The sequence below is a fragment of the Brienomyrus brachyistius genome, unplaced genomic scaffold (genome assembly GCF_023856365.1).
Source record: "Brienomyrus brachyistius isolate T26 unplaced genomic scaffold, BBRACH_0.4 scaffold445, whole genome shotgun sequence".
Classification (NCBI taxonomy): domain Eukaryota; kingdom Metazoa; phylum Chordata; class Actinopteri; order Osteoglossiformes; family Mormyridae; genus Brienomyrus; species Brienomyrus brachyistius.
In genome coordinates, this window is record NW_026042720.1 from 1 (window position 1) to 67,407 (window position 67,407).

At 51.4% G+C, this 67,407-nt stretch overlaps 1 pseudogene; it reads left to right on the top strand.

Moving 5' to 3' along the window:
- The first annotated feature begins 2,305 nt into the window (after positions 1–2,305).
- Positions 2,306–29,651, top strand: LOC125729056 (intersectin-2-like; annotated as a pseudogene).
- Positions 29,652–67,407: the final 37,756 nt, after the last annotated feature.

A 67,407-nucleotide genomic window follows, 5' to 3' on the forward strand; every position in this document is an offset into this window, starting at 1 on the left:
TCTCTCCGCCCCATATCAAACCAAAACGTCAGATCCATTTCAGAAATCTGAAGACCATCAATGCAGATGCCCTGGCCCCTGGACCTTAAATTTCTCTCCTCTGAACCTGTCAGCAGTGCAACAGCAGAGGTGCAACATGCACATCAATTTCTTCAGACAAAATGTTGATAATATCCGTTCATACCTCTCCATCACGAATATCTTGCCTCCTCCAACTGTCGACCTACTACCTGAGAAGGTCCAGCCACTTTGCTCCTTCTCTGCTACCACACGGGGAAGAGGTGGAGAACGTCATCAGGAAAATGAAACCATCTACCAGTTCCCTGGACCCTTTCCCTTCAGCCCTGCTAAAGGTCAACATCTCTGCCGTCTCTCCACTCATCACCAGGATCATAAACCAATCCCTCCTGACTGGCCATATTCCTTCTACTTTAAAAACTGCTGTCATCAGACCTCTATTGAAAAAACCCACCATGGACTCTGAAGTTCTCTCTAACTATGGGCCCATCTCCAATCTTCCATGCCTCTCTAAAGTTCTGGAAAAAAAAACAGTTGCAGCACAACTTCATGATCACCTCAAACTGAATAACCTGTTTGAAAAATTTCAGTCGGTTTCCGCCCTGGCCATAGCACAGAAACAGCCCTGGTCAAGGTCACCAATGATCTTCTGATGACTGCAGATACTGGTTCCCCTTCTATACTCATCCTCCTTGACCTGACAGCTGCTTTTGACACAATAGACCATAACATCCTCTTTCACCGCCTGCAATGCACCATGGGACTCTCAGGAACTGTTCATAACTGGTTCACGTCATACCTAACTGGCAGAACCGAACATGTCACCCTTAGCAGCGCAAAATCTCACATCCACAACGTCACCTGTGGTGTCCCACAGGGCTCTGTGCTTGGCCTCACTTGACACCAAGTCAAGTGTGTGACCCCTGGAATGTGTGGGGGACATCACATGTTGTTGTTGTAGGTTGAGGGAATCTAGCAGCTCCAGGAAATCAGCAGTGAGATAACCGGAAGTGGTCTTTACTCTACTCATCAACTCTGATCTGAGGAACTTTGTTTCTAGTGTCGACGACATTCCTAGGGTGAGTTACGCCCACTTCCGGTTTTGTTGCTAATATGCTAACATGATTGTAGTTTTTTTTTCGGTACATTGCCTATTTTGACGCTAATTTCTTCACTCGATTCTACTCATCAAGCCGGATCTGAGTAACTTTGTTTCTAATCTCTAGGGTATTCCTAGGCTGTGAGATGCCGACTTCTGGTTTTGATGCTAATATGCTAGCATGATTGTAGTTTTTTGTACATTGCCTGTTTTGATGCTAGGTTTTATGTCTTTACTCTACTTATTAAGATGGATCTGAGGATCTTTGTTTCTAATCTCTAGGGCATTCCTAGGCTGGTGAGATGCCGACTTCTGGTTGTGATGCTAATATGTTAACATGATTGTAGTTTTTTGTACATTTTGATGCTAGTTTTATGTCTTTTCTCATCATGTCTAATCTGAGGAACTTTGTTTCTAGTCTCTACGAGATTCCTAGGCGGAGATACGCCCACACATCTGGTTTTGATGCTAATATGCTAACATGCTAAGTTTTGAGATTACTCCATATTCTGAATCTGGGTGTTGCTATACGCCTAGATCAAACCTTTCAGCCTGATCTGAGCATGCCAAGGCATGCTAACTTTTGAAATAATTAAAATGCTTGTAGCTTTTTTATACAGTGCCTATTTTGACGCTAGTTTCATCACCTGATTCTACTCAACTCTGATCTGAGGAACTTTGTTTCTAGTGTCGACGACATTAAACAGCCATAAACGCTTTTCCTTTAATGATCTGAATGTGGGTGTTGCAGTCATAACAGTAAGTAATTCACAGAGATGTGTAAGGAGTAGATTATTCAGATGCCACCTCTGCACTTGACAGGTTCCCCAGCGAACCCAGTTAGCACCTTTTAATGACAATTAAACACAGCATGTTATTTGTAATAAGCTTGTTCAGGGATTCGTCAGGCATGTTCGTAATAATAGGAAAGCAGTTCACATTAATTACAGACTTTTGCATCACTGGTAAAAGGCTCAGGGCTCCGGCTGTTGATTTAATTACTCCAGTAATTAAATGAGTCACAGCTCACAAGTGACATTGCAGGCTGTGTTCGACGGGAGCTAGATTATGAAACATTTTGTACGTTAATGGTGGTTTCTTGGTGGGAACCCCCCCTCCCCCCCCCCACAGTTTTCAGGTCGTTCAGCTTGAAGCTCATATTCCCCTCGCCATTTTTCTACCTTGCAGGTGTGCAGGTCAGGAACGTTCTGGCCTCATCCCAGCTCACTCAGACTCAGCTAGCCACTGTTTGGTGAGTGTCCACTGAATTCTTCACGGCCGCAGTGGTGCGCTTGGTTTATTTGCCCCTCTTAAATTACGTAGCTCAATCCTTTCAGCATCCACTCTATGCGGGCAGTGTGTGGCTCCACAGGTGAGGACCATATGTCTGTAACCGCAAGGTCGACAGTTCAAGTCCCCGGATTGGCAGTGATTTCTCTGCTGGTCCCCTGAACAACCTCTAATTGCTCCAATTGACCCTGCGCTGATTTCAGAAGCCATCATGATATTTCCAGGGCTGGTTGCTTTTCTTAAGTGGTCTGTTCCTGTTAGCACGCGTCAGGCAGCTGGTGCGACGGCTCGAGGCAGGAGGTCTGTACTTCTGAGTTGTGACTCATGGGATCCTACTGATAATCAACTAATAGGAAGCGTGTCGCAGGTTTTTAATGTGCTGCAATAATCACTGCTTTAAAAAAAAATAAAAAAATTTAAAGGCATTTTGTTTTTTATATGTCTGTCTCTCAAAATACTGCTAAAAAATATATTGTTAGGTGAGAATACATTTTATTATTACAGCTCACCTAACAAACTTCATAGCCTAGCCTAGCATACCTTAAACATGCTTGGAACACTTGCATTAGCCTACAGTTGGACAAAACTCAGGGTAAGTTGTCATTTTTTTGTAGGTTAGTTTGGTTTTTAAATTGGACCCCTCATGGTCTGGGTGAAGTTATGCTGGTCTTCGCCATCTGTGCACCCGGTTCGATTACTGACCTTCCCACATGTTCTCCCAAGGAACCTGGCAGATGTGGACAAGGACGGCCAGCTGACAGGGGAGGAGTTCATCCTGGCTATGCACCTGGTGGACATGGCGAAGGCCGGACAGCCGCTGCCCCTCACGCTTCCCGGGGACCTGGTGCCCCCCTCCGTCAGGTAGACAGCCGCCGCCGGTGGCCAATCGGTGAACCCGGCAGAGCAGTAAATAGAGCTCTGGAAAAAAATTGAGACCACTCTATACTGGAAAAAAAATCTGCTTGTTTAAAGCTGGTTTTGCTGGCAGAAAGGTACGCTGAGCGTCAGGTTGCTTCCAGGTTCTAAGTACGCAAGTGTACAAGAATATGGTGAAACGGGAGGACACTGAGAAAGGCCAGAAAGCAGCCAGGTAAAGGGTGGAAACGACTTCCCAATGCTTGAGATGCCCGTTCACTTATCCGACAGTGCCTCATGAATCATGACCTCAAGTGACCTGTACTTGGTGGAAACGTTAAGTGCAGGTGTGAGGTGCACTGCTAGGACAGTTCATAACAGGCTCATAGAAGCAGGGCTGAAGTCCCATAAAGCAAGGAAGAAGCCCTTCATTAATGAGAAGCAGGAAAGAACCAGGCTGCAGTTTGCAAAAGAAAAAAAAACATTATTCACAGATCCATACCCATAAAGGAGAACTGAGTGAAACAAAAATTGGTGCTATGGTCTCTAACTTTTTTCCATAGTTATATGTAATGAATGGGGAAAGGCGGGGGGGTTGAATATGCTGTGTCAGGCTGGACATTGACCCATCTGGAATCACAGGCTAGGAGGCTTTGTTACAGAAAGGGAGAGTGTCCCCATACACTGAGATACTTCGACTGAGCCCAGCTAAGGGACTCCTGATGAGTGAGCACGGGAAGCTGTATGGTGGTTGTTCCTGTGTAGCCTGACTCAGAGTCTCAGGTTCTAGCACCTTCTACCTACACGGAGGCATGTTGTATTTTGCAGAACGGGGAAGCAGGGGGAATTGCTTCCTTTGAATCGCACCATCGTCCCTGAAGAAATTCAAGTTGAACCACCCCAGAAGACAAAGAGTAATGGTAGCATTAGTAGAACGGACAGACGGATTTACACACACACACACACACACACACACAAAGACAGGCACCTTCAGCTAGTGAATGTTTTTGGTGACACAAGTGTGTATTAGTGATGTGCCGTTCTTAGTATCTTTACAAAGAATCACCTGATTCACATTGAATTGCAGGAGGTCAAAGGTCACTGCCCCTATTGCCATGGTTACCACGTGTGCGTGTGCATGGCCCTCCTTGCAGTTTCGTTCGAGGACAAGCTAAAGGAGAACTTCCAGCGGGGGAAACGCTGAGCTGGAGAGGCGGCGGCAGGTCTTACAGGAGCAGGAGCGGCGCGAGCAAGAGAGGCGGGCCCAGAAGGCCCGGGAGGAGCAGGAGCGGCGTGAGCAGGAGGCGCGGGAGCAGGAGAGGAGGCGGCAACAGGAGCAGGAGCGGCGGCTGGAGAGGCAACGCGAGCTGGAATGGCAGAAGGAGGAAGAGCGCTTAAAGGAGCTGGAACGCAAGGAGGTCAGTCTTTCTAGTATGGAATGCTAGCATTGTACTTGGGGTTAGGCAGTCGCTCTTTGGTCATTGGTCCAGTCCCAGCCAATCACATTTGGGTTTAGCAAATTAATGTTGTTGGCGATTCACCAGCACTGTTGCCTCATACCTTTCAGAGCTGGGGGTTGGAATCCCACCTCCACTCTTTGAGAGTTTCCATGTTCTCCCAGTGTTGTGTGGCCTTCCTCCAAAAACATGCCCTTAGGTGGTCTGGTGCCTTTAAATTCTCTGCAGTGCGAGGTTCTAGTGTAAGTGCATGTTTTGTGCCCTGCGATGGGCTGACATCCCGTCCAGGGTGTACCCCCCCAGCCTGGTGCCCTGTGCTGTCCTGGATAGACTCCAGGCCCCCCTGTGATAATTGGCTGGAAGTTAATAAAACTTCATTATTGTAACCCTGTGTTGGGCAAATACAGCATTATAACTAATTAAACTAGTTTACTGGTGAAACTCCGTTTATGTACATCTCTGAATGGCTGGGAAGGTTTGACAGCATGTATTTGGTTATTGGTTTAGCTTGTGTGTGAACGTGTGCGACCTGTGATTAGCGCGTGTGTGTGTGTGTGTGTGTGTGTGTGTGTTTGGTCGTGATCATGTGTGTGTCCCTGCAGGCTGCTAAGCAGGAGCTGGAGCGTCAGAGGAAGATGGAGTGGGAGTGGAGGAGGCGACAGGAGCTGCTGAATCAGAGGAACCAAGAACAAGAGGACATCATCAAGCTTAAGGCCAAGAAGAGGAGCTTGGAGCTGGAGCTGGAGGCTGTGGTGAGGACCAGGCCGTCCTGCACCTGTTTGCCCCGACCGACTGCATTCCCCTTCAGGAACGAGGAACAGCCAGCTGTTGAAATCGCACTATCAGAGACGCACGTTTTCCTTTCAGATGTCAATGGTACACATGCTTGTGTCCACAGCGACAATATTCCCGCCCTCAGGACTCATAAGACCACTGTTTAATTTCAGAGAGACAAGCACAAGCAGATCTCTGACCGACTCAGGGACGTCCAGAGCAAGAGGAGCATCCAGAAGGGAGAGCTGGAACTGATCAGTCAGAAGCAGGACAGCTGCCTGCTGGAGGTCAACGCCCTGCAGCGGCAGCTTGAGGTCTGCGGCCTTCCTCCGCTGCCGTCCAAGATCCCAGCAGCTATGGGACGAGCACCAGCTGCAACACTGATAAATAGATTCAACACGGTTCTTTTTCCATGTGATCTGGCGTTATGTCTGCTGTGCGTTATACAACAGCTGTGCCACTCCTGTCTGATTAGCAGTCTTCAGATTTTGGCAACCAAGGGAGAGACTGTTCTTCACACCTTTCCTGGAGAATGTGCAGTTTTTTTGGGGGGGAATTTACTATAAAAGCAATAGATAGATAGGGTGAAGTTTCCAGGGAGGGTTTATTTCAGGATTCTCCAGCTTTCTGAGGGAGTTTGGCCTGTTTTTGTGCAGGAGGGGCAGAGGAAACATTCTCAGCTGATTGTGGAGCAGCAGAGATGCAAGGAGATCCTATGCAACATGGGGCTGAACAGTAGGTCTGGTGAGTCTGATCTCCCTGCTTCTCCCTGCGTTACCTGGCGCCCCCCCCCCCTGCAGTCATTCTTGAAGTACTTAAATGTCATGGTGGCACATGGGTGGTACATGCTTCTTGTGCTTCTAAAATGTAGGTGTACACTACCAGACAAAAGTTTGGATGCACCCACTTGTAATACATCTTTATATTTTAGCTACATTATTCACCTTAGAGTAAAAGGCTTGGAGGCAGTCGACAGTTTTGCTTCGATGACAGCAATGCAGAATCTTGGCGTTCTTTCAGCCAGCTTTCAGATGTAACCCCCCCTGGAAGGCTTTTCCAGCAGTACAGGAGTTTCCAGAAGTTCTGGGCACAAGTCGGCTACCAACTCATCTCGGCTCTGTAGGGTTTGGGTGGAGTGGGGGATTGTGGGGGCCAGGTTATCTGTCACAGCCCTCCCTCTCACATGTCAACAAGAAAATACTTACCATATAACCTCGAGGTGCACTTAGGGTTGTTAATGTAAGGGCCCCCTGCTGATACAGCGCGTTGCTGCACCCTCCACACGAACCACCTCAGGGATGAGAACCTGAGTGTAGTCGTGCAGCGGGTGACACCTCAGCATCACACTAGTCCGAATGGAATGGAACAGTGTACATTTTTTTCCGGTGGCTGGAGTGCCAACCCTGCCACCAACCCCCTTGCAGTTTTCCCTGCAAGTTGGAGGACTTCCTTGCAGGGCTTAGATGTAGATTGTCAGTCCCAGGATGAAGCAATTGCAGGTGAAGGGTCTTGCTTAGAGGTAGTGTTTCTGTATACAGGTCCGACACTTTCCTCCGTAAAGAGGGGCGTGACTGAGAAGGACATCGTCTGTCGGAAACTCAAGGAGCAGCTGGATGTGCTGGAGAAGGATACCGTGGCAAAACTGTCGGAGATGGACCAGTACAACGTGGACATCAAGGTGAGGAGGCATTACTGGTGGTAGAAAGGCATCAATGTGTGCTGTACAGGGGCCAGTAGCATTTGTAAATAGAATAAAGTGGAGAAGTGAAGCCTCAAAACATCCATAATCTATGGCCCAGAATCCCGTGTGTTCTGAATTGGATCTGGTGTCTGTACCTTGTATAGCGAGTGGTGGTTGGCGGTGTGGCTTGGTGCTCTGCGCTAATGGTGGTGCGGGCCCGGTCCCTTCCCACAGGAGCTCCGGGAAAGCCAGACCAAGCAGCAGCAGGTCCTGGACAGACTGCGGCAGGTCAAGGCCGACAAGCTATGTGACCTGCAGCGGAGGCGAGAACTGGAGTTGGAGAGGAGGAAGAGAGAGGAGGAGGAGGCGGTCAGGTGAGCTAGGCCTCCTGCAAGGCCTGCATGCTCTGTTGTCGTTTTTGCATTTCTGTTGGCTGTCATGGTGCCAGGTTTGGTTTCCCTGCAATGGTGACTGACCTGTCCTAAATCGCTTTTTAATATCACTTTAACACTGTGCTTCCCAAGCTGGTCCTTGGGGATCCAGAGCTCCCTTTTACTTATTTTTTGTTTGTTTTTCTATTTTTAAGTGGGTCAACACATCACCTACATAATGTCAGAACATGTCAGATGGCTAAGAGCAATTTTAATGTCAATTACAGACCCAGTGTGACAAAGTTCAGTTAAAGCATTAAATTTGAATGGATGACGTGACCTTGATGGTTTGTTTAAAGAAAATATAGCTGCATCACGTGATTGAAGGGCCATGATGTGGTGCTGGGCCAAATTCAGCTTCAATGTGATGCATCATGTCATTCACAGGCAAGCCAAGCTGGAGAAAGAGCGGCAGTGGCGTGTGAAGTTGGAGCGGGAGGAGGAGGAGCGGCGGAGGAGGATCCAGGAGGAGCGGGAGGCCAAGCTGAAGGAGGAGGAAGAACGTGAGCGTGAACTCCGGGCCAAACTGCGCGCCGCTCAGGAGCAGGCTGAGCGGAACCGCCGGGCCGCTGGAGAGGAGGAGGCAGGAGGAAGCCCAGAAGAGGGAGGAGGAGAAGAGGATAGAGGAGGAGAGGCGGCGAGAGGAACATAAAAGGGCGGAGGAGGAGAGGAGGCAGAAGGAAGAGGAGAGGAGGCGGCAAGAGGAGGAGCGGAGAAAGGTGGAGGCAGAGAGAAGGAAGCTAGAGCTGGAGAGGAAAAGACTGGAAGAAGAGAAAAAGAGATTTGAGGAAGAGAGGAGGAGGCAGGAGGAAGAGAGAAGGAGGCAAGAGGAAGAGAACAGAAGGAAGAAGGAGGAGGAGCAGGAGCTGGAGAGGGAGGAGGAGGAGAGAAGACGTCAGCGGGCTCAGATAGCTGCTGTCAGGGATGCAGAGGAGCGGAGGAGACAGGAAGAGGAGCGGAGGAGACAGGAAGAGGAGCGGAGGAGACAGGAGGAGGAGCGGAGGAGGCTGGAAGAGGAGAAGAAGAGACAGGAAGAGGAGAGACGGCGAGAGGAGGACAGGAGGAGAAAGCAACAGGAGGAGGAGGCCGTGGCCAGACAGCGGGAGGAAGAGGCCCGGCAGCAAAAGCAGCAGCAGCAGCACAATTTAGGCAAGACAGACATTCATGAGAAGCTGTCGGCCCTGATCAGGGGCCTAGAGGAGCGAAAAGGTAAGGATTATGGCCTCGATGCAGCCCCCTTCGGGAGGTGTGGAAACGCAGTGACAAATCACAATCTCAGACACGTAAAGCTACCATTAGCGGTGGGGTTTGTACAGTTTCTTCATCAGCCTCCAAATGCAAGTGTCCCATCAGCAGACCCGAGGTGTCGTGTGCTGGTTCAATAGCTGCAGTGCGTCATTAGTGACACAGCGTTCTGAAGAACAGTCACACAAGGAGGTGACTGACTCACTGTCGTTGCAGGGAATTTGAGACCCGTCAAGTCAACGCACAGGAAATCGGCCTCCCTGACAACCTACAGAGCCCTGTACCCCTTCACAGCACGGAACGCGGACGAGCTCACCTTTGACACGGACAGCTTGATTGAGGTATACAGAGTGCACCCCCATATGTTAATCTGTTTGTACCATAAATTAAATGTGCTGAATCATTGCCCTGGTGCCTGATTAGCTCTTTTTTTCTGAATCCTTTTCGGGTGTTTTACAGTTAGATCTAGAATCCTTTTGTTCACCATAAAGTGCAACAAGGAGCAGTTTTTTGGGGGGGGGAGGACAGAGGGGTACAAGTGCCCCTGTGACAAAATAAATAAACATGTAGACATATTTAATTTATTAATGGCACATTTCTCCTTTCATATGTTTTAGGGTGTTTTCTGGCCAGTCGTGACCTGGTTTTGGATAGTACGCCCATGTGTGTCATGTGGTAGCCCTTAACCAATCGCCTTGAGTCCGCAGGTGGACGAGAAGACGGAAGGCGAGCAGGGCTGGCTGTATGGCAGCTACCAGGGCAAGATGGGCTGGTTCCCTGAGAGCTACGTCGAGAAGCACAGCCAACCGGAATCTGCGGCCAGCACCAAGCAGGCTCTGATGCCCACAACTGCATCTACCTCAGTCTCTGCAAGGTAATGTTGCCCCTTGGTGTCCAGCATCTAAACTGGTCCTGTGTCATATCTGAATGCTTATGTGGGTCTCACTGACCGTTTTCTCCTGGTCTGTCCCTACTTCAGCAAGGCGGAGGCTAATTCCAGTACCTTCCCAGCAGGACAGAGCACTCCTGGGGGGGCAGGGCAGAACTCTGCCTTCACTCCCACCCACCCTCCAGGCTCTGCCTCTATGGAGTATGGACAGGTAGTTATCCTGGGAGCGCCCCCTACCTGAAGAATACCGTAACTGTCTCGAGTGAGAATTCAGAACTGGCCCCACCCGATCGGTCGTGTTCTTTTTCTGTATTTCCACTGCATGCCTATGCGTATTTATGTGCCAGTGAGTCTGTGGCCTGTTTGCATGGCTGCATCTGAACCATGTCTGTTCAGAAGCCTTCAACTGCTTCTGCGACTGTCTTGCACGTTACTGCAGTATTTTGTTCTGTACTATGCTTTTTCTTTATTTATATATAACAATCAGAAGCAGGTTTGCTGTTTCTGGGGACCCATTTAAAAAGCCACTTTGGGGCCCCTCCACAAGGTGGTGACTTTGTGGCCAGCAAGGGGCCCCCAACACAAATGCATGATTTTATCGCCATAAACAAGTCAACTATGTTTGCTAATAGTGTAGTTTGTATATATGTTGTTTTTTTGGTCATATTTGTGCATGTGTTTGCACATATATAACAATACACTGAGATGTACCATGTATGCACGAGAGTGTTAACTTTCTAGGTATATTCATAAGTTGGTAAACTTTCATGTTAACATTTATCAAAATGTCCATTTTTGGGGGGATTTTTAAGGTAGTTTCAAGTACGTCTAGATCAGATCTTGTTTCCTGAGTGGTGTCCCGGCTGACAGACATGTTTTCTGCGTTGTCAGGTGGCAAGTGGCCTCCAGGTGCAAGCGCTGTGCTCCTGGACGGCCAAGACGGACAACCACCTGAACTTCTCCAAGGATGACATCATCACGGTGCTGGAGCAGCAGGAAAACTGGTGGCTGGGGGAGCTGAATGGGGTGCAGGGCTGAGCCGGAATGAGTAAGTGACACTCTTGGCGGTTCCTCGGGAGGTTCCAGAAGGGTTCTGGTTCTGCTCAGACCAAAGCCTGTCAGCTACCTGGAGACTGGTGGTCATTTACTGAGCCATTTCCTTATTCTAATTCCATATTTCTACGTATTTATTACTGAAGTGGTATTTGATTTGCATTTTTCGGGGCAGGCATCTAGGAGTGATTTTAAATAATCCCTGCCTTTTCTTTGTGACATGTTTGAGAAAATGTGCTAGATTTAGTATGGTAAATTTGGTTTGACTGATTGACTCAACACTTATGAATGCTATTGTGATGTTTTTGTGCTTATATTATTGGTTGAGATAAGCGAGATCAATTTGTAAGGGATTTTTTTCTTTTTCTATTGAAAAATGCGTATGAGCAGAATCGCCGATCCATTTTTTTTCACTTTATTTTGCCAGACCCCTATATTCTTCTGTGGATGAGTTCAATAACCCTGACAATACTCTACAAGAAGGTAAGTTTCTTTTCCAGGGAAGAATTTGAATGAAAAGAAGTTAAATTAAGCTAAGCAGAAGCGCATTTTGCATACATTGTGTCTTTCTTTGATACCCAACATTCCATTTTAGCCAGTCACTACTCTTCACTTTGTTTGGCCATCTGTAATCTAGCATATTGTCATCTTGACTTCTCTTGCGTACCTTTTAATCATCTTGATATTAATGGTATTGCTGCTAGCATGTCAGAAGTAACCTTGAAACAGGGTCTGGTGTGAGAGGCCATTGTCGAAAAGGAGAAAGCCGGATTTTGTCACTGGCTGTTGACCGTTGATTTTCTGTCTAATCAGAAGGCAGGTTTTGTGGCAGTTAAAAATCATTTGGCCATTCTGTCTCTCATCCAATCAGAGTATGTAGCCTTATATACCTATGAAAGCCCAGAGTCAGGAGACCTCACTTTCAACGAAGGAGACACCGTCGTTGTGACGGAAAGAGAAGGGGACTGGTGGAAAGGGTACATCGGAGACAGGAGTGGAGTCTTCCCCTCCAACTACGTAACGCCAAAGGAATCTGAAGTAAATTGTCATGAACGACTTTTCTCAGAGATACTTAAACTGCAGAGTTTATTGTCTATAAATAATAAATCATGACAGGCTAACTTTTGCTACTCTGACCTCTACCAATATGTGTGTCTGTCTACAGACATATAGCACCACTGGAAAGTCAGGTGGAGTCGGCAAAAAGCCAGGTAAGGATGCGGGATCCCACAGTCACCACTCAGTAAAGAGCCAAGAAATTCACTGGCAGCCACCACACACCTTTATCTTTGCCTTTCCGTTGATGCTGGTGCATCTGCAGCTAGGCTGTGTCCTGTATACAGATGAAACACAGCTGTGTTCAATAGTCTTTGCGAGTGCCGACTGTTGCGAAGCTCTATCTACCTTGAACACGTGTGCTTGTTTGCGTTCGCATTCATTTGTGAATGTGTATGACAGAGGTTGCCCAAGTGACGACTGCGTACACGGCCACCGGAGCGGAGCAGCTGAGCCTGGCCCCGGGACAGCTTATCCTCATCCAGGGCAAGAACCCATCTGGGTGGTGGCAAGGGGTTCTGCAGGTCTGTGGACCCGTGTTGTCATGATAGTGACGTTAATCAAATGTGGAGGCCGCCCATAATGAGGTCTAATCCTGGGCTGTTTTTGGGAGGAGGCATTGAAGTTGAGTTGCGGGTCTCTCTCAGGTCAGATGCATTTGTCCTAAATTAGGTTGGCATGTATGTCCTGATGAGGAACCTCTTGTCTTGTATCTGTCCAGGCTAGGGGTAAAAAACGCCAGAACGGATGGTTCCCCGCCTCCCACGTCAAGCTCTTGGGCCCCACCAGTGGGAAGTCCACACCAGCTCCAGTTCCAAGTAAGATCAACAGCATCACATGCCAAGATCTGCGATGATCTCCGTCTGCATCTTCCGTAACAGCCTTTCCTACATGTTGGCTGTTCCTTCAGTTTGCCAGGTCATCACCATGTACGACTACAAGGCGGGCAACGAGGATGAGATGAGCTTCTCCAAAAGTCAACTGATCAATGTGCTGAACAAGGACGATGCTGATTGGTGGAAAGGGGAGCTGAATGGCGTCGTCGGCTTGTTCCCCACCAATTACGTCAAGATGACCACGGAGTCCGATCCCAGTCAACAATGTAAGTTTAATTTTTTTCCCCCCCCAAGTAATATTTGTTTGTCTTGTTGATAGTTGCAAATGTCTTAAGATACAAAGTTTGCAGCCTAGTGTTTCATGCTGTTGGCAATAAATGAGAGAGCGGTAGTTCCAAAATCTAAGGTGGAAAGTGACCTTCGGGTAAAAGTTGACCCACGTTACAGTGCCCACCTGCATTGTATGGGTCTCTCAAAGGGCTGTTCTCCTGCTGACTGCAGCTCTACCAAGGCTACGGTTTGGCTTCCTGCTTGGGTCTGACTTTCTGAACAGAAATGGTTTGTGTCCAAAGATGAATCGAGAGAGTTTGCAGTAGCTGTGTGCTGCAGGGGAAACCTAAACACAGATAAGAAATGATTCATTGGTGACCTCATGGGAGGCCTGGTGATGTGAAGTAGGGCAGTTTGAAAGATACTACCTGGTATTGGCAAATGTCTTCATAAAAAACCATGATGAGAGGGTCGATGAGTTTCCACATCATGGCGTGCATACTCTCTCTTCTGCCATCCGCCTATTAGGACTGGGTTTCTTCTCAGAGTTGTGCTTCAGAGAAGCACTCCTCTCCTTCCATCCATCCGTCCACCCTCCTTACACTCTTCTCCTGCCATCTTTCCCTTCTTTCCCCCCCACCTTTCCCTCCATCTTTCCCTCTATCTGTGTTGTTCTTGTAGGACGGCATCGTTGCCTCTTCCTCCACAGCTTCTCAGAGCTGTTCAGATACCCTTTAGGTGCTCCATATCAGTCAATGCTTCCTCGCTGGATAGGGCCTGCCTTCTCATCAAATTCACTTTCTTTTACTTCTGCTTTAATATTATTATTATTATTATTATTTAAATTTTTTTCCTCATGTGTTGAAGCAGGTCCCACACACCTACCAGTCCAACAGCAAGTGCCCCCCTCTGTAATTTTTATATTCATGTTTTTAGTCTTTAAAATTGTTCTTGCTTATGATGCAAAGCAATTACAATGCCAGTGATAGATGCTGATGCCATATTTAAAGTATAAAGCATATCATTTAAACAGCTTTTTGGGAGAGCGTGAAGGTATGTAGAGTCATAGTCATTAACTATTTAAAACATATTTTTCTTTCAAAAATGGCTTTTTACCCTAAGTGCAATTGAGTATCCTAACTTTTTTTTGTTTGTTTGTTAAAACGTCTCTCACTGACAGTTATATCTGAATGTTACTGCGCAGATGGAAAATCTGGGATAATCTGTGCAGGCAACGGTGCGTTTACGCTTAGCTTGTAGTTCAGTTATGGGCTACGTACCGTTGGGTAATTGCATAAGTGTGTGTGCGTGTGTTCACAGTATGAATTCACATGTACACAGACACATGCTTTCCATTGGTAGGTTTTTTTTGCCAACCCCATGAGTGCAAACCTAACCCTAACCCTAACCCTAACCCTAACCCTAACCCTGCTAACCCTAACCCTAACCCTAACCCTAATCCTCTCCCTCTACGAAATCCCATGGCTTTAGCTATAGTACTGTGCTCAGTGCTGGTCAACCCATTAGGTGACATAGGCAGCCACCTGGGGTGCCATCTTTTGGTGAGGCGCTGCCTTAGCCAGCCAATATCACTTTGTCGCAGACAGGGGGCCCTGGTGGTGTAGCTTGCCTACGGCGACACATGAGCTTCAACGATTACTGGCTGTTTACGTACTTCTTTAAGTACTGTGTTTTGCCTATGGGTATAGTGTGTAGAATATTCGTCATACATACCTAGACTAAGGGGAAACCTTTGTTGCCTTACATGTAGTTGTGTATTTTGAGGGTGTTATTTGTTATAATGTATGGAGTGGAAGGGTATTCAAGCAGGCAGTCATACACTGGTTGCAGCCTTCATCTTTTCCCTATGTGGGGGTCGGTGAGCCATTCGAGGGTCAAAGTTCTGGGTCCTTGCTTCACTGTTTGCTGTTTTTTCCGAACACTCGCGGCGGGCTTTGGTGGACTTTGGTTTGCCCTGTTAGTGCCCCGGTGCAGTGTCTGCCGCTTTCCCGCCTGAGGGGGTTTGGACCAGGATGCTGTGAGTTTTCAGCTGATCTGCCATAATACTGGAAATGTTTTAGAATATATTTTTTTTTGCTTTAAGTGACCTTAGGGAGGTAACGTCAATGTAAATGCCCCCCCCCCCCACCAAGATGGAGTGGTTAATTCAGGTAATTATATGCATAACCTTTAACGAAACAAGGCCTGCTGGTGTTTAACAGTACATGTTTTGCGGTTTCTGGGTTCTAACAAGTTTAAAAACTAGTTATAACTAAGATACATGTCTTTATTTAATAATAATTGATACTTTATTGAGCCCTATGGGGAAATTCTCTTTACGCCACCCCCAGTTTGCTTTCTGTAAGTGACAGCAAGCTGGCCGCAAAGGGTAGCCACCCATAGCAGCATCCAGGGAGCTGGGGGTTAAGGGCCTTGCTGAAGGACCCGCAGATGTACTGAGGCTGGGCGAAAAACGAGGCTTTAGCCCACTGAGCCTCACACTTTGCTTTTTCATGCAACTTAAAATGAAAATCTGCCTTGCAGTTAGATACCATTGATTATTTGGTTATTGATAAAATTCAGATGTTAGATGGGCTAATTCTTTTTTTGGTCACTAAGGTTTAGACTCTGAAGATTATCCTTCTGCATGGTGCCTGCTGACTATTTGGTCCATGCCAGTGTAACTATTAGCCAGAGGTAAATTCATGTGTTGACAATGTCCTTGGAACAAATGCTAAAGAATCGTATTACTCGGTTAAGGATAAAAATGGCAGATTTGGTGGTTTATAAAGTGTGGTCTTTTGCTCTCACATCAGGGTGAAACTCTCTGTGCCTCAGTGTTCAAGAAATCATCACTGCTGCGGCACTTTGTAGTAAAACTACAAGCATTTTGAATGTAACCTGGTTTGCCCAGATTTTACTCTTAGTTGTATTGACTTATTTTATTTTATATGAAAGTGCAGTTTAATGAAAAAAAAATGGATGACTGTGATATTGTGTGCTCAGTCTACAATATGTGTGATTACTTGCAGTAAGGCATAGAAATGTCTGAATAAGGTATTTAACAGCTGAAAAATATCCTCTACTTGGAAAACATTTTGCAAGCAATTAAAGGTTTGCTCTGTTTATGCAAATTTGCAATCTGTTTATGCTGCTGGCAAGAGAGATGCATTTTGAATGAATCCCTTGCATTAATTGTTAAACAGTCTATGCAGTTTGAGGTTTCATTTGGCCCCACTGGGAATTTACCCACAGTGCATTGGCAGTAGTCAAGTCAGTTTGTCTGTGTTAAAGTTCCCAAGCTGTGTTACTTTGAAAATGTGCCTCAAATTATACATATGTACATTTATCGTGAAAATAAAGGATTTGCTTAAAAAGCACCTGCTTTTTTTTGGCAAGTCATTGTCTTACACAAGGATGGTGTGAGGTTTGGTTATTAGCGTCTAATATATATATATATCCAGGACCAGGTTATTCAAGAAGCTAAGCACTAGGATGGTTACAGTCCCAGGCAAAATGGGTTCGAGAGAGGAAACCTGGCTGCGGTTTTTAAGGCTTGGGGATGAGGCTCATGCAAAAAGGCGTATTGAAAGTTACCCAATGGAGTTTCAGCGTCTGCGCGCATCTGAATTTTCAGCAAAAGGTAAGACGGACGGGAGGGTTGTTCTCGCGCAGTGACTTAGCGACAGCTCCGGGTAGCGGCTTCTCAAGCCAGTGGTTTAGCCACATGTTTGGGGCCACGCAAGACAGCTGCTGACCGCGGCTGCCCCCCCCCCCCACTCCCACCCCCACCCCCGTCATCCCCGACCCTGCAGGGTGTGCTGACCTGACCAGCCTGGACACCATGAGTCCGCAGGAGAGGAAGCGACAGGGTTACATCCACGAGCTCATTGAGACGGAGGAGCGATACATGGCTGACCTTCAGCTGGTCCTGGAGGTATGATCTGCAGTGGGGCCCCCGTGAGGTCTTTGCACTTCAGTCTGCTTTAAGCATTTGCAGTTTTGAGTTTTTATATTCTTGTCATGGATCTCATGTATAGGGCTTTGAGTGTAGGTTTTTGTGCCAGAACATGTTTAACTTATTTTCCCTAACATTTTGTTATCCCTCTTAACCTTTACTAACCCTTTCCAACTTTGCCCGTCTCTCATTTTTTTTTCTCCAGGTGTTTTACAAGCCCATGTCTGAGTCGGGACGCCTGACAGATGTTGAAATGGCCATGATCTTCGTCAACTGGAAGGACCTGATTATGTCCAACACCAAACTTCACAAGTGTGTCTTTCCACAAGCTTGTTTCTTCTTGGTAGCTGAAATTCTTGGGAATGAAACGTGATCCGATGCTGCCACCTTGCTCTAGGAATACGAACTGCGAGTATCGTGTCCCACAACAGCAAATGTCATAGGCAGAGTGAAGTCCCAGAAATAGAGAAGTGCCAGGAAAAGGAATTATCTATGCAGTCGATGGATAATAACAAAACAGGCTGCACAGTTTTTGCACTTAAAGATCATGGAAACTGGAATGTTTGTTGAGAATGGCACTGGCCAGCATTCTGTTTTTGAAACTCACCTGAACTTTTACGAAGAAATTGCTTGGTACTGGACTTGGCGGCCTTTGCGGTTTTGGTGATTGTGTTTGTGAATGGCAGGGCACTGAGGGTGAGGAAGAAAACGGGTGGCGAGAAGATGCCGGTGCAGATGATTGGGGACATCCTGGCCTCGGAGCTCTCGCACATGCAGGCCTACATCCGCTTCTGCAGCTGCCAGCTTAACGGTGCAGCCCTGCTGCAACAAAAGACTGACAAGGAACCCGAGTTCAAGGACTTCCTCAAGGTGAGGAATGGTGGGCAGCAGCCCTGGAACAAATGGGAGGGGTAGATAGTTCATTGTTAAAGGCTGTTCCAGAGCGATCGGTAAGCGGGAGAATTGCAGCCGTCCAAATGTCCTCAGTGAAAAAGCGGTAGCGGGTTAAATGGATGTTGAACTGTTCTTTATTTTCTTCTGAAATGAATTACAAAGATATCTTGCGGGCCAATACTATGTTCTATGAGACCTCTGGACTCAACTCTTCTAAAGCACCTAGACTGAAATTTAGAGTGGTGCTTTAGATAAGGACGTAGGCTAGGGTTTCTGACTCCTAAGTGTGTGTGTGTCTCTCTCTCAGAAAATCGCTACAGATCACCGGTGTAAAGGTATGCCACTGTCCAGCTTCCTGCTGAAGCCTATGCAGAGAATCACCCGCTATCCACTCATCATAAAGAACGTAAGTCCTGCACATTGTCACCCGTGGTCCCTCCTTCAGTGTGCGATGTGGGAGGCATGACGAATTAGCCTCATCCAATTTGCCTTGGATTTAGCTCAATTTGGGTTGCTGCTACGTATGACTTTGCCCTGCCAAAGATGCAGTTCGTGTCAATTCCTTTGGGGACCAAATGATAATGGTTGTGACCATCATCATGGTCAGCAAATACAAGAAAGAATGTGCTGTTTTGCTGGAGTTAAATACCAATGAAATGCAAAAACTTCAGGCAGAAGAGTGAGTGTTGGGGAAAGCGCCCGGCGTTTCCACCCCAACTCCACATTTACGAGACACACACAGGTTACAGTTTTACTTGCAAGGGTACCCACACTCTCTGCAATGCAAACTACAGCAGAATGTGTTACAAAGGGTGGTTCCCCTTGGCTTCTTTATTTATAGTCAATGGGGGGCGCAAGAGAGGGAAGTGAGATTCTTATCTAAGTAGGCAGCTGTTAACCACCTACTTAGAGTACAATAGCTAAGAGTATGTGGCTAGAAGATAAGAAATTTACACTCATTGCTGATCATACAGAATTGATTAACAACTGTTTCTTCAACCTAACAGTCCCTCCTGTTTATCATGACAGTATGATCAGAAGCATCAACATTGTAGAAGTTGCAAAAGCACTTTAGGTACAACCTTCATTTAGACCACATTGTCATTATCCTGGAAAACATTTAATTCCGTTTCTTCAGGTCCGAGCCCTGCACGGGTGCTTTCGGCTCGGCCGTCATTATGAATTATATGTCTTCTTCATCGCCATCGCTGGAAACAGGCTCTGTCTCTATAGTTTGGGTAAGGGAGAGAAACATTGTACTGCGTGTCCGAAAAGCAGCATTAAGAGCTTGATTAATAAACATTTTCAAACATGGTATAACAGAACAACAGAAAAATAAAATGAAAAACAAAAGAAGAGGTAGGCATGTTTTCATCAGTATTGACCACCATGTTCCTGTAATAAACCAGTCTAACCAGGATGAGGAGGACTGCGGTCGACTGTCCATGGTCATCACTTTTTGTAAGTTTCGGAGGCGGTCTAAGGCAGATGTCATATTGGGTGAGTGCACATTGTCAGGAATGTAAGTGCAGCACGTTTGGTTCAGGAGGACACATACTCCTCCTTGTGCGGCTGTCAGTAGGTCTAATGCCATACGATTCTGGATTACCATCTGTCTGGTTATGTCTAATTGTTCATTTTGTTTTTGGTTAATCAGTATCGAATCATTCATAAATAGACCTAGTCTATAATTTAGAGTTTCTACGCGTAGCATGAGTTTTCCAATTCCTAGCCCAGGGAACAGGGCCAGCATAACTTTACTGCCTGTTCCCCACAATTTATGTTCAGCGGGCACGTCGGTTCCCCACACACTATCATGGGGTTGTATTGATATCGAACGCCTTCTCCTGCTTCTGAAGAAAGTTTTACTTTCCTGTGCTATCAGGAAGGTGTGATCTGAAACAAAAATAAGAGCGCACACTCCAAACCAGTTCGGTGGTAAGACAAAGTATGCACGAGGTCCACACAACCATGCTACTCCGTCCACCCAATATGTTCCATTACTGGGGCGAAGCATCGAAATTGGAGATCCATACATGCTGTCTACATATGTTAGGTTACAGTTCGTGGTGTTTCCTCCTATCCATCGCGTACCATTATCTTGCTTAAAACAAATGGCATGCTGATATGTCAGTGGGTCTCGGTCCATCAAGACAGAAAAAGGAAGTGAGACATTAGTTTTAGCAACAGCGAAGTCTACCCAGAAATCCTGTATACAGGTACCATTTTGAAACCCAACGTCATCTGGGTAGTTTCCTGTAGCCTCCTGATACTTAATTCGGACCACTGTCATTCTATTAGTCCCAGGTATAGTTATGTTCACATCTTCCCCTGCTAGCGAAAATATAAGGGAAAGACGGCTCTGGTATCCTATTCCTGCGAAAGAAGCAGCGCACTTGGCTTGGGATATGTTCATAGCTTTACCATACACCGTAGGTCCTTCACTATGAGTGGGCATTACTGAACAAACATAGCAATTTGTCACATTTTTCGCTGTTACAGTATCATGTACATATCGGTTACCAGTAGTTTTGCATAAATGGATGTGAGTGGTCAGCGGGCAACGGGCGTAGATGGAAGTCATCATGGGTCCATCGCCGTAGGTGCTGTAATGGAGCTGGTGAGAGCCAGGACAACCATACAAGTCCTACAACAAGAATGACCCCTAGAGTCACTTTACCACATCCCCACCCTATCAGGGCCATCCTAAATAGAGTGCAGCTCAGTTGTTTTCTTCACCGGGTTGAGACAACAGCACCCTATTGGTTACTGTGCCTTTGTAGCGGACTTCCACTGCTACTCTGTTGCTGAGGCCTCTGATAAGGGCTTGATGGGTTTACAGTGACTTTTGTGTATCCAGGAAGGTCGTTCTGCGATCTTTACTGCTGTTGGTGTTGTGAGGAGGACTTGATAAGGACCGTCCCACCGAGGTGTGCTCCAATCTTTCCGCAACAGGACCTTGACCAGGACCCAATCTCCCGGCTGCAAGTTATCCTGTTGAGTAGAAACAGAATTTACCGGCAGACTACTGGGGCTATGTTTTTGTTGTGATGTTAGTAGTTTACGCATCCAATCAGCCAGCGTATTTTCTCGGTCTGCTTTTTCTATGTCATTCATTTCAGTTGCTAGGGGAAATGGTCTACCATACACTATTTCAAAAGGTGTTAATCCTGCAGGAGTGGGAGTTATTCTCATCCATAATTTTACTAGAGACAAACATTCTGGCCACGGCCTTTTTGTCTCTTCCATTGTCTTTTTTAGCCTTGTTTTAATAGTGCCGTTGGTCCTTTCCACTAAGCCTGCGCTCTGGGGGTGATACGCACAATGATTCTTAAGCGTAAAACCTAATGCTTGTGAGCAAAGGGACATAGTCTGATTTACAAAATGAGTCCCATTGTCTGATCTTATAATATGAGGTATGCCATAGGTAGGGAAATAATGGCTTACCAAACATTTTGCAACGGTCATTGCATCACAATGCTTTACAGGGTATATTTCTACCCACTTAGAAAAGGTGTCTATAATAACTAGACAGTATTTCTTTCCTTGTGACCAAGATAATTCAATAAAATCCATATGTACAACTTGGGGAACTGGCCACGTTTTGGTCTGATGTTTCCTTGTGCATTGTGTTTACAACAAATTAAGCATGTCCTACAAAATTGTTTTGCATAATCAGAAAAATTTATAGCATAGAAATATTGTTGTATGATATGTACCATCCCTCCTGTTGAGACATGAGTATTTCCATGGCTCACCAAAGCAGCTGTTTTGTATAAATTTTTTGGTAGGATGGGCTTGTCATTCATATAGTAAACTTTCTCTCGTTGTATTGCTCCTCTTTTGATCCAACTTTGTACTTCTATTTTAGGAGCATGAATCTGTGCATCACATAGCACATCGCTATCTATAAAAAGAATGTCTGCCACTGATAAGGTAGGTTGTTTCAGTGCCGCTTCTTTGGCGGTTTTATCTGCAAAACTATTTCCTGCGGTTTCTGCAGAGTCATCAGTCTGGTGTGCTTTGCATTTGCACAGTGCAAAGTGAGTCGGTAAATGCACAACGTCTAATAATCTAAGTAGCAAATTCGTATGAGTAAGAGATGTGCCCTGTGATGTTCTAAAACCTCTATTTTTCCAGACTCTTGCATGGTGATGGACAGCTGCAAACACATATTGACTATCAGTGTAGATAGTAAGTGACTTGTTCTTGAACAGTTCACATGCCCTGATCACAGCATAAAGTTCAGCCGCTTGTGCTGAACAAGTAGAAGGGAGTGCATTGGCTTCTAACACTTCAGTAGATGTAACTACAGCATACCCAACTTTATTTTTTTCCATATCATTTTTTGATGCTGAGCCATCTACATAAACAACTTCTGATCCTGGTATAAAAGTTTGCAGAATATCTGCTCTTGGTTTTGTTTGTTCTTCTATTGTTGCTTTGCAAGAATGTGGCTCCCCATCCTCTGCGGTAGGGAGAAGCGTACTAGGGTTCAATAGGCCACACCGCTGAAGTTCAATGTTACGTTGTGAGAGCAAAAGTGACACTAAGGTAAGATGTCTTGTATGTGTTAAGAATGGAAGCGGTGTCTGCAACAAGATTAGAGACACAGAATGAGGAACTTTAAGTATGAGGGGGTGACAAAGTACCAATTCTGCTGATACCTTTACTGCTTCTGCAGCAGCTGCACAGGCCTGTAAACACTGTGGAAAGCCAGCTGCTACTGCATCTAATCGTTTTGAATAGAATGCTAACGGTCTCTCTTTTGCTCCGAATGGCTGTGTTAATACTGCTTTCATATAACCTTGATTAGCATCTACACATAGGGTGAATGGTTGTTGATAATCTGGTAGAGCAAGGGTCACATTGGTTTGCAACATTCTTTTTAAATTTGTAAAAGCATTTTCTCCGTCCTCAGTCCATTGTATTTTGTCCTTTAGAGTCATCTCCTTCCCGTATATTAAATTTTGCAAAGGTTGAACTAGAAAAGCATAATCTGGTAACCATTCTCTACAATAATTGCATCTGTTGTTTAGTCTGTGGTTTAGGTGCTTCCTGTATAGCTTGTTTCCTTATCTCTAGCAGCGAGCGACCTTTTTGTGAAAGGTTATGCCCTAAATAGACAACTGTCTTTTTGCAGTACTGCAACTTCTGTTTAGAAGCTTTATGTCCAGTATTGTATAAATGCTGAAGCACAGTTAGGGTAGTTTCTTTGCAATGTTGTTCTGAATCTGCTGCTATTAAGATATCATCCACGTATAGTAATACCTGACTATGTGATGGTATTTCACAGGTACTCATAGAGTATCTAAGGGCCATGGTATATACATGTGGGCTTTCAGAAAATCCCTGAGGGAGTCTAGTATATGTATATTTTTTCCCTTTATAGGTAAATCCAAATAAATGTTGAGAATCAGGGTGCAATGGTACTGAGAAAAATGCATTACTAAGATCCACTACTGAGAAGTAGCTTTTATCAGGAGTCAATGAGTTGAGCAATAAGTGTGGGTTAGGCACGTCTGGTGCTGCATGTTGCACTATGTTATTAACAGGTCTTAAATCCTGCACCATGCGCCATTTCCCTGTATGTCCCTTCTGGACTGGAAAGATAGGAGTGTTGCAAGTGGCTTCAGGAGCCTCTCGCAATATTCCTGATGCTAACATGTCTTGCACTACAGGGGCTATACCTTTCTCTGCTTCAGGTTTTAATGGGTATTGCCGGACGGTGTTCTGATTTCACAGTTACTTTGTAAGGTGGGAATCCCTTTACCAGCCCTACATCAGTGGGGGAGGACGACCACAACCCTTCTGGAAGGCGATCTAGATCTGGACATGATCCCTCCTCCAGGGTTGAAAAAATTTGTCAGGTTGGGTCCTTTAAGTGTGTGGTGGGAGTGGTTTGAACTCTCCATCCCAAAGGAAACCGCCACACATTGTGTTTCTCATCATAGCTCCAACAGGAGCCAGATACGGGTTGGTAGTCATTGTAACTGTGCATAGAATCTCGTAAGAACATCTCTACATCTCTCCACTGCATCTGGGGTGGTTTTGAAAGAGATACGTGTGGTGTTCTCTCTCTAAATACAGCTTGTTGCTTGTTAGATAAAATGACTGAGGCTGCTGAAAACCCAGTGGTGGGGTTAACATACATATATTATACAAGTGTCTTGGAGGGCATGAAACGTTTTGTCATAGACGTAATCTGGTCCAAGGGTGTCTTTGTACCACATAGTGACGTGTAAGGCATCGTCAGGCATGAACTGGGCCTGTCTAGGGGACTGCTTTTCTCTAGTTTTCCGCAATAATTCTCGTGTCTGTGCAGTTCCCCCTAGGTCCAGAGACCAGTAATATTGTGGTGTTGTGGTTCCTTGCACAACATAAGCTTCCTCATTTACGATTGCTTTCATGCCAGTGGCTGTGGCAACCACGCTAATGCCCATTTGTACCATAAGGTCTCGACCTAACAAGTTAACAGGACAAGAAGGGCTTATTAACACCTGTGCTTGACATTCAAGTCCAGTTTCCTTATCTTTTACTGCAACTGGGTTTGTTAACTGATGTCTGTCTGTCTGACCTCCTGCCGTTTTTATATTTATGACTGATGAAGAATATGTGACTCCGGGAGGACTGGAGGTTAGGACAGTCCTACATGCTCCAGTGTCACACAGACATTCATATACTTTGCCGTTTATGACTAACTTCCGACTTGGCAAGGTTTCCCACTGCCTTTCTGCTAATAACTGACACACTGCTTGTAAATCTATTTCCTTATCTAAAAGGTCTTGTAAAGTGACCTCCGTTTCCTTTCTTAAAATCACCTCTGTTTTGCCTCGGATGGTGTCGGTAACAGGGGCCTCCGAGGGGGGTCATTGATCATTGTTTTCAATGGAGTTTGGGTTATATGGTTGTTTCCCTACTCTACAATTCCTAGCTAAGTGTCCAGGTTTCCTGCATGTCCAGCAAATGTTATCTTGCTGAGACGAATTCCTGTAATTGTTTCTGAAAACACCTCTCCCCCTTCCTCGGCCTCTTGACCTTCCTCTGAATCCTCCCCTCCCCGGAGGATTCATTTGCACTAACGCTACTACATCTGAGGCGCTGAATATTGTGTCTGTCTTTTCCTGTTTCTGCGCTCTCTGCGCGTGTTGGGCATATTCTAGTGCTTGTTGGACTGAACCAGTATTCTGATGTACCCAATGTTTGTCAAGATATTTTCGCAATTCGGGCTTTAGGCCTGCGACAAAAGCTCGTTTTAGCTGTTGTTGGTACACTCCTACTGCCTCTTCATCAAATGGGATCCCTGAGTTTCCTCTAAATACAACTCTCATTCTATCCATAAAATCCTCAGGTTCCTCTCCATCTTTTTGTTTACATTGCGCTATTCTGCCATAATCTGCTCGTCTCATAAACACTATCTCTATCCTTCCATGTAATTGTTGCATACTCTGTTTTCTACGTACATCTCTTAACTTACTTTGTTCCAACCATGCATCAGAAAAAACATATTCTTTTTTTCTGTCTTTACCTTCTTTCTTATTGGTAGTCTGTAACATCTCCAGTTTTAAGTTTAGCTTTTATACAAAAGTCTGTGAGCTTTTATATATATCTGGAGTGTGGAGTTTTCCTTCAAACCCATGTTTTTTCCTCCATCTACTTATTTGTCCTGATCCTGGCTTATATCCTTCCATAAACTTCTCATCTCCCTCTAGTTCCATTTGTTTACTTTGATTCTTCCCCATTGTTACCTTTTAATGGATACACTACAAAAAATAAAAAATCCTAAAAGCAAGTATCTGGCATGAGACCTCAGGAGGACACTAACACGGCCTTCTACTGCTCCCTATTAGAGCAGCGGTGTTAGTTTTCAGGGATGAAACCCGTCCTTGATCCTTCAGTCACCAGTATGTTGTTGCTTTTAGGGTGGATCGTGTAGGTTAATCTAAAACCTATAAAAACACATCCACATACATCAATATATATATTTCCAACAACGCCTACTTTCTCTCCCGGTTAATTTCGGCTAACCTCAACCACATGCATGTCTTGGCCACCTACTCACTTAGGTGCCGTATCTCTCACCTGTATAGTGTGCTCTCTGATCCGTCACCGAGGTCCTTCAGACATCACCAGACGTCGAGCGCAGTTCTAACCACCGGCCTGATGACGAATTCACATCACAGGTCTTTCTTGCACCCGACTTCGAGTGGCTGTCGACAGACTTCGGTGTCGCTTCTCTCGGCGTACTGGAGACGTCTTCGGGGTTCCTCGGATCCGGCTCGAAGGACCAAATTCTATGTTGGGGAAAGCGCCCGGCGTTTCCACCCCAACTCCACATTTACGAGACACACACAGGTTACAGTTTTACTTGCAAGGGTACCCACACTCTCTGCAATGCAAACTACAGCAGAATGTGTTACAAAGGGTGGTTCCCCTTGGCTTCTTTATTTATAGTCAATGGGGGGCGCAAGAGAGGGAAGTGAGATTCTTATCTAAGTAGGCAGCTGTTAACCACCTACTTAGAGTACAATAGCTAAGAGTATGTGGCTAGAAGATAAGAAATAACGTATACATATATATTTACACTCATTGCTGATCATACAGAAATGATTAACAACTGTTTCTTCAACCTAACAGTGAGTATGGGTATTGTGAAATGTTGGATGTCAACTGTTACAAAACGTGCTGCACCAGTTTATTTATGGATGGATGGATGGATGGATGGATGGATCTGATTAACATCAAACCGCCAGTAACTTCACTCTACCCTGAACTCCACAGTCCTTGTCCAAAGACAGAGTTCATTCTTAGGCAGGTCCCAGACCTATTTCCAAATCTCCTGCTCCCCAGATTCTCGAGAACACTCCAGAGAATCACTTGGACCATGGACACTTGCGGGAGGCTCTGGACAGGGCCGAGGAGCTCTGTCTGCAGGTCAACGAGGGGGTCCGGGAGAAGGAGAACTCCGACAGGTTAGAGTGGATTCAGAGCCATGTCCAGTGTGAAGGCATCACTGAGGTGAGCACATCTAATGCAACTATATCACGAAGCTCTTGTCTATAGCCTGGGTTTTATATAATCTACAATATTCCCTCCTGAAGTTCTTAACAAATGTTTGTTTACATGCACAGCCTCTAACAAAGTCGTCTACAGAGTTAATCCTACTACAAGTTAGGGTCTGGATTTTTGCAGCTTTCCTACAGTTTACTGGACACTTCCAATTGTTCCATTTCCCTACAGAACTTGATATTCAACTCCTTGACCAACTGCCTGGGTCCCCGAAAGCTGCTACACAGCGGCAAGGTCTATAAAACTAAGAGCAACAAGGAGTTATACACCTTCCTCTTCAATGACTTCCTGCTGCTCACCCAAGCAGTGAAGCAGTTCACCTCATCAGGGACGGATAAGCTCTTCAGTCCCAAGTGCAACATGCAGTTCAAGATGTACAAGAACGTGAGACTCTTTTTCATGCTGGGGAGTAATGGAGGGGGCTAGCAATACCAGACAGTTACATTTACGGCACAAAATCATACATTGCGTTTTAAATGAACTTTTCATATCCATACAATTCGGAGTAGAACTTTCTAGAAAGAGGTGCCATTTCCTTAGTTGTATGTTTAGCCCATTTTTACGGGCTTTCTCTACTGTGTGTACTTCCAATTTAATGCGAGTCTATGACCCGATTTTGGTCTTCTATCCAACCAGCCCGTGTTTCTAAATGAAGTTCTGGTGAAGATGCCCTCCGATCCGTCTAGCGATGAGCCAATCTTCCACATCTCCCACATCGACCGTGTTTATACTCTCAGGACAGAGAACATCAATGAGTGGGGAAGGAAGGGAGTTAGAGAAGAGACTAAGGAGAATTGAACAAGGAAGCTGTGGCTTCAGTCCACAAGGAGGCTCCCTCGGTGTCCTGTTCTGGTAACAAATCAGGTGTTTCTTCTTATTTAATCAATCAGGACTGCCTGGGCGCAGAAAATCAAAGCTGCTTCAGAACATTTCATAGAGACTGAGAAGAAGAAGCGAGAGAAAGCTTACCAAGGTGAACTATTTTATTTGCATTTAATCCTTTTCAGTGTCTTAGCATAACCCTTCAGTCCAGTTTGATTATGTAATGGTTTTATTCATCTGTCTACAAAATTGCTTGTCCTTTTCCTATTTAATTTAGTTATATGTATGTGTGTGTGTGTATATTTATGTATCTGTAATATAAAATCCTCTAAGTCACCAGTATATATTCATTACCCTATTCAGTGTTTCAGAACCCTGACCCCATGTTTTAGTCCATGTTGGACGTTTCACAGCCAGAACCTACAAACCCCATGAGCAAGAATTTGTTTCTTCCAACCAGTTGAGCATAGAGAGTCAGTCAAAGGCTACTCAACTGGTTTGTAAAAACAAAATCTTGGTCTGAGTTTGTAGCTGAGCACTGGTTTTTCCTGAATTTGAGTTTCCCTCTTTTACACAGCCTGTCCTTCCAGTGAACACATCCGTTGCAGTTTAAGAACCTACTACTTTCCCTTTTGGTTGCTGTACAGTCTATTTATGCAGACCTTCATTACTGAACCCTTGATAACCCTATCATAGACTGCAGTGCCCCATTAACTACAGTTTTTTTTTCCAGTTGCTGTATCTTATTTCTGCCAATTCCTTGGGAGTTCCTTGCATCTTAACTTCTTTATTATGAATCTTATTTATTGTTCCTTGGTCTTTCGACTCATGCATCACTTGCTGTATGCATTTCCAGCTCGTTCCCTGAAAACCAGTGGCATTGGCCGCCTGCTGGTCACTATTTTGGAGGCCACAGAGCTCAAGCCCTGCAAGCCCAATGGTGAGGGTCAAAGGTCAAGTCCTATCTCCCGAAACTCCAGCCGCTAACCCCCTAATGCCTTGTACCTCATGTATGGCTTGATGGTTGGGTTTAATGGTTTTTTTTGATGGCCTACACCCTCCAGGAAAGAGTAATCCATATTGCGAGGTGACCATGGGGGCACAGTGTTTCACCTCCCGGACAATAAATGACACAATCAACCCCAAGTGGAACTTCAACTGTCAGTTCTTCATTAAGGACCTGTACCAGGATGTTCTATGTGTCACCATCTTCAAGAGGGACCAGTTCTCTCCCGATGGTTAGTCCTTTCTTCAGATGTTTATTTCTCCTCTTTTTACACGTTGACACTTCCTGAAATTCGTCTTGGGAACAGTTCTGATGTTAAATGTGCTGATGTTAAATTTCCCTTAGAAAAATTTGGGTGTCATATTTGAAGTTTCGTCTTGTTTTTTTTTTTTTTAATTTAACTTTTAATTTATTTTTAATTTATTTATTTATTACACGTCATTTTAAGTTTCTCCATGGGGTATCACTGTGGTTTCATGCTTCAGGGTTCTGGTTCCATATCCTCCCCCTGGTTCTGTGTGTGTGAGTTTGAACATTCTCTTTGTATTTGTACGGGTTACTCCTACAGCCCAAGAACACATACAGATGAACTACGTTCTCTACTTTATGCCCTGGTATATTCTGCAGTCTCACTGCAACCCTTCTACTAGATAATTTCTTTTGTGTTTGACCGTTTATTTCTTTCCCCCCCCTATTGCTTAATTTCTTTCATTGTGCCACAATGGCCTGTGTTCTATTACTAGCGTTTGATGGTGGCCGCTTTCATCATGGCTGCTTGTATCATTGTTAGACTTCCTGGGCCGCACTGAAGTTCCTGTGGCCACCATCAAGAAGGAGCTGGAAAACAAGGGAGCAGCGACAAGGCGCCTGCTGCTGCACGAGGTGGCGACAGGCGAGGTGTGGGTGCGCCTGGACCTGCAGCTGTTCGACCAAAAATCTCTCAAATGAGGCGACGCGGATTGGTGCCATGCCATACGCCCCCCGCCCCGCCCCCGCCTCCACCCCGCTTCCCAAGACAAACGGACAGAGCTGAGGCTTCCTGACGAGATGCTCATTCCGATCCCCGGAACCAGCGGCAAGCATCAGCAGAGCAGGTTCTAGGCTGATGCCACGGGCAGTCCGGCTCCAGCACAGACAGGGTTCTGCCACGTTCACTCGCCAGGTGGCGTCTGTGAGCTGAGAGCTGTATGCCAGTGCTGCTGGAGACCGTCTGGACTCCTGAGTACTTCTGATAATGTGGACGTTTGACACAAATGCAAAATATAGGAAAGCCCTTTTGGGACTGATTATTGTTTACCACTGGATATGGTAATATCTCAGGTTTTTGTTTTTCCTGTCAGTTGTTTATAAAACCAAAAATATATTATGTCAATATCTTATCTTATTTTAATTATACAAATTCGGTACCTGTGAGACAAACCAACTTTACCAAGGAACAAATTTTTTTTTTTTTTTTAAAGAAAAATCTTCCCTCACTGAAAGCAAGATGGATGTATGCAGTGTATGTTGTACTGAATACTAACACAGGACTTTGGTAAAACTAAGTTTATTACAAGAATCACACTACCCTGTAACTGTCAATAGGTCGTTTTTTTGTTTCCCCTAACATTATTTAGTGTCAGCAAACCACAGCACATACAAATGTTTGGAAACATATTGTCACTCCTAGATACATCACATTTTACTACTAAAGACGTTATGTTGCTTCATGTGGATTTAACTAACAGTTCCTTAATTGCTTATGCATTCATTCCACTGTTAAAATATTGTTATATGATTTTAACATTTCCACTCAGAAAATCTTAATTCATAAAGGTATGAATGGAAACTAAAACAGGTAATTCTGAACCTTATATGTAAGACACACATCAGGTCAGGGTCAGGGTGCTGGTTTGTCAGGGTGCTGGTTTGTCAGGCTGGTGGTTTGTCAGGCTGCTGGTTTGTCAGGCTGGTGGTTTGTCAGGCTGCTGGTTTGTCAGGCTGCTGGTTTGTCAGGCTGCTGCTGGTTTGTCAGGCTGCTGCTGGTTTGTCAGGCTGCTGCTGGTTTGTCAGGCTGCTGCTGGTTTGTCAGGCTGCTGCTGGTTTGTCAGGCTGCTGCTGGTTTGTCAGGCTGCTGCTGGTTTGTCAGGCTGCTGCTGGTTTGTCAGGCTGCTGCTGGTTTGTCAGGCTGCTGCTGGTTTGTCAGGCTGCTGCTGGTTTGTCAGGCTGCTGCTGGTTTGTCAGGCTGCTGCTGGTTTGTCAGGCTGCTGCTGGTTTGTCAGGCTGCTGCTGGTTTGTCAGGCTGCTGCTGGTTTGTCAGGCTGCTGCTGGTTTGTCAGGCTGCTGCTGGTTTGTCAGGCTGCTGCTGGTTTGTCAGGCTGCTGCTGGTTTGTCAGGCTGCTGCTGGTTTGTCAGGCTGCTGCTGGTTTGTCAGGCTGCTGCTGGTTTGTCAGGCTGCTGCTGGTTTGTCAGGCTGCTGCTGGTTTGTCAGGCTGCTGCTGGTTTGTCAGGCTGCTGCTGGTTTGTCAGGCTGCTGCTGGTTTGTCAGGCTGCTGCTGGTTTGTCAGGCTGCTGCTGGTTTGTCAGGCTGCTGCTGGTTTGTCAGGCTGCTGCTGGTTTGTCAGGCTGCTGCTGGTTTGTCAGGCTGCTGCTGGTTTGTCAGGCTGCTGCTGGTTTGTCAGGCTGCTGCTGGTTTGTCAGGCTGCTGCTGGTTTGTCAGGCTGCTGCTGGTTTGTCAGTGTCGTGCTGCTGCTTTGTCAGGGTCGTGCTGCTGCTTTGTCAGGGTCAGGCTGCTGCTGGTTTGTCAGTGTCGTGCTGCTGCTTTGTCAGTGTCGTGCTGCTGCTTTGTCAGTGTCGTGCTGCTGCTTTGTCAGTGTCGTGCTGCTGCTGCTTTGTCGTGCTGCTGCTGCTTTGTCAGGCTGCTGCTGCTTTGTCAGGCTGCTGCTGCTTTGTCAGGCTGCTGCTGCTTTGTCAGGCTGCTGCTGCTTTGTCAGGCTGCTGCTGCTTTGTCAGTGTCAGGCTGCTGCTGCTTTGTCAGTGTCAGGGTGCTGCTTGTTTGTCAGTGTCAGGGTGCTGCTTGTTTGTCAGTGTCAGGCTGCTGCTTGTTTGTCAGTGTCAGGCTGCTGCTTGTTTGTCAGTGTCAGGCTGCTGCTTTGTCAGGCTGCTGCTTTGTCAGGCTGCTGCTTTGTCAGGCTGCTGCTTTGTCAGGCTGCTGCTTTGTCAGGCTGCTGCTTTGTCAGGCTGCTGCTTTGTCAGGCTGCTGCTTTGTCAGGCTGCTGCTTTGTCAGGCTGCTGCTTTGTCAGGCTGCTGCTTTGTCAGGCTGCTGCTTTGTCAGGCTGCTGCTTTGTCAGGCTGCTGCTGCTTTGTCAGGCTGCTGCTGCTTTGTCAGGCTGCTGCTGCTTTGTCAGGCTGCTGCTGCTTTGTCAGGCTGCTGCTTTGTCAGGCTGCTGCTGCTTTGTCAGGCTGCTGCTGCTTTGTCAGGCTGCTGCTGCTTTGTCAGGCTGCTGCTGCTTTGTCAGTGTCAGGCTGCTGCTGCTTTGTCAGTGTCAGGCTGCTGCTGCTTTGTCAGGCTGCTGCTGCTTTGTCAGTGTCAGGCTGCTGCTGCTTTGTCAGTGTCAGGCTGCTGCTGCTTTGTCAGTGTCAGGCTGCTGCTGCTTTGTCAGTGTCAGGCTGCTGCTGCTTTGTCAGTGTCAGGCTGCTTTGTCAGTGTCAGGCTGCTTTGTCAGTGTCAGGCTGCTTTGTCAGTGTCAGGCTGCTTTGTCAGTGTCAGGCTGCTTTGTCAGTGTCAGGCTGCTTTGTCAGTGTCAGGCTGCTTTGTCAGTGTCAGGCTGCTTTGTCAGTGTCAGGCTGCTTTGTCAGTGTCAGGCTGCTTTGTCAGTGTCAGGCTGCTTTGTCAGGCTGCTTTGTCAGGCTGCTGCTGCTTTGTCAGGCTGCTGCTTGTTTGTCAGGCTGCTGCTTGTTTGTCAGGCTGCTGCTTGTTTGTCAGGGTGCTGCTTGTTTGTCAGGGTGCTGCTTGTTTGTCAGGGTGCTGCTTGTTTGTCAGGGTGCTGCTTGTTTGTCAGGGTGCTGCTTGTTTGTCAGGGTGCTGCTTGTTTGTCAGGGGGCTGCTGGTTTGTCAGGGTGCTGCTTGTTTGTCAGGGGGCTGCTTGTTTGTCAGGGGGCTGCTTGTTTGTCAGGGGGCTGCTGGTTTGTCAGGCTGCTGCTGGTTTGTCAGGCTGCTGCTGGTTTGTCAGGCTGCTGCTGGTTTGTCAGGCTGCTGCTGGTTTGTCAGGCTGCTGCTGGTTTGTCAGGCTGCTGCTGGTTTGTCAGGCTGCTGCTGGTTTGTCAGGCTGCTGCTGGTTTGTCAGGCTGCTGCTGGTTTGTCAGGCTGCTGCTGGTTTGTCAGGCTGCTGCTGGTTTGTCAGGCTGCTGCTGGTTTGTCAGGCTGCTGCTGGTTTGTCAGGCTGCTGCTGGTTTGTCAGGCTGCTGCTGGTTTGTCAGGCTGCTGCTGGTTTGTCAGGCTGCTGCTGGTTTGTCAGGCTGCTGCTGGTTTGTCAGGCTGCTGCTGGTTTGTCAGGCTGCTGCTGGTTTGTCAGGCTGCTGCTGGTTTGTCAGGCTGCTGCTGGTTTGTCAGGCTGCTGCTGGTTTGTCAGTGTCGTGCTGCTGCTTTGTCAGGGTCGTGCTGCTGCTTTGTCAGGGTCAGGCTGCTGCTGGTTTGTCAGTGTCGTGCTGCTGCTTTGTCAGTGTCGTGCTGCTGCTTTGTCAGTGTCGTGCTGCTGCTTTGTCAGTGTCGTGCTGCTGCTTTGTCAGGCTGCTGCTGCTTTGTCAGGCTGCTGCTGCTTTGTCAGGCTGCTGCTGCTTTGTCAGGCTGCTGCTGCTTTGTCAGGCTGCTGCTGCTTTGTCAGGCTGCTGCTGCTTTGTCAGTGTCAGGCTGCTGCTGCTTTGTCAGTGTCAGGGTGCTGCTTGTTTGTCAGTGTCAGGGTGCTGCTTGTTTGTCAGTGTCAGGCTGCTGCTTGTTTGTCAGTGTCAGGCTGCTGCTTTGTCAGGCTGCTGCTTTGTCAGGCTGCTGCTTTGTCAGGCTGCTGCTTTGTCAGGCTGCTGCTTTGTCAGGCTGCTGCTTTGTCAGGCTGCTGCTTTGTCAGGCTGCTGCTTTGTCAGGCTGCTGCTTTGTCAGGCTGCTGCTTTGTCAGGCTGCTGCTTTGTCAGGCTGCTGCTTTGTCAGGCTGCTGCTGCTTTGTCAGGCTGCTGCTGCTTTGTCAGGCTGCTGCTGCTTTGTCAGGCTGCTGCTGCTTTGTCAGGCTGCTGCTGCTTTGTCAGGCTGCTGCTGCTTTGTCAGGCTGCTGCTGCTTTGTCAGGCTGCTGCTGCTTTGTCAGGCTGCTGCTGCTTTGTCAGGCTGCTGCTGCTTTGTCAGTGTCAGGCTGCTGCTGCTTTGTCAGTGTCAGGCTGCTGCTGCTTTGTCAGGCTGCTGCTGCTTTGTCAGTGTCAGGCTGCTGCTGCTTTGTCAGTGTCAGGCTGCTGCTGCTTTGTCAGTGTCAGGCTGCTTTGTCAGTGTCAGGCTGCTTTGTCAGTGTCAGGCTGCTTTGTCAGTGTCAGGCTGCTTTGTCAGTGTCAGGCTGCTTTGTCAGTGTCAGGCTGCTTTGTCAGTGTCAGGCTGCTTTGTCAGTGTCAGGCTGCTTTGTCAGTGTCAGGCTGCTTTGTCAGTGTCAGGCTGCTTTGTCAGGCTGCTTTGTCAGGCTGCTTTGTCAGGCTGCTGCTGCTTTGTCAGGCTGCTGCTTGTTTGTCAGGCTGCTGCTTGTTTGTCAGGGTGCTGCTTGTTTGTCAGGGTGCTGCTTGTTTGTCAGGGTGCTGCTTGTTTGTCAGGGTGCTGCTTGTTTGTCAGGGTGCTGCTTGTTTGTCAGGGTGCTGCTTGTTTGTCAGGGGGCTGCTGGTTTGTCAGGGTGCTGCTTGTTTGTCAGGGGGCTGCTTGTTTGTCAGGGGGCTGCTTGTTTGTCAGGGGGCTGCTGGTTTGTCAGGGGGCTGCTGGTTTGTCAGGGGGCTGCTGGTTTGTCAGGCTGCTGGTTTGTCAGGCTGCTGGTTTGTCAGGCTGCTGGTTTGTCAGGCTGCTGGTTTGTCAGGCTGCTGGTTTGTCAGGCTGCTGGTTTGTCAGGCTGCTGGTTTGTCAGGCTGCTGGTTTGTCAGGCTGCTGGTTTGTCAGGCTGCTGGTTTGTCAGTGTCAAGGTGCTGCTTTGTCAGGCTGCTGCTTTGTCAGGGTGCTGGTTTGTCAGGGTGCTGGTTTGTCAGGGTGCTGGTTTGTCAGGGTCAGGCTGCTGCTTTGTCAGTGTCAGGGTGCTGCTTTGTCAGTGTCAGGCTGCTGGTTTGTCAGGGTGCTGGTTTGTCAGGGTGCTGCTTTGTCAGGGTGCTGCTTTGTCAGGGTGCTGCTTTGTCAGGGTGCTGCTTTGTCAGGGTGCTGCTTTGTCAGGGTGCTGCTTTGTCAGGGTGCTGCTTTGTCAGGGTGCTGCTTTGTCAGGCTGCTGCTTTGTCAGGCTGCTGCTGGTTTGTCAGGCTGCTGCTGGTTTGTCAGGGTGCTGCTGGTTTGTCAGGGTGCTGCTGGTTTGTCAGGCTGCTGCTGCTTTGTCAGGGTGCTGCTGGTTTGTCAGGCTGCTGGTTTGTCAGTGTCAGGCTGCTGCTTTGTCAGTGTCAGGGTGCTGGTTTGTCAGGGTCAGGCTGCTGCTTTGTCAGGCTGCTGCTTTGTCAGGGTGCTGGTTTGTCAGGGTCAGGCTGCTGCTTTGTCAGGGTGCTGGTTTGTCAGGGTCAGGCTGCTGCTTTGTCAGTGTCAGGCTGCTGCTTTGTCAGTGTCAGGCTGCTGCTGGTTTGTCAGTGTCAGGCTGCTGCTGGTTTGTCAGGCTGCTCCTTTGTCAGGGTGCTGCTTTGTCAGGGTGCTGCTTTGTCAGGGTGCTGCTTTGTCAGGCTGCTGCTGCTGCTTTGTCAGGCTGCTGCTGCTGCTTTGTCAGGCTGCTGCTTTGTCAGGCTGCTGCTTTGTCAGTGTCAGGCTGCTGCTGCTTTGTCAGGCTGCTGCTGCTTTGTCAGGCTGCTGCTGCTTTGTCAGGCTGCTGCTGCTTTGTCAGGCTGCTGCTGCTTTGTCAGGCTGCTGCTGCTTTGTCAGGCTGCTGCTGCTTTGTCAGTGTCAGGCTGCTGCTGCTTTGTCAGTGTCAGGCTGCTGCTGCTTTGTCAGTGTCAGGCTGCTGCTGCTTTGTCAGTGTCAGGCTGCTGCTGCTTTGTCAGTGTCAGGCTGCTGCTGCTTTGTCAGTGTCAGGCTGCTGCTGCTTTGTCAGTGTCAGGCTGCTGCTGCTTTGTCAGTGTCAGGCTGCTGCTGCTTTGTCAGTGTCAGGCTGCTGCTGCTTTGTCAGTGTCAGGCTGCTGCTGCTTTGTCAGTGTCAGGCTGCTGCTGCTTTGTCAGTGTCAGGCTGCTGCTGCTTTGTCAGTGTCAGGCTGCTGCTGCTTTGTCAGTGTCAGGCTGCTGCTGCTTTGTCAGTGTCAGGCTGCTGCTGCTTTGTCAGTGTCAGGCTGCTGCTGCTTTGTCAGTGTCAGGCTGCTGCTGCTTTGTCAGTGTCAGGCTGCTGCTGCTTTGTCAGTGTCAGGCTGCTGCTGCTTTGTCAGTGTCAGGCTGCTGCTGCTTTGTCAGTGTCAGGCTGCTGCTGCTTTGTCAGTGTCAGGCTGCTGCTGCTTTGTCAGTGTCAGGCTGCTGCTGCTTTGTCAGTGTCAGGCTGCTGCTGCTTTGTCAGGGTGCTGCTTGTTTGTCAGGGTGCTGCTTGTTTGTCAGGGTGCTGCTTGGTCAGGCTGCTGCTTGGTCAGGCTGCTGCTTGGTCAGGCTGCTGCTTGTTTGTCAGGGTCAGGCTGCTGCTTGTTTGTCAGGGTCAGGCTGCTGCTTGTTTGTCAGGGTCAGGCTGCTGCTTGTTTGTCAGGGTCAGGCTGCTGCTTGTTTGTCAGGGTCAGGGTGCTGCTTGTTTGTCAGGGTCAGGCTGCTGCTTGTTTGTCAGGGTCAGGCTGCTGCTTGTTTGTCAGGGTCAGGCTGCTGCTTGTTTGTCAGGGTCAGGGTGCTGCTTGTTTGTCAGGGTCAGGGTGCTGCTTGTTTGTCAGTGTCAGGGTGCTGCTTGTTTGTCAGTGTCAGGGTGCTGCTTGTTTGTCAGGCTGCTTGTTTGTCAGGCTGCTGGTTTGTCAGGCTGCTGGTTTGTCAGGCTGCTGGTTTGTCAGGCTGCTGGTTTGTCAGGCTGCTGGTTTGTCAGGCTGCTGGTTTGTCAGGCTGCTGGTTTGTCAGGCTGCTGCTTTGTCAGGCTGCTGCTTTGTCAGGCTGCTGCTTTGTCAGGGTGCTGGTTTGTCAGGGTCAGGCTGCTGCTTTGTCAGTGTCAGGCTGCTGCTTTGTCAGTGTCAGGCTGCTGCTTTGTCAGGGTCAGGCTGCTGGTTTGTCAGTGTCAGGCTGCTGCTGGTTTGTCAGTGTCAGGCTGCTGCTGGTTTGTCAGGGTGCTGCTTTGTCAGGGTGCTGCTTTGTCAGGGTGCTGCTTTGTCAGGCTGCTGCTTTGTCAGGCTGCTGCTTTGTCAGGCTGCTGCTTTGTCAGGCTGCTGCTTTGTCAGTGTCAGGCTGCTGCTTTGTCAGGGTCAGGCTGCTGCTTTGTCAGTGTCAGGCTGCTGCTTTGTCAGGGTGCTGGTTTGTCAGGGTCAGGCTGCTGCTTTGTCAGTGTCAGGCTGCTGCTGGTTTGTCAGTGTCAGGCTGCTGCTGGTTTGTCAGTGTCAGGCTGCTGCTGGTTTGTCAGTGTCAGGCTGCTGCTGGTTTGTCAGTGTCAGGCTGCTGCTGGTTTGTCAGTGTCAGGCTGCTGCTGGTTTGTCAGTGTCAGGCTGCTGCTGGTTTGTCAGGCTGCTGCTGGTTTGTCAGGCTGCTGCTGGTTTGTCAGGCTGCTGCTGGTTTGTCAGGCTGCTGCTGGTTTGTCAGGCTGCTGGTTTGTCAGGCTGCTGGTTTGTCAGGCTGCTGGTTTGTCAGGCTGCTGGTTTGTCAGGCTGCTGCTTTGTCAGGCTGCTGCTTTGTCAGTGTCAGGGTGCTGCTTTGTCAGTGTCAGGGTGCTGCTTTGTCAGTGTCAGGGTGCTGCTTTGTCAGTGTCAGGGTGCTGCTTTGTCAGTGTCAGGGTGCTGCTTTGTCAGGGTCAGGCTGCTGCTGGTTTGTCAGGCTGCTGCTGGTTTGTCAGGCTGCTGCTGGTTTGTCAGTGTCAGGCTGCTGCTGGTTTGTCAGGGTCAGGCTGCTGCTGGTTTGTCAGGGTCAGGCTGCTGCTGGTTTGTCAGGGTCAGGCTGCTGCTGGTTTGTCAGGCTGCTGCTGGTTTGTCAGGCTGCTGCTGGTTTGTCAGTGTCAGGCTGCTGCTGGTTTGTCAGGCTGCTGCTTGTTTGTCAGGGTGCTGCTGGTTTGTCAGGCTGCTGCTGCTTTGTCAGGGTGCTGCTGCTTTGTCAGGGTGCTGCTGCTTTGTCAGGGTGCTGCTGCTTTGTCAGGGTGCTTTGTCAGTGTCAGGCTGCTGCTGGTTTGTCAGGCTGCTGCTGGTTTGTCAGGCTGCTGCTGGTTTGTCAGGCTGCTGCTGGTTTGTCAGGCTGCTGCTGGTTTGTCAGGCTGCTGCTGGTTTGTCAGGCTGCTGCTGGTTTGTCAGTGTCAGGCTGCTGCTGCTTTGTCAGGGTGCTGCTGCTTTGTCAGGGTGCTGCTGCTTTGTCAGGGTGCTGCTGGTTTGTCAGGGTGCTGCTGGTTTGTCAGGGTGCTGCTGGTTTGTCAGGGTGCTGCTGGTTTGTCAGGGTGCTGCTGGTTTGTCAGGGTGCTGCTGGTTTGTCAGGCTGCTGCTGGTTTGTCAGGCTGCTGCTGGTTTGTCAGGCTGCTGCTGGTTTGTCAGGCTGCTGCTGGTTTGTCAGGCTGCTGCTGCTTTGTCAGGCTGCTGCTGCTTTGTCAGGCTGCTGCTGCTTTGTCAGGCTGCTGCTGCTTTGTCAGGCTGCTGCTGCTTTGTCAGGCTGCTGCTGCTTTGTCAGGCTGCTGCTGCTTTGTCAGTGTCAGGCTGCTGCTGCTTTGTCAGTGTCAGGCTGCTGCTGCTTTGTCAGTGTCAGGCTGCTGCTGCTTTGTCAGTGTCAGGCTGCTGCTGCTTTGTCAGTGTCAGGCTGCTGCTGCTTTGTCAGTGTCAGGCTGCTGCTGCTTTGTCAGTGTCAGGCTGCTGCTGCTTTGTCAGTGTCAGGCTGCTGCTGCTTTGTCAGTGTCAGGCTGCTGCTGCTTTGTCAGTGTCAGGCTGCTGCTGCTTTGTCAGTGTCAGGCTGCTGCTGCTTTGTCAGTGTCAGGCTGCTGCTGCTTTGTCAGGCTGCTGCTGGTTTGTCAGTGTCAGGGTGCTGCTTGTTTGTCAGGCTGCTGCTGGTTTGTCAGGGTGCTGCTTGTTTGTCAGGGTGCTGCTGGTTTGTCAGGGTGCTGCTTGTTTGTCAGGGTGCTGCTGGTTTGTCAGGGTGCTGCTGGTTTGTCAGGGTGCTGCTGGTTTGTCAGGGTGCTGCTTGTTTGTCAGGGTGCTGCTGGTTTGTCAGGGTGCTGCTGGTTTGTCAGGCTGCTGGTTTGTCAGGCTGCTGGTTTGTCAGGCTGCTGGTTTGTCAGGGTCAGGCTGCTGCTTTGTCAGGGTGCTGGTTTGTCAGGGTCAGGCTGCTGCTTTGTCAGTGTCAGGGTGCTGCTTTGTCAGGGTGCTGCTTTGTCAGGGTGCTGCTTTGTCAGGGTGCTGGTTTGTCAGGGTCAGGCTGCTGCTTTGTCAGGGTGCTGGTTTGTCAGGGTCAGGCTGCTGCTTTGTCAGTGTCAGGCTGCTGCTTTGTCAGTGTCAGGCTGCTGCTTTGTCAGTGTCAGGCTGCTGCTTTGTCAGTGTCAGGCTGCTGGTTTGTCAGTGTCAGGCTGCTGCTGGTTTGTCAGTGTCAGGCTGCTGCTGCTTTGTCAGGGTGCTGCTTTGTCAGGCTGCTGCTTTGTCAGGCTGCTGCTTTGTCAGGGTCAGGCTGCTGCTTTGTCAGTGTCAGGCTGCTGCTTTGTCAGGGTGCTGGTTTGTCAGGGTCAGGCTGCTGCTTTGTCAGGGTGCTGGTTTGTCAGGGTGCTGCTGGTTTGTCAGTGTCAGGCTGCTGCTGGTTTGTCAGTGTCAGGCTGCTGCTGGTTTGTCAGTGTCAGGCTGCTGCTGGTTTGTCAGGCTGCTGCTGGTTTGTCAGGCTGCTGCTGGTTTGTCAGGCTGCTGCTGGTTTGTCAGGCTGCTGCTGGTTTGTCAGGCTGCTGCTGGTTTGTCAGGCTGCTGCTGGTTTGTCAGGCTGCTGCTGGTTTGTCAGGCTGCTGCTGGTTTGTCAGGCTGCTGCTGGTTTGTCAGGCTGCTGCTGGTTTGTCAGTGTCAGGCTGCTGGTTTGTCAGTGTCAGGCTGCTGCTTTGTCAGTGTCAGGGTGCTGCTTTGTCAGTGTCAGGGTGCTGCTTTGTCAGTGTCAGGGTGCTGCTTTGTCAGGGTGCTGCTTTGTCAGGGTGCTGCTTTGTCAGGGTCAGGGTGCTGGTTTGTCAGGGTCAGGCTGCTGCTTTGTCAGTGTCAGGGTGCTGCTTTGTCAGGGTGCTGCTTTGTCAGGGTGCTGCTTTGTCAGGGTGCTGGTTTGTCAGGGTCAGGCTGCTGCTTTGTCAGGGTGCTGGTTTGTCAGGGTCAGGCTGCTGCTTTGTCAGTGTCAGGCTGCTGCTTTGTCAGTGTCAGGCTGCTGCTTTGTCAGTGTCAGGCTGCTGGTTTGTCAGTGTCAGGCTGCTGCTGGTTTGTCAGTGTCAGGCTGCTGCTGCTTTGTCAGGGTGCTGCTTTGTCAGGCTGCTGCTTTGTCAGGCTGCTGCTTTGTCAGTGTCAGGCTGCTGCTTTGTCAGGGTCAGGCTGCTGCTTTGTCAGTGTCAGGCTGCTGCTTTGTCAGTGTCAGGCTGCTGCTTTGTCAGGGTGCTGGTTTGTCAGGGTCAGGCTGCTGCTTTGTCAGGGTGCTGGTTTGTCAGGGTGCTGCTGGTTTGTCAGTGTCAGGCTGCTGCTGGTTTGTCAGTGTCAGGCTGCTGCTGGTTTGTCAGTGTCAGGCTGCTGCTGGTTTGTCAGGCTGCTGCTGGTTTGTCAGGCTGCTGCTGGTTTGTCAGGCTGCTGCTGGTTTGTCAGGCTGCTGCTGGTTTGTCAGGCTGCTGCTGGTTTGTCAGGCTGCTGGTTTGTCAGGCTGCTGCTGGTTTGTCAGGCTGCTGCTGGTTTGTCAGGCTGCTGGTTTGTCAGGCTGCTGGTTTGTCAGGCTGCTGGTTTGTCAGTGTCAGGGTGCTGCTTTGTCAGTGTCAGGGTGCTGCTTTGTCAGTGTCAGGGTGCTGCTTTGTCAGGGTCAGGCTGCTGCTGGTTTGTCAGGCTGCTGCTGGTTTGTCAGGCTGCTGCTGGTTTGTCAGGGTCAGGCTGCTGCTGGTTTGTCAGGGTCAGGCTGCTGCTGGTTTGTCAGTGTCAGGCTGCTGCTGCTTTGTCAGGGTGCTGCTTGTTTGTCAGGGTGCTGCTGGTTTGTCAGGGTGCTGCTGGTTTGTCAGGCTGCTGCTGGTTTGTCAGGCTGCTGCTTGTTTGTCAGGCTGCTGCTTGTTTGTCAGGGTGCTGCTTGTTTGTCAGGGTGCTGCTTGTTTGTCAGGCTGCTGCTTGTTTGTCAGGCTGCTGCTTGTTTGTCAGGCTGCTGCTTGTTTGTCAGGGTGCTGCTTGTTTGTCAGGGTGCTGCTGGTTTGTCAGGGTGCTGCTGGTTTGTCAGGCTGCTGCTTGTTTGTCAGGCTGCTGCTTGTTTGTCAGGCTGCTGCTTGTTTGTCAGGCTGCTGCTTGTTTGTCAGGCTGCTGCTTGTTTGTCAGGCTGCTGCTTGTTTGTCAGGCTGCTGCTTGTTTGTCAGGCTGCTGCTTGTTTGTCAGGCTGCTGCTTGTTTGTCAGGCTGCTGCTTGTTTGTCAGGCTGCTGCTTGTTTGTCAGGCTGCTGCTTGTTTGTCAGGGTCAGGCGGCTGCTGGTTTGTCAGGCTGCTGGTTTGTCAGGCTGCTGCTGGTTTGTCAGTGTCAGGCTGCTGCTGGTTTGTCAGTGTCAGGCTGCTGCTGGTTTGTCAGTGTCAGGCTGCTGCTGGTTTGTCAGTGTCAGGCTGCTGCTGCTTTGTCAGTGTCAGGCTGCTGCTGCTTTGTCAGTGTCAGGCTGCTGCTGGTTTGTCAGGCTGCTGCTGGTTTGTCAGGCTGCTGCTGGTTTGTCAGGCTGCTGCTGGTTTGTCAGGCTGCTGCTTGTTTGTCAGGGTGCTGCTTGTTTGTCAGGGTGCTGCTTGTTTGTCAGGGTGCTGCTTGTTTGTCAGGGTGCTGCTTGTTTGTCAGGGTGCTGCTTGTTTGTCAGGGTGCTGCTTGTTTGTCAGGGTGCTGCTTGTTTGTCAGGGTGCTGCTTGTTTGTCAGGGTGCTGCTGGTGGTTTGTCAGGGTGCTGCTTGTTTGTCAGGGTGCTGCTGGTGGTTTGTCAGGCTGCTGCTGGTGGTTTGTCAGGCTGCTGCTGGTGGTTTGTCAGGCTGCTGCTGGTGGTTTGTCAGGCTGCTGCTGGTGGTTTGTCAGGCTGCTGCTGGTGGTTTGTCAGGCTGCTGCTGGTGGTTTGTCAGGCTGCTGCTGGTGGTTTGTCAGGCTGCTGCTGGTGGTTTGTCAGGCTGCTGCTGGTGGTTTGTCAGGCTGCTGCTGGTGGTTTGTCAGGCTGCTGCTGGTGGTTTGTCAGGCTGCTGCTGGTGGTTTGTCAGGCTGCTGCTGGTGGTTTGTCAGGCTGCTGCTGGTGGTTTGTCAGGCTGCTGGTGGTTTGTCAGGCTGCTGGTGGTTTGTCAGGGTCAGGCTGCTGGTGGTTTGTCAGGGTCAGGCTGCTGGTGGTTTGTCAGGGTCAGGCTGCTGCTGGTTTGTCTGTGTCAGGCTGCTGCTGCTTTGTCTGTGTCAGGCTGCTGCTGCTTTGTCTGTGTCAGGCTGCTGCTGCTTTGTCTGTGTCAGGCTGCTGCTGCTTTGTCAGTGTCAGGCTGCTGCTGCTTTGTCAGTGTCAGGCTGCTGCTGCTTTGTCAGTGTCAGGCTGCTGCTGCTTTGTCAGTGTCAGGCTGCTGCTGCTTTGTCAGTGTCAGGCTGCTGCTGCTTTGTCAGTGTCAGGCTGCTGCTGCTTTGTCAGTGTCAGGCTGCTGCTGCTTTGTCAGTGTCAGGCTGCTGCTGCTTTGTCAGTGTCAGGCTGCTGCTGCTTTGTCAGTGTCAGGCTGCTGCTGCTTTGTCAGTGTCAGGCTGCTGCTGCTTTGTCAGTGTCAGGCTGCTGCTGCTTTGTCAGTGTCAGGCTGCTTTGTCAGTGTCAGGCTGCTTTGTCAGTGTCAGGCTGCTTTGTCAGTGTCAGGCTGCTTTGTCAGTGTCAGGCTGCTTTGTCAGTGTCAGGCTGCTTTGTCAGTGTCAGGCTGCTTTGTCAGTGTCAGGCTGCTTTGTCAGTGTCAGGCTGCTTTGTCAGTGTCAGGCTGCTTTGTCAGTGTCAGGCTGCTTTGTCAGTGTCAGGCTGCTTTGTCAGTGTCAGGCTGCTTTGTCAGTGTCAGGCTGCTTTGTCAGTGTCAGGCTGCTTTGTCAGTGTCAGGCTGCTTTGTCAGTGTCAGGCTGCTTTGTCAGTGTCAGGCTGCTTTGTCAGTGTCAGGCTGCTGCTGGTTTGTCAGGCTGCTGCTGGTTTGTCAGGCTGCTGCTGGTTTGTCAGGCTGCTGCTGGTTTGTCAGGCTGCTGCTGGTTTGTCAGGCTGCTGCTGGTTTGTCAGGCTGCTGGTGGTTTGTCAGGCGGGTGCTGGTGGTTTGTCAGGCGGGTGCTGGTGGTTTGTCAGGCGGGTGCTGGTGGTTTGTCAGGCGGGTGCTGGTTTGTCAGGCTGGTGCTGGTTTGTCAGGCTGGTGCTGGTTTGTCAGGCTGGTGCTGGTTTGTCAGGGTGCTGCTTGTTTGTCAGTGTCAGGCTGCTGCTTGTTTGTCAGTGTCAGGCTGCTGGTTTGTCAGTGTCAGGCTGCTGCTTTGTCAGTGTCAGGCTGCTGCTTTGTCAGGCTGCTGCTGGTTTGTCAGGGTGCTGCTTTGTCAGGGTGCTGCTTTGTCAGGGTGCTTTGTCAGTGTCAGGCTGCTGCCGGTTTGTCAGGCTGCTGCCGGTTTGTCAGGCTGCTGCCGGTTTGTCAGGCTGCTGCCGGTTTGTCAGGCTGCTGCCGGTTTGTCAGGCTGCTGCCGGTTTGTCAGGCTGCTGCCGGTTTGTCAGGCTGCTGCTGGTTTGTCAGTGTCAGGCTGCTGCTGGTTTGTCAGTGTCAGGCTGCTGCTGCTTTGTCAGGGTGCTGCTGCTTTGTCAGGGTGCTGCTTGTTTGTCAGGGTGCTGCTGGTTTGTCAGGGTGCTGCTGGTTTGTCAGGGTGCTGCTGGTTTGTCAGGCTGCTGCTGGTTTGTCAGGCTGCTGCTGGTTTGTCAGGCTGCTGCTTGTTTGTCAGGGTGCTGCTTGTTTGTCAGGGTGCTGCTTGTTTGTCAGGGTGCTGCTGGTTTGTCAGGGTGCTGCTGGTTTGTCAGGGTGCTGCTGGTTTGTCAGGGTGCTGCTGGTTTGTCAGGGTGCTGCTGGTTTGTCAGGGTGCTGCTGGTTTGTCAGGGTGCTGCTGGTTTGTCAGGGTGCTGCTGGTTTGTCAGGGTGCTGCTGGTTTGTCAGGGTGCTGCTGGTTTGTCAGGGTGCTGCTGGTTTGTCAGGGTGCTGCTGGTTTGTCAGTGTCAGGCTGCTGCTGGTTTGTCAGTGTCAGGCTGCTGCTGGTTTGTCAGGCGGCTGCTGGTTTGTCAGGCTGCTGCTGGTTTGTCAGGCTGCTGCTGGTTTGTCAGGGTGCTGCTGGTTTGTCAGGGTGCTGCTGGTTTGTCAGGGTGCTGCTGGTTTGTCAGGGTGCTGCTGGTTTGTCAGGCTGGTGCTGGTTTGTCAGGGTCAGGCTGGTGCTGGTTTGTCAGGGTCAGGCTGGTGCTGGTTTGTCAGGGTCAGGCTGGTGCTGGTTTGTCAGGGTCAGGCTGGTGCTGGTTTGTCAGTGTCAGGCTGGTGCTGGTTTGTCAGTGTCAGGCTGCTGCTTGTTTGTCAGGGTGCTGGTTTGTCAGTGTCAGGGTGCTGCTTGTTTGTCAGGGTGCTGCTTGTTTGTCAGGCTGCTGCTTGTTTGTCAGGCTGCTGCTGGTTTGTCAGGCTGCTGCTGGTTTGTCAGGCTGCTGCTGGTTTGTCAGGCTGCTGCTGGTTTGTCAGGCTGCTGCTGGTTTGTCAGGCTGCTGCTGGTTTGTCAGGCTGCTGCTGGTTTGTCAGGCTGCTGCTGGTTTGTCAGGCTGCTGCTGGTTTGTCAGGCTGCTGCTGGTTTGTCAGGCTGGTGCTGGTTTGTCAGGCTGGTGCTGGTTTGTCAGGCTGGTGCTGGTTTGTCAGGCTGGTGCTGGTTTGTCAGTGTCAGGCTGCTGCTGCTTTGTCAGGGTGCTGCTTGTTTGTCAGGGTGCTGCTTGTTTGTCAGGGTGCTGCTTGTTTGTCAGTGTCAGGCTGCTGCTTGTTTGTCAGTGTCAGGCTGCTGGTTTGTCAGGGTGCTGCTTGTTTGTCAGTGTCAGGCTGCTTGTTTGTCAGGCTGCTGGTTTGTCAGGCTGCTGGTTTGTCAGGCTGCTGGTTTGTCAGGCTGCTGCTTTGTCAGGCTGCTGCTTTGTCAGGCTGCTGCTTTGTCAGGCTGCTGCTTTGTCAGGCTGCTGCTTTGTCAGGCTGCTGCTTTGTCAGGGTCAGGCTGCTGGTTTGTCAGGGTCAGGCTGCTGGTTTGTCAGGGTCAGGCTGCTGGTTTGTCAGGGTCAGGCTGCTGGTTTGTCAGGGTCAGGCTGCTGCTTTGTCAGGGTCAGGCTGCTGCTTTGTCAGTGTCAGGCTGCTGCTTTGTCAGTGTCAGGCTGCTGCTGCTTTGTCAGTGTCAGGCTGCTGCTGCTTTGTCAGTGTCAGGCTGCTGCTGCTTTGTCAGTGTCAGGCTGCTGCTGCTTTGTCAGTGTCAGGCTGCTGCTGCTTTGTCAGTGTCAGGCTGCTGCTGCTTTGTCAGTGTCAGGCTGCTGCTGCTTTGTCAGTGTCAGGCTGCTGCTGCTTTGTCAGTGTCAGGCTGCTTTGTCAGTGTCAGGCTGCTTTGTCAGTGTCAGGCTGCTTTGTCAGGGTGCTGCTGCTTTGTCAGGGTGCTGCTGCTTTGTCAGGGTGCTGCTGCTTTGTCAGGGTGCTGCTGGTTTGTCAGGCTGCTGCTTGTTTGTCAGGCTGCTGCTTGTTTGTCAGGCTGCTGCTTGTTTGTCAGGCTGCTGCTTGTTTGTCAGGCTGCTGCTTGTTTGTCAGGCTGCTGCTTGTTTGTCAGGGTGCTGCTTGTTTGTCAGGGTGCTGCTTGTTTGTCAGGGTGCTGCTTGTTTGTCAGGGTGCTGCTTGTTTGTCAGGGGGCTGCTGGTTTGTCAGGGGGCTGCTGGTTTGTCAGGGTGCTGCTGGTTTGTCAGGGGGCTGCTGGTTTGTCAGGGGGCTGCTGGTTTGTCAGGGGGCTGCTGGTTTGTCAGGGGGCTGCTGGTTTGTCAGGCTGCTGGTTTGTCAGGCTGCTGGTTTGTCAGGCTGCTGGTTTGTCAGGCTGCTGGTTTGTCAGGCTGCTGCTTTGTCAGGCTGCTGCTTTGTCAGGCTGCTGCTTTGTCAGGCTGCTGCTTTGTCAGGGTCAGGCTGCTGCTTTGTCAGGGTCAGGCTGCTGCTTTGTCAGTGTCAGGCTGCTGCTTTGTCAGGGTCAGGCTGCTGCTTTGTCAGGGTCAGGCTGCTGCTTTGTCAGGGTCAGGCTGCTGCTTTGTCAGGGTCAGGCTGCTGCTTTGTCAGTGTCAGGCTGCTGCTGGTTTGTCAGTGTCAGGCTGCTGCTGGTTTGTCAGGGTGCTGGTTTGTCAGGGTGCTGCTTTGTCAGGGTGCTGCTTTGTCAGGGTCAGGCTGCTGCTTTGTCAGGGTGCTGGTTTGTCAGGGTCAGGCTGCTGCTTTGTCAGGGTGCTGCTGGTTTGTCAGTGTCAGGCTGCTGCTGGTTTGTCAGTGTCAGGCTGCTGCTGGTTTGTCAGTGTCAGGCTGCTGCTGGTTTGTCAGTGTCAGGCTGCTGCTGGTTTGTCAGTGTCAGGGTGCTGCTTTGTCAGGGTGCTGCTTTGTCAGGGTGCTTTGTCAGTGTCAGGCTGCTGCTGGTTTGTCAGGCTGCTGCTGGTTTGTCAGGCTGCTGCTGGTTTGTCAGGCTGCTGCTGGTTTGTCAGTGTCAGGCTGCTGCTGCTTTGTCAGGGTGCAGCTTTGTCAGGCTGCTGCTTTGTCAGGCTGCTGCTTTGTCAGGCTGCTGGTTTGTCAGGCTGCTGCTGGTTTGTCAGGCTGCTGCTGCTTTGTCAGGCTGCTGCTGCTTTGTCAGGCTGCTGCTGCTTTGTCAGGCTGCTGCTGCTTTGTCAGGCTGCTGCTGCTTTGTCAGGCTGCTGCTGCTTTGTCAGGCTGCTGCTGCTTTGTCAGTGTCAGGCTGCTGCTGCTTTGTCAGTGTCAGGCTGCTGCTGCTTTGTCAGTGTCAGGCTGCTGCTGCTTTGTCAGTGTCAGGCTGCTGCTGCTTTGTCAGTGTCAGGCTGCTGCTGCTTTGTCAGTGTCAGGGTGCTGCTGCTTTGTCAGTGTCAGGCTGCTGCTGGTTTGTCAGGGTCAGGCTGCTGCTGGTTTGTCAGGGTCAGGCTGCTGCTGGTTTGTCAGGGTCAGGCTGCTGCTGGTTTGTCAGGGTCAGGCTGCTGCTGGTTTGTCAGGGTCAGGCTGCTGCTGGTTTGTCAGGGTCAGGCTGCTGCTTGTTTGTCAGTGTCAGGGTGCTGCTTGTTTGTCAGTGTCAGGGTGCTGCTTGTTTGTCAGTGTCAGGGTGCTGCTTGTTTGTCAGTGTCAGGGTGCTGCTTGTTTGTCAGTGTCAGGGTGCTGCTTGTTTGTCAGTGTCAGGGTGCTGCTTGTTTGTCAGTGTCAGGGTGCTGCTTGTTTGTCAGTGTCAGGGTGCTGCTTGTTTGTCAGTGTCAGGGTGCTGCTTGTTTGTCAGTGTCAGGGTGCTGCTTGTTTGTCAGTGTCAGGGTGCTGCTTGTTTGTCAGGGTGCTGCTTGTTTGTCAGGCTGCTGCTTTGTCAGGCTGCTGCTTTGTCAGGCTGCTGCTTTGTCAGGCTGCTGCTTTGTCAGGCTGCTGCTTTGTCAGGCTGCTGCTTTGTCAGGCTGCTGCTTTGTCAGGCTGCTGCTTTGTCAGGCTGCTGCTTTGTCAGGCTGCTGCTTTGTCAGGCTGCTGCTGCTTTGTCAGGCTGCTGCTGCTTTGTCAGGCTGCTGCTGCTTTGTCAGGCTGCTGCTGCTTTGTCAGGCTGCTGCTGCTTTGTCAGTGTCAGGCTGCTGCTGCTTTGTCAGTGTCAGGCTGCTGCTGCTTTGTCAGGGTGCTGCTTTGTCAGGGTGCTGCTTTGTCAGTGTCAGGCTGCTTTGTCAGTGTCAGGCTGCTGCTTTGTCAGGGTGCTGCTGCTTTGTCAGTGTCAGGGTGCTGCTGGTTTGTCAGGCTGCTGCTGGTTTGTCAGGCTGCTGCTTGTTTGTCAGGGTGCTGCTGGTTTGTCAGGCTGCTGGTTTGTCAGGCTGCTGGTTTGTCAGGCTGCTGGTTTGTCAGGCTGCTGGTTTGTCAGGCTGCTGGTTTGTCAGGCTGCTGGTTTGTCAGGGTCAGGCTGCTGCTTTGTCAGGGTGCTGGTTTGTCAGGGTGCTGCTTTGTCAGGGTGCTGCTTTGTCAGGCTGCTGCTTTGTCAGGCTGCTGCTTTGTCAGGCTGCTGCTTTGTCAGTGTCAGGCTGCTGCTTTGTCAGGGTCAGGCTGCTGCTTTGTCAGTGTCAGGCTGCTGCTTTGTCAGGGTGCTGGTTTGTCAGGGTCAGGCTGCTGCTTTGTCAGGGTGCTGGTTTGTCAGGGTGCTGCTGGTTTGTCAGTGTCAGGCTGCTGCTGGTTTGTCAGTGTCAGGCTGCTGCTGGTTTGTCAGTGTCAGGCTGCTGCTGGTTTGTCAGGCTGCTGCTGGTTTGTCAGGCTGCTGCTGGTTTGTCAGGCTGCTGCTGGTTTGTCAGGCTGCTGCTGGTTTGTCAGGCTGCTGCTGGTTTGTCAGGCTGCTGGTTTGTCAGGCTGCTGGTTTGTCAGGCTGCTGGTTTGTCAGGGTGCTGGTTTGTCAGTGTCAGGGTGCTGCTTTGTCAGTGTCAGGGTGCTGCTTTGTCAGTGTCAGGGTGCTGCTTTGTCAGGGTCAGGCTGCTGCTGGTTTGTCAGGCTGCTGCTGGTTTGTCAGGCTGCTGCTGGTTTGTCAGGCTGCTGCTGGTTTGTCAGTGTCAGGCTGCTGCTGGTTTGTCAGGGTCAGGCTGCTGCTGGTTTGTCAGGGTCAGGCTGCTGCTGGTTTGTCAGGGTCAGGCTGCTGCTGGTTTGTCAGGCTGCTGCTGGTTTGTCAGGCTGCTGCTTGTTTGTCAGGCTGCTGCTTGTTTGTCAGGCTGCTGCTTGTTTGTCAGGCTGCTGCTTGTTTGTCAGGCTGCTGCTTGTTTGTCAGGGTGCTGCTGGTTTGTCAGGCTGCTGCTGCTTTGTCAGGCTGCTGCTGCTTTGTCAGGGTGCTGCTGCTTTGTCAGGGTGCTGCTGCTTTGTCAGGGTGCTGCTGCTTTGTCAGGGTGCTTTGTCAGTGTCAGGCTGCTGCTGGTTTGTCAGGCTGCTGCTGGTTTGTCAGGCTGCTGCTGGTTTGTCAGGCTGCTGCTGGTTTGTCAGGCTGCTGCTGGTTTGTCAGGCTGCTGCTGGTTTGTCAGTGTCAGGCTGCTGCTGGTTTGTCAGTGTCAGGCTGCTGCTGCTTTGTCAGTGTCAGGCTGCTGCTGCTTTGTCAGTGTCAGGCTGCTGCTGCTTTGTCAGTGTCAGGCTGCTGCTGCTTTGTCAGGGTGCTGCTTGTTTGTCAGGGTGCTGCTGGTTTGTCAGGGTGCTGCTGGTTTGTCAGGGTGCTGCTGGTTTGTCAGGCTGCTGCTGGTTTGTCAGGCTGCTGCTGGTTTGTCAGGCTGCTGCTGGTTTGTCAGGCTGCTGCTGGTTTGTCAGGCTGCTGCTTGTTTGTCAGGCTGCTGCTTGTTTGTCAGGGTGCTGCTTGTTTGTCAGGGTGCTGCTTGTTTGTCAGGGTGCTGCTTGTTTGTCAGGGTGCTGCTGGTTTGTCAGGGTGCTGCTGGTTTGTCAGGCTGCTGCTGGTTTGTCAGGCTGCTGCTGGTTTGTCAGGCTGCTGCTTGTTTGTCAGGCTGCTGCTTGTTTGTCAGGCTGCTGCTTGTTTGTCAGGCTGCTGCTTGTTTGTCAGGCTGCTGCTTGTTTGTCAGGCTGCTGCTTGTTTGTCAGGGTGCTGCTTGTTTGTCAGGGTGCTGCTTGTTTGTCAGGGTGCTGCTTTGTCAGGGTCCTGCTGCTGGTTTGTCAGGCTGCTGCTGGTTTGTCAGGCTGCTGCTGGTTTGTCAGGCTGCTGCTGGTTTGTCAGGCTGCTGCTGGTTTGTCAGGCTGCTGCTGGTTTGTCAGGCTGCTGCTGGCTTGTCAGGCTGCTGCTGGTTTGTCAGGCTGCTGCTGGTTTGTCAGGCTGCTGCTGGTTTGTCAGGCTGCTGCTGGTTTGTCAGGCTGCTGCTGGTTTGTCAGGCTGCTGCTGGTTTGTCAGGGTCAGGCTGCTGCTGGTTTGTCAGGGTCAGGCTGCTGCTGGTTTGTCAGGGTCAGGCTGCTGCTGGTTTGTCAGGGTCAGGCTGCTGCTGGTTTGTCAGGGTCAGGCTGCTGCTGGTTTGTCAGGGTCAGGCTGCTGCTGGTTTGTCAGGGTCAGGCTGCTGCTGGTTTGTCAGGGTCAGGCTGCTGCTGGTTTGTCAGGGTCAGGCTGCTGCTGGTTTGTCAGGGTCAGGCTGCTGCTGGTTTGTCAGGGTCAGGCTGCTGCTGGTTTGTCAGGGTCAGGCTGGTGCTGGTTTGTCAGGGTCAGGCTGGTGCTGGTTTGTCAGGGTCAGGCTGGTGCTGGTTTGTCAGGGTCAGGCGGGTGCTGGTTTGTCAGGGTCAGGCGGGTGCTGGTTTGTCAGGGTCAGGCGGGTGCTGGTTTGTCAGGGTCAGGCGGGTGCTGGTTTGTCAGGCGGGTGCTGGTTTGTCAGGCGGGTGCTGGTTTGTCAGGCGGGTGCTGGTTTGTCAGTGTCGTGCTGCTGGTTTGTCAGTGTCGTGCTGCTGGTTTGTCAGTGTCGTGCTGCTGGTTTGTCAGTGTCGTGCTGCTGGTTTGTCAGGGTGCTGCTTGTTTGTCAGGGTGCTGCTTGTTTGTCAGGGTGCTGCTTGTTTGTCAGGGTGCTGCTTGTTTGTCAGGGTGCTGCTTGTTTGTCAGGGTGCTGCTTGTTTGTCAGGGTGCTGCTTGTTTGTCAGGGTGCTGCTTGTTTGTCAGGGTGCTGCTTGTTTGTCAGGGTGCTGCTTGTTTGTCAGGGTGCTGCTTGTTTGTCAGGGTGCTGCTGCTTGTTTGTCAGGGTGCTGCTGCTGGTTTGTCAGGGTGCTGCTGCTGGTTTGTCAGGCTGCTGCTGCTGGTTTGTCAGGCTGCTGCTGCTGGTTTGTCAGGCTGCTGCTGCTTTGTCAGGCTGCTGCTGCTTTGTCAGGCTGCTGCTGCTTTGTCAGGCTGCTGCTGCTTTGTCAGGCTGCTGCTGCTTTGTCAGGCTGCTGCTGCTTTGTCAGGCTGCTGCTGCTTTGTCAGGCTGCTGCTGGTTTGTCAGGCTGCTGCTGGTTTGTCAGGCTGCTGCTGGTTTGTCAGGCTGCTGCTGGTTTGTCAGTGTCAGGCTGCTGCTGGTTTGTCAGTGTCAGGCTGCTGCTGGTTTGTCAGTGTCAGGCTGCTGCTGGTTTGTCAGTGTCAGGCTGCTGCTGGTTTGTCAGTGTCAGGCTGCTGCTGGTTTGTCAGTGTCAGGCTGCTGCTGGTTTGTCAGGCTGCTGCTGGTTTGTCAGGGTGCTGCTTGTTTGTCAGGGTGCTGCTTGTTTGTCAGGGTGCTGCTTGTTTGTCAGGGTGCTGCTTGTTTGTCAGGGTGCTGCTTGTTTGTCAGGCTGCTGCTTGTTTGTCAGGCTGCTGCTGGTTTGTCAGTGTCAGGCTGCTGCTGGTTTGTCAGTGTCAGGCTGCTGCTGGTTTGTCAGTGTCAGGCTGCTGCTGGTTTGTCAGTGTCAGGCTGCTGCTGGTTTGTCAGTGTCAGGCTGCTGCTGGTTTGTCAGTGTCAGGCTGCTGCTGGTTTGTCAGTGTCAGGCTGCTGCTGGTTTGTCAGTGTCAGGCTGCTGCTGGTTTGTCAGTGTCAGGCTGCTGCTGGTTTGTCAGTGTCAGGCTGCTGCTGCTTTGTCAGTGTCAGGCTGCTGCTGCTTTGTCAGTGTCAGGCTGCTGCTGCTTTGTCAGTGTCAGGCTGCTGCTGCTTTGTCAGTGTCAGGCTGCTGCTGCTTTGTCAGTGTCAGGCTGCTGCTGCTTTGTCAGTGTCAGGCTGCTGCTGCTTTGTCAGTGTCAGGCTGCTGCTGCTTTGTCAGTGTCAGGCTGCTGCTGCTTTGTCAGTGTCAGGCTGCTGCTGCTTTGTCAGTGTCAGGCTGCTGCTGCTTTGTCAGTGTCAGGCTGCTGCTGCTTTGTCAGTGTCAGGCTGCTGCTGCTTTGTCAGTGTCAGGCTGCTGCTGCTTTGTCAGTGTCAGGCTGCTGCTGCTTTGTCAGTGTCAGGCTGCTGCTGCTTTGTCAGTGTCAGGCTGCTGCTGCTTTGTCAGTGTCAGGCTGCTGCTGCTTTGTCAGTGTCAGGCTGCTGCTGCTTTGTCAGTGTCAGGCTGCTGCTGCTTTGTCAGTGTCAGGCTGCTGCTGCTTTGTCAGGCTGCTGCTGGTTGGTCAGGCTGCTGCTGGTTGGTCAGGCTGCTGCTGGTTTGTCAGGGTGCTGCTGGTTTGTCGTGCTGCTGCTGGTTTGTCGTGCTGCTGCTGGTTTGTCGTGCTGCTGCTGGTTTGTCGTGCTGCTGCTGCTTTGTCAGGCTGCTGCTGCTTTGTCAGGCTGCTGCTGCTTTGTCAGGCTGCTGCTGCTTTGTCAGTGTCAGGCTGCTGCTGCTTTGTCAGTGTCAGGCTGCTGCTGCTTTGTCAGTGTCAGGCTGCTGCTGCTTTGTCAGTGTCAGGCTGCTGCTGCTTTGTCAGTGTCAGGCTGCTGCTTGTTTGTCGTGCTGCTTGTTTGTCAGTGTCAGGGTGCTGCTTGTTTGTCGTGCTGCTTGTTTGTCAGGGTGCTGCTTTGTCAGGGTGCTGCTGCTTTGTCAGGGTGCTGCTTTGTCAGGGTGCTGCTTTGTCAGGGTGCTGCTGCTTTGTCAGGGTGCTGCTTTGTCAGGGTGCTGCTGCTTTGTCAGGGTCAGGCTGCTGGTTTGTCAGGCTGCTGCTGCTTTGTCAGGGTCAGGCTGCTGGTTTGTCAGGGTCAGGCTGCTGCTGGTTTGTCAGGGTCAGGCTGCTGCTGGTTTGTCAGGGTCACGCTGCTGCTGGTTTGTCAGGGTCAGGCTGCTGCTGGTTTGTCAGGGTCAGGCTGCTGCTGGTTTGTCAGTGTCAGGGTGCTGCTGGTTTGTCAGTGTCAGGCTGCTGCTGCTTTGTCAGTGTCAGGCTGCTTTGTCAGTGTCAGGCTGCTTTGTCAGTGTCAGGCTGCTTTGTCAGGCTGCTTTGTCAGGCTGCTTTGTCAGTGTCAGGCTGCTTTGTCAGTGTCAGGCTGCTTTGTCAGTGTCAGGCTGCTGCTTTGTCAGGGTGCTGCTGGTTTGTCAGGGTGCTGCTGGTTTGTCAGGCTGCTGCTGGTTTGTCAGGCTGCTGCTGGTTTGTCAGTGTCAGGGTGCTGCTGGTTTGTCAGGCTGCTGCTTGTTTGTCAGGGTGCTGCTGGTTTGTCAGGCTGCTGCTGGTTTGTCAGGCTGCTGGTTTGTCAGGCTGCTGGTTTGTCAGTGTCAGGCTGCTGCTTTGTCAGTGTCAGGCTGCTGCTTTGTCAGTGTCAGGGTGCTGCTTTGTCAGGGTGCTGGTTTGTCAGGGTGCTGCTTTGTCAGGGTGCTGGTTTGTCAGGGTCAGGCTGCTGCTTTGTCAGGGTGCTGGTTTGTCAGGGTCAGGCTGCTGCTTTGTCAGTGTCAGGCTGCTGCTTTGTCAGTGTCAGGCTGCTGCTTTGTCAGTGTCAGGCTGCTGCTTTGTCAGGGTCAGGCTGCTGGTTTGTCAGTGTCAGGCTGCTGCTGGTTTGTCAGTGTCAGGCTGCTGCTGGTTTGTCAGTGTCAGGCTGCTGCTGCTTTGTCAGTGTCAGGCTGCTGCTGCTTTGTCAGTGTCAGGCTGCTGCTGCTTTGTCAGGGTGCTGCTTTGTCAGGGTGCTGCTTTGTCAGGGTGCTGCTTTGTCAGGGTGCTGCTTTGTCAGGGTGCTGCTTTGTCAGGGTGCTGCTTTGTCAGGGTCAGGCTGCTGCTTTGTCAGTGTCAGGCTGCTGCTTTGTCAGTGTCAGGCTGCTGCTTTGTCAGTGTCAGGCTGCTGCTTTGTCAGTGTCAGGCTGCTGCTTTGTCAGGGTCAGGCTGCTGCTTTGTCAGTGTCAGGCTGCTGCTTTGTCAGGGTCAGGCTGCTGCTTTGTCAGGGTGCTGCTGGTTTGTCAGTGTCAGGCTGCTGCTGGTTTGTCAGTGTCAGGCTGCTGCTGGTTTGTCAGGCTGCTGCTGGTTTGTCAGGCTGCTGCTGGTTTGTCAGGCTGCTGCTGGTTTGTCAGGCTGCTGCTGGTTTGTCAGGCTGCTGGTTTGTCAGGCTGCTGGTTTGTCAGGCTGCTGGTTTGTCAGGCTGCTGGTTTGTCAGGCTGCTGGTTTGTCAGTGTCAGGGTGCTGCTTTGTCAGTGTCAGGGTGCTGCTTTGTCAGTGTCAGGGTGCTGGTTTGTCAGTGTCAGGGTGCTGGTTTGTCAGTGTCAGGGTGCTGGTTTGTCAGGCTGCTGCTGGTTTGTCAGGCTGCTGCTGGTTTGTCAGGCTGCTGCTGGTTTGTCAGGCTGCTGCTGGTTTGTCAGGCTGCTGCTGGTTTGTCAGGGTCAGGCTGCTGCTGGTTTGTCAGGCTGCTGCTGGTTTGTCAGGCTGCTGCTTGTTTGTCAGGCTGCTGCTTGTTTGTCAGGCTGCTGCTTGTTTGTCAGGGTGCTGCTGGTTTGTCAGGCTGCTGCTGCTTTGTCAGGGTGCTGCTGCTTTGTCAGGGTGCTGCTGCTTTGTCAGGGTGCTGCTGCTTTGTCAGGGTGCTTTGTCAGGGTGCTTTGTCAGTGTCAGGCTGCTGCTGGTTTGTCAGGCTGCTGCTGGTTTGTCAGGCTGCTGCTGGTTTGTCAGGCTGCTGCTGGTTTGTCAGGCTGCTGCTGGTTTGTCAGGCTGCTGCTGGTTTGTCAGGCTGCTGCTGGTTTGTCAGTGTCAGGCTGCTGCTGGTTTGTCAGTGTCAGGCTGCTGCTGGTTTGTCAGTGTCAGGCTGCTGCTGGTTTGTCAGGGTGCTGCTTGTTTGTCAGGGTGCTGCTTGTTTGTCAGGGTGCTGCTGGTTTGTCAGGGTGCTGCTGGTTTGTCAGGGTGCTGCTGGTTTGTCAGGGTGCTGCTGGTTTGTCAGGCTGCTGCTGGTTTGTCAGGCTGCTGCTGGTTTGTCAGGCTGCTGCTTGTTTGTCAGGGTGCTGCTTGTTTGTCAGGGTGCTGCTTGTTTGTCAGGGTGCTGCTTGTTTGTCAGGGTGCTGCTTGTTTGTCAGGCTGCTGCTTGTTTGTCAGGCTGCTGCTTGTTTGTCAGGCTGCTGCTTGTTTGTCAGGGTGCTGCTGGTTTGTCAGGGTGCTGCTGGTTTGTCAGGGTGCTGCTGGTTTGTCAGGGTGCTGCTGGTTTGTCAGGGTGCTGCTGGTTTGTCAGGGTGCTGCTGGTTTGTCAGGCTGCTGCTGGTTTGTCAGGCTGCTGCTGGTTTGTCAGGCTGCTGCTGGTTTGTCAGGCTGCTGCTGGTTTGTCAGGCTGCTGCTGGTTTGTCAGGCTGCTGCTGGTTTGTCAGGCTGCTGCTGGTTTGTCAGGCTGCTGCTTGTTTGTCAGGCTGCTGCTTGTTTGTCAGGCTGCTGCTTGTTTGTCAGGGTGCTGCTTGTTTGTCAGGGTGCTGCTTGTTTGTCAGGGTGCTGCTTGTTTGTCAGGGTGCTGCTGGTGGTTTGTCAGGCTGCTGCTGGTGGTTTGTCAGGCTGCTGCTGGTGGTTTGTCAGGGTGCTGCTGGTGGTTTGTCAGGCTGCTGCTGGTGGTTTGTCAGGCTGCTGCTGGTGGTTTGTCAGGCTGCTGCTGGTGGTTTGTCAGGCTGCTGCTGGTGGTTTGTCAGGCTGCTGCTGGTGGTTTGTCAGGCTGCTGCTGGTGGTTTGTCAGGCTGCTGCTGGTGGTTTGTCAGGCTGCTGCTGGTGGTTTGTCAGGCTGCTGCTGGTGGTTTGTCAGGCTGCTGCTGGTTTGTCAGGGTCAGGCTGCTGCTGGTTTGTCAGTGTCAGGCTGCTGCTGGTTTGTCAGTGTCAGGCTGCTGCTGGTTTGTCAGTGTCAGGCTGGTTTGTCAGTGTCAGGCTGGTTTGTCAGTGTCAGGCTGGTTTGTCAGTGTCAGGCTGCTTTGTCAGTGTCAGGCTGCTTTGTCAGTGTCAGGCTGCTGCTGGTTTGTCAGGCTGCTGCTGGTTTGTCAGGCTGCTGCTGGTTTGTCAGGCTGCTGCTGGTTTGTCAGGCTGCTGCTGGTTTGTCAGGGTCAGGCTGCTGCTGGTTTGTCAGGGTCAGGCTGCTGCTGGTTTGTCAGGGTCAGGCTGCTGCTGGTTTGTCAGGCGGGTGCTGGTTTGTCAGGCTGGTGCTGGTTTGTCAGGCTGGTGCTGGTTTGTCAGGCTGGTGCTGGTTTGTCAGGGTGCTGCTGCTTTGTCAGGGTGCTGCTTGTTTGTCAGTGTCAGGGTGCTGCTTGTTTGTCAGTGTCAGGCTGCTGGTTTGTCAGTGTCAGGCTGCTGGTTTGTCAGTGTCAGGCTGCTGCTTTGTCAGGGTGCTGCTTTGTCAGGGTGCTGGTTTGTCAGGGTCAGGCTGCTGGTTTGTCAGGGTCAGGCTGCTGCTGGTTTGTCAGTGTCAGGCGGCTGCTGGTTTGTCAGTGTCAGGCTGCTGCTGGTTTGTCAGGCTGCTGCTTGTTTGTCAGGCTGCTGCTTGTTTGTCAGGCTGCTGCTTGTTTGTCAGGCTGCTGCTTGTTTGTCAGGGTGCTGCTTTGTCAGGGTGCTGCTTTGTCAGGGTGCTGCTTTGTCAGGGTGCTGGTTTGTCAGGGTGCTGCTTTGTCAGGGTGCTGGTTTGTCAGGCTGCTGGTTTGTCAGGCTGCTGGTTTGTCAGGCTGCTGGTTTGTCAGGCTGCTGGTTTGTCAGGCTGCTGGTTTGTCAGGCTGCTGGTTTGTCAGGGTGCTGCTTGTTTGTCAGGGTGCTGCTTGTTTGTCAGGGTGCTGCTTGTTTGTCAGGGTGCTGCTTGTTTGTCAGGGTGCTGCTGGTGGTTTGTCAGGCTGCTGCTGGTGGTTTGTCAGGCTGCTGCTGGTGGTTTGTCAGGCTGCTGCTGGTGGTTTGTCAGGCTGCTGCTGGTGGTTTGTCAGGCTGCTGCTGGTGGTTTGTCAGGCTGCTGCTGGTGGTTTGTCAGGCTGCTGCTGGTGGTTTGTCAGGCTGCTGCTGGTTTGTCAGGGTCAGGCTGCTGCTGGTTTGTCAGTGTCAGGCTGCTGCTGGTTTGTCAGTGTCAGGCTGCTGCTGGTTTGTCAGTGTCAGGCTGGTTTGTCAGTGTCAGGCTGGTTTGTCAGTGTCAGGCTGGTTTGTCAGTGTCAGGCTGCTTTGTCAGTGTCAGGCTGCTTTGTCAGTGTCAGGCTGCTGCTTTGTCAGTGTCAGGCTGCTGCTTTGTCAGTGTCAGGCTGCTGCTGGTTTGTCAGGCTGCTGGTTTGTCAGTGTCAGGCTGCTGCTGGTTTGTCAGGGTGCTGCTGGTTTGTCAGGGTGCTGCTGGTTTGTCAGGGTGCTGCTGGTTTGTCAGGGTGCTGCTGGTTTGTCAGGGTGCTGCTGGTTTGTCAGGGTGCTGCTGGTTTGTCAGGCTGCTGCTGCTTTGTCAGGGTGCTGCTTTGTCAGGGTGCTGCTTTGTCAGGCTGCTGCTTTGTCAGGCTGCTGCTTTGTCAGGCTGCTGCTTTGTCAGGGTCAGGCTGCTGCTTTGTCAGGGTCAGGCTGCTGCTTTGTCAGTGTCAGGCTGCTGCTTTGTCAGGGTGCTGGTTTGTCAGGGTGCTGCTTGTTTGTCAGGGTGCTGCTTGTTTGTCAGGGTGCTGCTGGTTTGTCAGGGTGCTGCTGGTTTGTCAGGGTGCTGCTGGTTTGTCAGGCTGCTGCTGGTTTGTCAGGCTGCTGCTGGTTTGTCAGGCTGGTGCTGCTTTGTCAGGGTGCTGCTTTGTCAGGGTGCTGCTTTGTCAGGCTGCTGCTTTGTCAGGCTGCTGCTTTGTCAGGGTCAGGCTGCTGCTTTGTCAGGGTCAGGCTGCTGCTTTGTCAGTGTCAGGCTGCTGCTTTGTCAGGGTGCTGGTTTGTCAGGGTCAGGCTGCTGCTTTGTCAGGGTGCTGGTTTGTCAGGCTGCTGCTGGTTTGTCAGTGTCAGGCTGCTGCTGGTTTGTCAGTGTCAGGCTGCTTTGTCAGTGTCAGGCTGCTTTGTCAGTGTCAGGCTGCTTTGTCAGTGTCAGGCTGCTTTGTCAGTGTCAGGCTGCTTTGTCAGTGTCAGGCTGCTTTGTCAGTGTCAGGCTGCTGCGTCAGTGTCAGGCTGCTGCGTCAGTGTCAGGCTGCTGCGTCAGTGTCAGGCTGCTGCGTCAGTGTCAGGCTGCTGCGTCAGTGTCAGGCTGCTGCGTCAGTGTCAGGCTGCTGCTGGTTTGTCAGTGTCAGGCTGCTGCGTCAGTGTCAGGCTGCTTTGTCAGTGTCAGGCTGCTGGTTTGTCAGTGTCAGGCTGCTGGTTTGTCAGTGTCAGGCTGCTGCTTTGTCAGGCTGCTGCTTTGTCAGGGTGCTGGTTTGTCAGGGTCAGGCTGCTGCTTTGTCAGGGTGCTGGTTTGTCAGGGTCAGGCTGCTGCTTTGTCAGGGTCAGGCTGCTGCTGGTTTGTCAGTGTCAGGCGGCTGCTGGTTTGTCAGTGTCAGGCTGCTGGTTTGTCAGTGTCAGGCTGCTGCTTTGTCAGGCTGCTGCTTTGTCAGGCTGCTGCTTTGTCAGGCTGCTGCTTTGTCAGGCTGCTGCTTTGTCAGGCTGCTGCTTTGTCAGGCTGCTGCTTGTTTGTCAGGCTGCTGCTTGTTTGTCAGGCTGCTGCTTGTTTGTCAGGCTGCTGCTTGTTTGTCAGGCTGCTGCTTGTTTGTCAGGCTGCTGCTTGTTTGTCAGGCTGCTGCTGGTTTGTCAGGGTGCTGCTGGTTTGTCAGGGTGCTGCTGGTTTGTCAGGCTGCTGCTGGTTTGTCAGGCTGCTGCTGGTTTGTCAGGCTGCTGCTGGTTTGTCAGGCTGCTGCTGGTTTGTCAGGCTGCTGCTGGTTTGTCAGGCTGCTGCTGGTTTGTCAGTGTCAGGCTGCTGCTTTGTCAGTGTCAGGGTGCTGGTTTGTCAGGCTGCTGCTTTGTCAGGCTGCTGCTTTGTCAGGGTGCTGGTTTGTCAGGGTCAGGCTGCTGCTTTGTCAGGGTGCTGGTTTGTCAGGGTCAGGCTGCTGCTTTGTCAGTGTCAGGCTGCTGCTGGTTTGTCAGTGTCAGGCTGCTGCTGGTTTGTCAGGCTGCTGCTTTGTCAGGGTGCTGCTTTGTCAGGGTGCTGCTTTGTCAGGGTGCTGCTTTGTCAGGCTGCTGCTTTGTCAGGGTCAGGCTGCTGCTTTGTCAGGGTCAGGCTGCTGCTTTGTCAGTGTCAGGCTGCTGCTTTGTCAGGGTGCTGGTTTGTCAGGGTCAGGCTGCTGCTTTGTCAGGCTGCTGCTGGTTTGTCAGTGTCAGGCTGCTGCTGCTTTGTCAGTGTCAGGCTGCTGCTGGTTTGTCAGTGTCAGGCTGCTGCTGCTTTGTCAGTGTCAGGCTGCTGCTGCTTTGTCAGTGTCAGGCTGCTGCTGCTTTGTCAGTGTCAGGCTGCTGCTGCTTTGTCAGTGTCAGGCTGCTGCTGCTTTGTCAGTGTCAGGCTGCTGCTGCTTTGTCAGTGTCAGGCTGCTGCTGCTTTGTCAGTGTCAGGCTGCTGCTGCTTTGTCAGTGTCAGGCTGCTGCTGCTTTGTCAGTGTCAGGCTGCTGCTGCTTTGTCAGTGTCAGGCTGCTGCTGCTTTGTCAGTGTCAGGCTGCTGCTGCTTTGTCAGTGTCAGGCTGCTGCTGCTTTGTCAGTGTCAGGCTGCTGCTTGTTTGTCAGTGTCAGGCTGCTGCTTGTTTGTCAGTGTCAGGCTGCTGCTTGTTTGTCAGGGTGCTGCTGGTTTGTCAGGCTGCTTCTGCTTTGTCAGGCTGCTGCTTGTTTGTCAGGCTCAGGCTGCTGCTGGTTTGTCAGGCTCAGGCTGCTGCTGGTTTGTCAGTGTCAGGCTGCTGCTGGTTTGTCAGTGTCAGGCTGCTGCTGGTTTGTCAGTGTCAGGCTGCTGCTGGTTTGTCAGTGTCAGGCTGCTGCTGGTTTGTCAGTGTCAGGCTGCTGCTGGTTTGTCAGTGTCAGGCTGCTGCTGGTTTGTCAGTGTCAGGCTGCTGCTGGTTTGTCAGTGTCAGGCTGCTTTGTCAGTGTCAGGCTGCTTTGTCAGTGTCAGGCTGCTTTGTCAGTGTCAGGCTGCTTTGTCAGTGTCAGGCTGCTTTGTCAGTGTCAGGCTGCTTTGTCAGTGTCAGGCTGCTGCGTCAGTGTCAGGCTGCTGCGTCAGTGTCAGGCTGCTGCGTCAGTGTCAGGCTGCTGCGTCAGTGTCAGGCTGCTGCGTCAGTGTCAGGCTGCTGCGTCAGTGTCAGGCTGCTGCTGGTTTGTCAGGCTGCTGCTGGTTTGTCAGGGTCAGGCTGCTGCTGGTTTGTCAGGGTCAGGCGGGTGCTGGTGGTTTGTCAGGCGGGTGCTGGTGGTTTGTCAGGCGGGTGCTGGTTTGTCAGGCTGGTGCTGGTTTGTCAGGCTGGTGCTGGTTTGTCAGGCTGGTGCTGGTTTGTCAGGCTGGTGCTGCTTTGTCAGGCTGGTGCTGCTTTGTCAGGGTGCTGCTTGTTTGTCAGTGTCAGGCTGCTGGTTTGTCAGTGTCAGGCTGCTGGTTTGTCAGTGTCAGGCTGCTGCTTTGTCAGGGTGCTGGTTTGTCAGGGTCAGGCTGCTGCTTTGTCAGTGTCAGGCTGCTGCTTTGTCAGGGTCAGGCTGCTGCTTTGTCAGTGTCAGGCTGCTGCTGCTTTGTCAGTGTCAGGCTGCTGCTGGTTTGTCAGGCTGCTGCTGGTTTGTCAGGCTGCTGCTTTGTCAGGCTGCTGCTTTGTCAGGCTGCTGCTTTGTCAGGCTGCTGCTTTGTCAGGCTGCTGCTTTGTCAGGCTGCTGCTTTGTCAGGCTGCTGCTTTGTCAGGCTGCTGCTTTGTCAGGCTGCTGCTTTGTCAGGCTGCTGCTTTGTCAGGCTGCTGCTTTGTCAGGCTGCTGCTTTGTCAGGCTGCTGCTTTGTCAGGCTGCTGCTTGTTTGTCAGGCTGCTGCTTGTTTGTCAGGCTGCTGCTTGTTTGTCAGGCTGCTGCTTGTTTGTCAGGCTGCTGCTTGTTTGTCAGGGTGCTGCTGCTTGTTTGTCAGGGTGCTGCTGCTTGTTTGTCAGGGTGCTGCTGGTTTGTCAGGGTGCTGCTGGTTTGTCAGGGTGCTGCTGGTTTGTCAGTGTCAGGCTGCTGGTTTGTCAGTGTCAGGCTGCTGCTTTGTCAGGGTGCTGGTTTGTCAGGGTCAGGCTGCTGCTTTGTCAGGCTGCTGGTTTGTCAGGGTCAGGCTGCTGCTTTGTCAGTGTCAGGCTGCTGCTTTGTCAGTGTCAGGCTGCTGCTGGTTTGTCAGTGTCAGGCTGCTGCTGGTTTGTCAGGCTGCTGCTGCTTTGTCAGGGTGCTGCTTTGTCAGGGTGCTGCTTTGTCAGGGTGCTGCTTTGTCAGGCTGCTGCTTTGTCAGGGTCAGGCTGCTGCTTTGTCAGGGTCAGGCTGCTGCTTTGTCAGTGTCAGGCTGCTGCTTTGTCAGGGTGCTGGTTTGTCAGGGTCAGGCTGCTGCTTTGTCAGGGTGCTGCTGGTTTGTCAGTGTCAGGGTGCTGCTGGTTTGTCAGTGTCAGGCTGCTGCTGGTTTGTCAGTGTCAGGCTGCTGCTGGTTTGTCAGTGTCAGGCTGCTGCTGCTTTGTCAGTGTCAGGCTGCTGCTGCTTTGTCAGGGTGCTGCTTTGTCAGGGTGCTGCTTTGTCAGGGTGCTTTGTCAGTGTCAGGCTGCTGCTGGTTTGTCAGGCTGCTGCTGGTTTGTCAGGCTGCTGCTGGTTTGTCAGGCTGCTGCTGGTTTGTCAGGCTGCTGCTGGTTTGTCAGGCTGCTGCTGGTTTGTCAGGCTGCTGCTGGTTTGTCAGGCTGCTGCTGGTTTGTCAGGCTGCTGCTGGTTTGTCAGTGTCAGGCTGCTGCTGGTTTGTCAGGGTGCTGCTTGTTTGTCAGGGTGCTGCTGGTTTGTCAGGGTGCTGCTGGTTTGTCAGGCTGCTGCTGGTTTGTCAGGCTGCTGCTGGTTTGTCAGGCTGCTGCTGCTTTGTCAGGGTGCTGCTTTGTCAGGGTGCTGCTTTGTCAGGGTGCTGCTTTGTCAGGCTGCTGCTTTGTCAGGCTGCTGCTTTGTCAGGCTGCTGCTTTGTCAGGGTCAGGCTGCTGCTTTGTCAGGGTCAGGCTGCTGCTTTGTCAGTGTCAGGCTGCTGCTTTGTCAGGGTGCTGGTTTGTCAGGGTCAGGCTGCTGCTTTGTCAGGGTGCTGGTTTGTCAGGCTGCTGCTGGTTTGTCAGTGTCAGGCTGCTGCTGGTTTGTCAGTGTCAGGCTGCTGCTGGTTTGTCAGTGTCAGGCTGCTGCTGCTTTGTCAGTGTCAGGCTGCTGCTGCTTTGTCAGGGTGCTGCTTTGTCAGGGTGCTGCTTGTTTGTCAGGGTGCTGCTTGTTTGTCAGGGTGCTGCTTGTTTGTCAGGGTGCTGCTTGTTTGTCAGGGTGCTGCTGGTTTGTCAGGGTGCTGCTGGTTTGTCAGGGTGCTGCTGGTTTGTCAGGGTGCTGCTGGTTTGTCAGGGTGCTGCTGGTTTGTCAGGGTGCTGCTGGTTTGTCAGGCTGCTGCTGGTTTGTCAGGCTGGTGCTGCTGGTTTGTCAGGGTCAGGCTGGTGCTGCTTTGTCAGTGTCAGGCTGCTGCTGGTTTGTCAGTGTCAGGGTGCTGCTGGTTTGTCAGTGTCAGGGTGCTGCTTGTTTGTCAGGGTGCTGCTTGTTTGTCAGGGTGCTGCTTGTTTGTCAGGGTGCTGCTTGTTTGTCAGGGTGCTGCTTGTTTGTCAGGGTGCTGCTTGTTTGTCAGGGTGCTGCTGGTTTGTCAGGGTGCTGCTGGTTTGTCAGGGTGCTGCTGGTTTGTCAGGGTGCTGCTGGTTTGTCAGGCTGCTGCTGGTTTGTCAGGCTGCTGCTGGTTTGTCAGGCTGCTGCTGGTTTGTCAGGCTGCTGCTGGTTTGTCAGGCTGCTGCTGGTTTGTCAGGCTGCTGCTGGTTTGTCAGGCTGCTGCTGGTTTGTCAGGGTCAGGCTGCTGCTGGTTTGTCAGGGTCAGGCTGGTGCTGGTTTGTCAGGCTGGTGCTGGTTTGTCAGGCTGGTGCTGGTTTGTCAGGCTGGTGCTGGTTTGTCAGTGTCAGGCTGCTGCTGCTTTGTCAGGCTGCTGCTGCTTTGTCAGGGTGCTGCTTGTTTGTCAGTGTCAGGCTGCTGGTTTGTCAGGGTGCTGCTTGTTTGTCAGGGTGCTGCTTGTTTGTCAGGCTGCTGGTTTGTCAGGCTGCTGCTTTGTCAGGCTGCTGCTTTGTCAGGCTGCTGCTTTGTCAGGCTGCTGCTTTGTCAGGCTGCTGCTTTGTCAGGCTGCTGCTTTGTCAGGCTGCTGCTTTGTCAGGCTGCTGCTTTGTCAGGCTGCTGCTTTGTCAGGCTGCTGGTTTGTCAGGCTGCTGCTTTGTCAGTGTCAGGCTGCTGCTTTGTCAGTGTCAGGCTGCTGCTTTGTCAGTGTCAGGCTGCTGCTTTGTCAGGGTCAGGCTGCTGCTTTGTCAGGGTCAGGCTGCTGCTGCTTTGTCAGTGTCAGGCTGCTGCTGCTTTGTCAGTGTCAGGCTGCTGCTGCTTTGTCAGTGTCAGGCTGCTGCTGCTTTGTCAGTGTCAGGCTGCTGCTGCTTTGTCAGTGTCAGGCTGCTGCTGCTTTGTCAGTGTCAGGCTGCTGCTGCTTTGTCAGTGTCAGGCTGCTGCTGCTTTGTCAGTGTCAGGCTGCTGCTGCTTTGTCAGTGTCAGGGTGCTGCTTTGTCAGTGTCAGGGTGCTGCTTTGTCAGTGTCAGGGTGCTGCTTTGTCAGTGTCAGGGTGCTGCTTTGTCAGTGTCAGGGTGCTGCTTTGTCAGTGTCAGGGTGCTGCTGGTTTGTCAGGGTGCTGCTTGTTTGTCAGGGTGCTGCTTGTTTGTCAGGCTGCTGCTTGTTTGTCAGGGTGCTGCTTGTTTGTCAGGGGGCTGCTTGTTTGTCAGGGGGCTGCTGGTTTGTCAGGCTGCTGGTTTGTCAGGCTGCTGGTTTGTCAGGCTGCTGGTTTGTCAGGCTGCTGGTTTGTCAGGCTGCTGGTTTGTCAGTGTCAGGGTGCTGGTTTGTCAGGGTCAGGCTGCTGCTTTGTCAGGGTGCTGGTTTGTCAGGGTCAGGCTGCTGCTTTGTCAGTGTCAGGCTGCTGCTTTGTCAGGGTCAGGCTGCTGCTTTGTCAGTGTCAGGCTGCTGCTGGTTTGTCAGTGTCAGGCTGCTGCTGGTTTGTCAGTGTCAGGCTGCTGCTGCTTTGTCAGGGTGCTGCTTTGTCAGGGTGCTGCTTTGTCAGGCTGCTGCTTTGTCAGGGTCAGGCTGCTGCTTTGTCAGGGTCAGGCTGCTGCTTTGTCAGGGTCAGGCTGCTGCTTTGTCAGGGTCAGGCTGCTGCTTTGTCAGTGTCAGGCTGCTGCTTTGTCAGGGTGCTGGTTTGTCAGGGTCAGGCTGCTGGTTTGTCAGTGTCAGGCTGCTGCTGGTTTGTCAGTGTCAGGCTGCTGCTGGTTTGTCAGTGTCAGGCTGCTGCTGGTTTGTCAGTGTCAGGCTGCTGCTGGTTTGTCAGTGTCAGGCTGCTGCTGGTTTGTCAGTGTCAGGCTGCTGCTGGTTTGTCAGTGTCAGGCTGCTGCTGGTTTGTCAGTGTCAGGCTGCTGCTGCTTTGTCAGGGTGCTGCTTTGTCAGGGTGCTTTGTCAGTGTCAGGCTGCTGCTGGTTTGTCAGGCTGCTGCTGGTTTGTCAGGCTGCTGCTGGTTTGTCAGGGTGCTGCTGGTTTGTCAGGGTGCTGCTGGTTTGTCAGGCTGCTGCTGGTTTGTCAGGCTGCTGCTGGTTTGTCAGGCTGCTGCTGGTTTGTCAGGGTGCTGCTTGTTTGTCAGGGTGCTGCTTGTTTGTCAGGGTGCTGCTTGTTTGTCAGGGTGCTGCTTGTTTGTCAGGGTGCTGCTGGTTTGTCAGGGTGCTGCTGGTTTGTCAGGGTGCTGCTGGTTTGTCAGGGTGCTGCTGGTTTGTCAGGGTGCTGCTGGTTTGTCAGGCTGCTGCTGGTTTGTCAGGGTCAGGCTGCTGCTGGTTTGTCAGGGTCAGGCTGCTGCTGGTTTGTCAGGGTCAGGCTTCTGCTGGTTTGTCAGGGTCAGGCTGCTGCTGGTTTGTCAGGGTCAGGCTGCTGCTGGTTTGTCAGGGTCAGGCTGCTGCTGGTTTGTCAGGGTCAGGCTGCTGCTGGTTTGTCAGGGTCAGGCTGCTGCTGGTTTGTCAGGGTCAGGCTGCTGCTGGTTTGTCAGTGTCAGGCTGCTGCTGGTTTGTCAGTGTCAGGCTGCTGCTGCTTTGTCTGTCAGTGTCAGGCTGCTGCTGCTTTGTCTGTCAGTGTCAGGCTGCTGCTGCTTTGTCTGTCAGTGTCAGGCTGCTGCTGCTTTGTCTGTCAGTGTCAGGCTGCTGCTGCTTTGTCTGTCAGTGTCAGGCTGCTGCTGCTTTGTCTGTCAGTGTCAGGCTGCTGCTGCTTTGTCTGTCAGTGTCAGGCTGCTGCTGCTTTGTCTGTCAGTGTCAGGCTGCTGCTGCTTTGTCTGTCAGTGTCAGGCTGCTGCTGCTTTGTCTGTCAGTGTCAGGCTGCTGCTGCTTTGTCTGTCAGTGTCAGGCTGCTGCTGCTTTGTCTGTCAGTGTCAGGCTGCTGCTTTGTCAGTGTCAGGCTGCTGGTTTGTCAGTGTCAGGCTGCTGCTGGTTTGTCAGGCTGCTGCTGGTTTGTCAGGCTGCTGCTGGTTTGTCAGGGTGCTGCTGGTTTGTCAGGGTGCTGCTGGTTTGTCAGGGTGCTGCTGGTTTGTCAGGGTGCTGCTGGTTTGTCAGTGTCAGGGTGCTGCTGGTTTGTCAGTGTCAGGGTGCTGCTTTGTCAGTGTCAGGCTGCTGCTGGTTTGTCAGGCTGCTGCTGGTTTGTCAGGCTGCTGCTGGTTTGTCAGTGTCAGGCTGCTGCTGGTTTGTCAGGCTGCTGCTTGTTTGTCAGGGTGCTGCTTGTTTGTCAGGCTGCTGCTGGTTTGTCAGGCTGCTGCTGGTTTGTCAGGCTGCTGCTGGTTTGTCAGGCTGCTGCTGGTTTGTCAGGCTGCTGCTGGTTTGTCAGGCTGCTGCTGGTTTGTCAGGCTGCTGCTGGTTTGTCAGGCTGCTGCTGGTTTGTCAGTGTCAGGCTGCTGCTGGTTTGTCAGTGTCAGGCTGCTGCTGGTTTGTCAGTGTCAGGCTGCTGCTTGTTTGTCAGGGTGCTGCTTGTTTGTCAGGGTGCTGCTTGTTTGTCAGGGTGCTGCTGGTTTGTCAGGGTGCTGCTGGTTTGTCAGGGTGCTGCTGGTTTGTCAGGGTGCTGCTGGTTTGTCAGGGTGCTGCTGGTTTGTCAGGGTGCTGCTGGTTTGTCAGTGTCAGGCTGATGCTGCTGGTTTGTCAGTGTCAGGCTGGTGCTGCTTTGTCAGTGTCAGGCTGGTGCTGCTTTGTCAGTGTCAGGCTGGTGCTGCTTTGTCAGTGTCAGGCTGGTGCTGCTTTGTCAGTGTCAGGCTGCTGCTGGTTTGTCAGGGTGCTGCTTTGTCAGTGTCAGGGTGCTGCTTTGTCAGTGTCAGGGTGCTGCTTTGTCAGTGTCAGGGTGCTGCTTTGTCAGTGTCAGGGTGCTGCTTTGTCAGTGTCAGGGTGCTGCTTTGTCAGTGTCAGGGTGCTGGTTTGTCAGGGTGCTGGTTTGTCAGGGTGCTGGTTTGTCAGGGTGCTGGTTTGTCAGGCTGCTGGTTTGTCAGGCTGCTGGTTTGTCAGGCTGCTGCTGGTTTGTCAGGCTGCTGCTGGTTTGTCAGGCTGCTGCTGGTTTGTCAGTGTCAGGCTGCTGCTGGTTTGTCAGTGTCAGGCTGCTGCTTGTTTGTCAGGGTGCTGCTTGTTTGTCAGGGTGCTGCTTGTTTGTCAGGGTGCTGCTGGTTTGTCAGGGTGCTGCTGGTTTGTCAGGGTGCTGCTGGTTTGTCAGGGTGCTGCTGGTTTGTCAGGCTGCTGCTGGTTTGTCAGGCTGCTGCTGGTTTGTCAGGCTGCTGCTGGTTTGTCAGGGTGCTGCTTGTTTGTCAGGGTGCTGCTTGTTTGTCAGGGTGCTGCTTGTTTGTCAGGGTGCTGCTTGTTTGTCAGGGTGCTGCTGGTTTGTCAGGGTGCTGCTGGTTTGTCAGG